This window comes from Oncorhynchus mykiss, chromosome 5 (assembly GCF_013265735.2).
Source record: "Oncorhynchus mykiss isolate Arlee chromosome 5, USDA_OmykA_1.1, whole genome shotgun sequence".
In the NCBI taxonomy this organism is placed as follows: domain Eukaryota; kingdom Metazoa; phylum Chordata; class Actinopteri; order Salmoniformes; family Salmonidae; genus Oncorhynchus; species Oncorhynchus mykiss.
In genome coordinates this window covers 97,173,667-97,245,755 of record NC_048569.1, presented here as the reverse complement: position 1 = coordinate 97,245,755, position 72,089 = coordinate 97,173,667, and the positions used below count along the sequence as shown (strand labels likewise).

General features: G+C 46.1%; 1 protein-coding gene across 2 annotated transcripts; it reads left to right on the top strand.

The window, feature by feature from the left end:
• The first annotated feature begins 53,220 nt into the window (after positions 1-53,220).
• LOC110524862 (BCL6 transcription repressor) lies at positions 53,221-71,789 on the top strand. Of its 2 annotated transcripts, XM_036978954.1 has the most exons (10): positions 53,221-53,302; positions 56,738-56,909; positions 62,831-63,052; positions 63,752-63,951; positions 64,033-64,735; positions 65,287-65,471; positions 68,258-68,425; positions 68,555-68,685; positions 68,877-69,014; positions 70,294-71,789. In XM_036978954.1, the coding sequence occupies exons 1-10, from the start codon at positions 53,272-53,274 to the stop codon at positions 70,435-70,437; spliced, it is 2,094 nt and encodes a 697-aa protein (XP_036834849.1). In that variant the 5' UTR covers positions 53,221-53,271; the 3' UTR covers positions 70,438-71,789. The 2 variants fall into 2 exon arrangements, with proteins under 2 accessions (XP_036834849.1, XP_036834848.1); XM_036978953.1 differs by having other exon boundaries at positions 63,752-64,735.
• The last annotated feature ends 300 nt before the right edge of the window (positions 71,790-72,089 follow it).

Below are 72,089 nucleotides of genomic sequence, written 5' to 3'. Positions count from 1 at the left end.
GTGTATCTGGCACTCAGGCACTTTCCCCTGGTATGTCAGTGGTGGCGCCAACAGATCTTTTATCACAGTGGGGGTCTCTCTCTCTCAGGCCCTCCTTTATACCAGTGGCCTCACACCCTCCTTTATACCAGTGGCCTCGGGCCCTCCTTTATACCAGTGGCCTCGGGCCCTCCTTTATACCAGTGGCCTCGAGCCCTCCTTTATACCAGTGGCCTCGGGCCCTCCTTTATGCCAGTGGCCTCGGACTCCCCTCCTTTATACCAGTGGCCTCGGACTCCCATCCTTATTACCAGTGGCCTCGGGCCCTCCTTTGTACCAGTGGCCTCGAACCCTCCTATATGCCAGTGGCCTCGGACTCCCATCCTTTGTACCAGTGGATCTCGGACTCCCCTCCTTTATACCAGTTGTCTCGAACTCCCCTCCTTTATACCAGGGGCCTCGAACTCCCCTCCATTATACCAGTGGCCTCGAACCCTCCTTTATACCAGTGGCCTCGGGCCCTCCTTTATACCAGTGGCCTCGACCCTCCTTTCTACCAGTGGCCTCGAACCCTCCTTTATACCAGTGGCCTCAGGCCCTCCTTTATACCAGTGGCCTCGAACCCTCCTTTATACCAGTGGCCTCGAACCCTCCTTTATACCAGTGGCCTCGGGCCCTCCTTTATACCAGTGGCCTCGACCCTCCTTTATACCAGTGGCCTCGAACCCTCCTTTATACCAGTGGCCTCGGACTCCCATCCTTTTTACCAGTGGCCTCGGGCCCTCCTTTATACCAGTGGCCTCGACCCTCCTTTATACCAGTGGCCTCAAACCCTCCTTTATGCCAGTGGCCTCGGACTCCCATCCTTTTTACCAGTGGCCTCGAGCCTCCTTTATACCAGTGGCCTCGGGCCCTCCTTTATACCAGTGGCCTCGGACTCCCCTCCTTTATACCAGGGGCCTCGAACTCCCCTCCATTATACCAGTGGCCTCGAACCCTCCTTTATACCAGTGGCCTCGGGCCCTCCTTTATACCAGTGGCCTCGGACTCCCATCCTTTGTACCAGTGGTCTCGGACTCCCCTCCTTTATACCAGTTGTCTCGAACTCCCCTCCTTTATACCAGGGGCCTCGAACTCCCCTCCATTATACCAGTGGCCTCGAACCCTCCTTTATACCAGTGGCCTCGGGCCCTCCTTTATACCAGTGGCCTCGACCCTCCTTTATACCAGTGGCCTCGAACCCTCCTTTATACCAGTGGCCTCGGGCCCTCCTTTATACCAGTGGCCTCGAACCCTCCTTTATACCAGTGGCCTCGGGCCCTCCTTTATACCAGTGGCCTCGGACTCCCCTCCTTTATACCAGTGGTCTCGAACCCTCCTACATACCAGTGGCCTCGGACTCCACTCCTTTGTACCAGTGGCCTCGAACCCTCCTTTATGCCAGTGGCCTCGGACTCCCCTCCTTTATACCAGTGGCCTCGAACCCTCCTTTTTACCAGTGGCCTCGAACCCTCCTTTATACCAGTGGCCTTGAACTCCCCTCCATTATACCAGTGGCCTCAAACCCTCCTTTATACCAGTGGCCTCGGGCCCTCCTTTATACCAGTGGCCTCGGACTCCCCTCCTTTATACCAGGGGCCTCGAACTCCCCTCCATTATACCAGTGGCCTCAAACCCTCCTTTATACCAGTGGCCTCGGGCCCTCCTTTATACCAGTGGCCTCGACCCTCTTTTTTACCAGTGGCCTCGAACCCTCCTTTATACCAGTGGCCTCGGACTCCCATCCTTTTTACCAGTGGCCTCGGGCCCTCCTTTATACCAGTGGCCTCGACCCTCCTTTATACCAGTGGCCTCGAACCCTCCTTTATGCCAGTGGCCTCGGACTCCCATCCTTTTTACCAGTGGCCTCGAGCCTCCTTTATACCAGTGGCCTCGAGCCCTCCTTTATACCAGTGGCCTCGGACTCCCATCCTTTTTACCAGTGGCCTCGGGCCCTCCTTTATACCTGTGGCCTCGGGCCCTCCTTTATACCAGTGGCCTCGGACTCCCCTCCTTTATACCAGTGGCCTCGCACCCTCCTACATACCAGTGGCCTCGAACTCCCCTCCTTTGTACCAGTGGCCTCGAACCCTCCTTTTTACCAGTGGCCTCGAACCCTCCTTTATACCAGTTTCCTCGAACTCCCCTCCATTATACCAGTGGCCTCATACCCTCCTTTATACCAGTTGCCTCGGGCCCTCCTTTATAGCAGTGGCCTCGGACTCCCCTCCTTTATACCAGGGGCCTCGAACTCCCCTCCATTATACCAGTGGCCTCAAACCCTCCTTTATACCAGTGGCCTCGGGCCCTCCTTTATACCAGTGGCCTCGACCCTCCTTTATACCAGTGGCCTCGAACCCTCCTTTATACCAGTGGCCTCGGGCCCTCCTTTATACCAGTGGCCTCGAACCCTTCTTTATACCAGTGGCCTCGGGCCCTCATTTATACCAGTGGCCTCGGGCCCTCATTTATACCAGTGGCCTCGGGCCCTCCTTTATACCAGTGGCCTCGGGCCCTCCTTTATACCAGTGGCCTCTGGCCCTCCTTTATACCAGTGGCCTCGTACCCTCCTTTATACCAGTGGCCTCACACCCTCCTTTATACCAGTGGCCTCAGGACCCTCCTTTATACCAGTGGCCTCGGGCCCTCCTTTATACCAGTGGCCTCACACCCTCCTTTATACCAGTGGCCTCACACCCTCCTTTATACCAGTGGCCTCGGGCCCTCCTTTATACCAGTGGCCTCAGGACCCTCCTTTGAACCAGTGGCCTCGGGCACACCTTTATACCAGTGGCCTCAAACCCTCCTTTATACCAGTGGCCTCGGACCCTCCTTCATACCAGTGGCCTCATACCCTCCTTTATACCAGTTGCCTCGGGCCCTCCTTTATACCAGTGGCCTCGGACTCCCCTCCTTTATACCAGGGGCCTCGAACTCCCCTCCATTATACCAGTGGCCTCAAACCCTCCTTTATACCAGTGGCCTCGGGCCCTCCTTTATACCAGTGGCCTCGACCCTCCTTTATACCAGTGGCCTCGAACCCTCCTTTATACCAGTGGCCTCGGGCCCTCCTTTATACCAGTGGCCTCGAACCCTTCTTTATACCAGTGGCCTCGGGCCCTCATTTATACCAGTGGCCTCGGGCCCTCATTTATACCAGTGGCCTCGGGCCCTCCTTTATACCAGTGGCCTCGGGCCCTCCTTTATACCAGTGGCCTCTGGCCCTCCTTTATACCAGTGGCCTCGTACCCTCCTTTATACCAGTGGCCTCACACCCTCCTTTATACCAGTGGCCTCAGGACCCTCCTTTATACCAGTGGCCTCGGGCCCTCCTTTATACCAGTGGCCTCACACCCTCCTTTATACCAGTGGCCTCACACCCTCCTTTATACCAGTGGCCTCGGGCCCTCCTTTATACCAGTGGCCTCAGGACCCTCCTTTGAACCAGTGGCCTCGGGCACACCTTTATACCAGTGGCCTCAAACCCTCCTTTATACCAGTGGCCTCGGACCCTCCTTCATACCAGTGGCCTCAAACTCCCCTCCTTTATACCAATGGCCTCGAACTCCCCTCCTTTATACCAGTGGCCTCGAACTCCCCTCCTTTATACCAGTGGCCTCGAATCCTCCTTTATACCAGTGGCCTCGAGCCCTCCTTTATACCAGTGGCATCGAACCCTCCTTTATGCCAGTGGCCTCGGACTCCCATCCTTTTTACCAGTGGCCTCGAGCCTCCTTTATACTAGTGGCCTCGAGCCCTCCTTTATACCAGTGGCCTCGGACTCCCATCCTTTTTACCAGTGGCCTCAGGCCCTCCTTTGTACCAGTGGACTCGAACCCTCCTATATGCCAGTGGCCTCGGACTCCCATTCTTTGTACCAGTGGCCTCGGACTCCCCTCCTTTATACCAGTTGTTTCGAACTCCCCTCCTTTATACCAGGGGCCTCGAACTCCCCTCCATTATACCAGTGGCCTCGAACCCTCCTTTATACCAGTGGCCTCGGGCCCTCCTTTATACCAGTGGCCTCGAACCCTCCTTTATACCAGTGGCCTCGGGCCCTCCTTTATACCAGTGGCCTCGAACCCTCCTTTATACCAGTGGCCTCGGGCCCTCCTTTATACCAGTGGCCTCGGGCCCTCCTTTATACCAGTGGCCTCGGACTCCCCTCCTTTATACCAGTGGCCTCGAACCCTCCTTTATGCCAGTGGCCTCGGACTCCCCTCCTTTGTACCAGTGGCCTCGAACCCTCCTTTATGCCAGTGGCCTCGGACTCCCCTCCTTTATACCAGTGGCCTCGAACCCTCCTTTTTACCAGTGGCCTCGAACCCTCCTTTATGCCAGTGGCCTCGGACTCCCATCCTTTTTACCAGTGGCCTCGAGCCTCCTTTATACCAGTGGCCTCGAGCCCTCCTTTATACCAGTGGCCTCGGACTCCCATCCTTTTTACCAGTGGCCTCGGGCCCTCCTTTATACCAGTGGCCTCGAACCCTTCTTTATACCAGTGGCCTCGAACTCCCCTCCTTTATACCAGTGGCCTCGAATCCTCCTTTATACCAGTGGCCTCGAGCCCTCCTTTATACCAGTGGCATCGAACCCTCCTTTATGCCAGTGGCCTCGGACTCCCATCCTTTTTACCAGTGGCCTCGAGCCTCCTTTATACTAGTGGCCTCGAGCCCTCCTTTATACCAGTGGCCTCGGACTCCCATCCTTTTTACCAGTGGCCTCGGGCCCTCCTTTGTACCAGTGGACTCGAACCCTCCTATATGCCAGTGGCCTCGGACTCCCATTCTTTGTACCAGTGGCCTCGGACTCCCCTCCTTTATACCAGTTGTTTCGAACTCCCCTCCTTTATACCAGGGGCCTCGAACTCCCCTCCATTATACCAGTGGCCTCGAACCCTCCTTTATACCAGTGGCCTCGGGCCCTCCTTTATACCAGTGGCCTCGAACCCTCCTTTATACCAGTGGCCTCGGGCCCTCCTTTATACCAGTGGCCTCGAACCCTCCTTTATACCAGTGGCCTCGGGCCCTCCTTTATACCAGTGGCCTCGGGCCCTCCTTTATACCAGTGGCCTCGGACTCCCCTCCTTTATACCAGTGGCCTCGAACCCTCCTTTATGCCAGTGGCCTCGGACTCCCCTCCTTTGTACCAGTGGCCTCGAACCCTCCTTTATGCCAGTGGCCTCGGACTCCCCTCCTTTATACCAGTGGCCTCGAACCCTCCTTTTTACCAGTGGCCTCGAACCCTCCTTTATGCCAGTGGCCTCGGACTCCCATCCTTTTTACCAGTGGCCTCGAGCCTCCTTTATACCAGTGGCCTCGAGCCCTCCTTTATACCAGTGGCCTCGGACTCCCATCCTTTTTACCAGTGGCCTCGGGCCCTCCTTTATACCAGTGGCCTCGAACCCTTCTTTATACCAGTGGCCTCGGGCCCTCATTTATACCAGTGGCCTCGGGCCCTCATTTATACCAGTGGCCTCGGGCCCTCCTTTATACCAGTGGCCTCGGGCCCTCCTTTATACCAGTGGCCTCTGGCCCTCCTTTATACCAGTGGCCTCGTACCCTCCTTTATACCAGTGGCCTCACACCCTCCTTTATACCAGTGGCCTCAGGACCCTCCTTTATACCAGTGGCCTCGGGCCCTCCTTTATACCAGTGGCCTCACACCCTCCTTTATACCAGTGGCCTCACACCCTCCATTATACCAGTGGCCTCGAACCCTCCTTTATACCAGTGGCCTCGGGCCCTCCTTTATACCAGTGGCCTCGAACCCTCCATTATACCAGTGGCCTCGGGCCCTCCTTTATACCAGTGGCCTCGAACCCTTCTTTATACCAGTGGCCTCGGGCCCTCCTTTATACCAGTGGCCTCGGACTCCCCTCCTTTATACCAGTGGCCTCGAACCCTCCTACATACCAGTGGTCTCGGACTCCCCTCCTTTGTACCAGTGTTCTCGAACCCTCCTTTATGCCAGTGGCCTCGGACTCCCCTCCTTTATACCAGTGGCCTCGACCCCTCCTTTTTACCAGTGGCCTCGAACCCTCCTTTATACCATTGGCCTCGAACTCCCCTCCATTATACCAGTGGCCTCAAACCCTCCTTTATACCAGTGGCCTCGGGCCCTCCTTTATACCAGTGGCCTCGGACTCCCCTCCTTTATACCAGGGGCCTCGAACTCCCCTCCATTATACCAGTGGCCTCAAACCCTCCTTTATACCAGTGGGCTCGGGCCCTCCTTTATACCAGTGGCCTCGACCCTCCTTTATACCAGTGGCCTCGAACCCTCCTTTATACCAGTGGCCTCGGGCCCTCCTTTATACCAGTGGCCTCGGGCCCTCATTTATACCAGTGGCCTCGGGCCCTCATTTATACCAGTGGCCTCGGGCCCTCCTTTATACCAGTGGCCTCGGACTCCCCTCCTTTATACCAGGGGCCTCGAACTCCCCTCCATTATACCAGTGGCCTCAAACCCTCCTTTATACCAGTGGCCTCGGGCCCTCCTTTATACCAGTGGCCTCGACCCTCCTTTATACCAGTGGCCTCGAACCCTCCTTTATACCAGTGGCCTCGGGCCCTTCTTTATACCAGTGGCCTCGGGCCCTCATTTATACCAGTGGCCTCGGGCCCTCCTTTATACCAGTGGCCTCGGGCCCTCCTTTATACCAGTGACCTCGGGCCCTCCTTTATACCAGTGGCCTCGGGCCCTCCTTTATACCAGTGGCCTCGTACCCTCCTTTATACCAGTGGCCTCACACCCTCCTTTATACCAGTGGCCTCAGGACCCTCCTTTATACCAGTGGCCTCGGGCCCTCCTTTATACCAGTGGCCTCACACCCTCCTTTATACCAGTGGCCTCAGGACCCTCCTTTATACCAGTGGCCTCGGGCCCTCCTTTATACCAGTGGCCTCAGGACCCTCCTTTGAACCAGTGGCCTCGGGCACACCTTTATACCAGTGGCCTCAAACCCTCCTTTATACCAGTGGCCTCGGACCCTCCTTTATACCAGTGGCCTCGGACCCTCCTTTATACCAGTGGCCTCGAACCTCCCTCCTTTATACCAGTGGCCTCGAACTCCCCTCCTTTATACCAGTGGCCTCGAACTCCCCTCCTTTATACCAGTGGCCTCGAATCCTCCTTTATACCAGTGGCCTCGAGCCCTCCTTTATACCAGTGGCCTCGAACCCTCCTTTATACCAGTGGGCTCGCACCCTCCTTTGAACCAGTGGCCTCGGGCACACCTTTATGCTAGTGGTACTGATCCAACCCACATTGGAGAGAGAGCGCGCACTGGGAGGGCATACCATTGCCTCTTGTGGAGATCATTCACCTTTTAGATGAGGATCCGTGGCAACTCCCATTGGGCAGGGACCTGCTGCCCCAGTCGCACAGGCAGGTTTGGCAAGCAAGGCCGGAGATTTAGTTCCTATTGGCCTGGCCCCTGGAAGGGCCAATCTGATGGCTAAAGGTTTACCTCCAAATGTTATTGCTAAGATTCAGTCTGCAAGGGCGCCCTCCACGGGAGGGCTATATGAGTATAAATGGCAAGGTCTGGTGCCAAGATAAAGGACTTGTTCCTTTTCAGTACTCTGTGAGGGACATCCTTATGCTCCTACAGGAACAGGGGCGGGCATACTCCACGTTAACAGTGCACATGGCCGTCATCTCAGCGTGTCACGTGGGAATTGACGGAGCCTCACTAACGTTACATTTGCTTCTTATTCTGTGTCCGTTTATGTAGGCTGTGATATCATCTCAAAGATAAAAGACAGAGAGATTTTATTTAAGAGCTTGTCAACAGGTTGTGTTTGTGGCTTAAAACATCATCTTATAAATCTGAAATAGAGTCTATAATTTATTAGATAATTCATGTTCATAGAAAACAAAACACATCAAATAAATGTTGTGCTAATGGATTGGATTTAGTATTCATATTCACAATATATCTTTTCATAGTTATTTTGGAAAAACCTCCTCCCGTAAAATAATTGGTCAATCTGACCCCTCCTCCTAAATCCCATGTAAATTGATATGTTATAAAAAATAAAAATAAAATAAAAAAGTCCTTCATCCTCCTTCATGGGTCAGTGGATTTGTTCAGGAGTGGGAAAACATCCAAATCAAATATATATATTTTTATAATAGGGGGTTTAATTTATTTAGGGGATGTAAGGGCTTGGTGGGATTGCTTTCATCCTGCTGGCCAAAACCCATACTCCCATGTTGCTATGGATTATGGTCCGTTCACTGCCCCGTCGAGATGACAGAGAAATAAAATACTCCACACAACATTTGTACCTATGCTACAACTGGCCTAATGGGTGGATGTTGCCGGTCTCTCAGGCATTTGGTGGCGGCGGGGCGGAGTGGGGGGCGGGGGAGTTCAGATGGAGCTTTCCTCTTTTCAGATATTAAAATATGTTTTGCTGTGACAGATTTAACTTATTAAAAAGCATGTAAGCCTTAAAAAGGTGAATGTCTTAAAGGGGTAGCTCAGAGAAATGACACGACCACACAACATCACAGTGATACGGAGTTGATTGAGCCACTGTAGTTTAGAAATATGCTGACAAGGGTAGTTCTGTGACGTCTATTGTTCTAAACTAACCTGTTTGTTTTTTTATTGGTTGCGGACTTTTAGGGTGAACTAGTTCCTGGTTACACCCCCCCCCCCACCCTCCCTCCGATCTCCCCCTCAAAATTAAGTAAATGTATAATTTAGGTGAACTATCCCTTAAAATGACAACACAAATTAATTAGTTTGCAGTTTTGTTTCCCTCACAGTCTGGTACAGACACCACATAGAGGCATGTTGAGCGCTGCTCTGCTCTACACCCCAAAATGGAATGTTTGGTGTGTTAAAACAGAATGTGTTGTTTCTGTTGATCTAAGGGGAGTTTTTTTATTTTTATGTTGTGTAATGTTATTGTGTGTTCTTTGTGTAGCACAAATATAATGCGAGATGGACAATATCAATCAGCAGCACCTGAAGTGTTTTTTTACAACCTTCCTTTGTTTACTTTCAAGTCTGTTTCTCTAGAGGAGTCTTCTCACAGCCGGTGGAAAAGTACTGGGCAAAATCCATTTGAATTCAATGATCTTCTTGGCCTTCCTGTGACATCGGCGGGTGCTGTAGGTGTCCTGGAGGGTAGGCAGTTTGTCCCCCGGTGATGCGTTGGGCAGACCGCACCACCCTCTGGAGAGCCCTGTGGTTGCGGGCGGTGCGGTTGCCGTACCAGGCGGTGATGCGTTGGGCAGACCACCCTCTGGAGAGCCCTGTGGTTGCGGGCGGTGCGGTTGCCGTACCAGGCGGTGATGCGTTGGGCAGACCACCCTCTGGAGAGCCCTGTGGTTGCGGGCGGTGCGGTTGCCGTACCAGGCGGTGATGCGTTGGGCAGACCACCCTCTGGAGAGCCCTGTGGTTGCGGGCGGTGCGGTTGCCGTACCAGGCGGTGATGCGTTGGGCAGACCACCCTCTGGAGAGCCCTGTGGTTGCGGGCGGTGCGGTTGCCGTACCAGGCGGTGATGCGTTGGGCAGACCACCCTCTGGAGAGCCCTGTGGTTGCGGGCGGTGCGGTTGCCGTACCAGGCGGTGATGCGTTGGGCAGACCACCCTCTGGAGAGCCCTGTGGTTGCAGGCGGTGCGGCTGTTTTTGACAGCACCCCTTTGGATTTGAGCAAAACCTTCCGTACATACATGTAGCAGTCGGAAAGTGTTCAGACCCCTTGCCTTTTTCCACTTTGTTACTATACAGCCTTGTTCTAAAATTGATTAAATTGTTTTTTTTCCCAACCTCATCAATGTACACACAATACCCCACAATGAGAAAGCAAAAACAGGTTTTTAGAAATGTTTGCAAATGTATTAGAAACATCTCTGGAGAGACCTCCTTTCCGAAGCCAGTCCAGCATTGTTTTGGCTGTGTGCTTAGGGTTGTTGCCCTGTTGGAAAGTGAACCTTTGCCTCAGTCTGAGGCCTGAGCGCTTTGGAGCAGGTTTTCATCAAGGAACTCTGTGCTTTGCGCCGTTCATCTTTCCTTCGATCCTGACTAGTCTCCCAGTCCCTGCCGCTGAAAAACATCCCCACAGCATGATGCTGCCACCACCATGCTTCCCCGTAGGAATGGTGCCAGGTTTCCTCCAGACGTGATGCTTAGCATTCAGGCCTAAGAGTTCAATCTTGGTTTCATCAGATTAGAAAATCTTGTTTTTCATGGTCTGAGAGTAAGTCTTTAGGTGCCTTTTGGCAAACTCCAAGCGGGCTGTCATGTGCCTTTTACTGAGGAGTGGTTTTCATCTGTTCACTCTACCATAAAGGCCTGATTGGTGGAGTACTGGAGAGAAGGTTGTCCTTCTGGAAGGTTCTCCCATCTCCACAGAGGAACTCTGGAGCTCTGTCAGAGTGACTGTCGGGTCCTTGGTCATCTCCCTGAACAAGGCCCTTCTCCCCCGATTGCTCCGTTTGGCTGGGCAGCCAGCTCTAGGAAGAGTCTTGGTGATTCCAAACTTCTTCCATTTAAGAATGATGGAGGCCACTGTGTTCTTGGGGACCTTCAATGCTGCAGAAATGTTTTGGTACCCTTCCCCAGGTAAATAAGGTACCTGTTATACTAAACAAAAAAAATGTTTTAAATACATTTGCTAAATTTTCTACAAATCTGTTTACTTTGTCATTATAGGATATTGTGTGTAGATTGATGAGGAACAAATTTTATTGAATCAATTTTACAATGAGTCTTTAGCGTAACAAAATGTGTAAGAAGTCAAGGGGTCTGAATACTTTCCAGATGCTTCAGTAGATAAAGGACACATCCATGTCTTCATAACTAGAAAACATAAAGGGTTATGATTGATATCATTTACAATCTAACAAACTATTTTTATAATTTCTGGATTTAATTTGAAACAAAATAAAAATTCTAACAATGATTTTCTAACTTTTAATGTCAATCATTTAAAAAAAAAATGGGTAAAACTGTTTTTCATATTTGCATAATGTTGTAGCTTAAACCCTATTTTTACATCACATCATTTTTTGTTGTTGTTGTTGTTGTTGTTGTTGTTGTGTTGTCGGGGCACAACACCCTTGAACACAAGGTCAGTGTCAAGTTTTTGCCTGATAAATGTACTAAAATGGGAATGTTAACTTTCAAATGGCGGTTGGAGGTCCCCTCATCAGAGAATGTTGACTTGAAATGGGAATATCTGTTGTTTAAAATGATACTGTCAATCCTCCATAGGAAACCTATTGAAATCATAGACGTATAGATAATAGAACATCGATTCCCATTTAAGTTGCCATTCAAATGGTGGCTGGACCGGGCGGTCATCTTGTGGTAGTACAATACAATACAATTTCAATGTGCGAACCAGCTACTTTGAAGTTTGTCTGAAGGGATAGGTCAATTCTATGAAATATATTTCTGTGATTGAAATGACACTTCCATTAAAGAGCATGTTGCGTCTCAACCAATAGAAGGCACAATACAAACACCTCAGATAATGTGAAATAGGGTCTGAGCTACAACATTATGCAAATATGAAACTAATCGGAATTCATCTGTCTTTAGATAATTTACCTTCCAAAATTACAATGTATTTTAGATTTGTTTTTCTTTCAGGAATAATCAAATAGTTTGCAACACTGTTTGTATGTAAATGATATCAAACTCAACCATTTATCTTTGTTTAGTGATGACTTCGTGGCGAAATGGGTCAACTTTGAGCATCGCTATCTCCTGAATGTTTTGGTGTTCAGGTCCAAAAAAGTGAATTTCTGACCACAATCTATGAAAAAGTTTTGTTTAAATGAAAAGGGATGCTTTCAAAAAACAGATTGAATTCAAAATAGATTTACCCTACTGGCAAAGGTGTAGATACAAAATGGCACCCTCTTCTCTATGTAGTACACTTATTTTGTCCTCCCGAGTGGTGCAGCGGTCTAAAGACTCTTACAGACCCGGGTTCGATCCCGGGCTGTATCACACCTGGCTGTGTTCGGGAGTCCAATAGGGCGGCGCATAATTGACCCAGCGTCGCCTGGTTTAGGGGAGGGTTTGGCCGGTCGTCAGATGAACAGTGTTTCCTCTGAGACATTGGTGAGGCTGGCTACCGGGTTAAGATGGCGGGTGTTAAGAAGCGATTTGGCGGGTCATGTTTCGGAGGACGCATGACTCCACCTTCGCCTCCCCCGAGCCCGTTGGGGGAAGTTGCAGCGATGAGACAATATCGAAATTGGGGAGAAAAGGGGGTAAAACCCCACACAAAACAGACAGTGGAATATCCCTTTGAGCATGGTGAAGATCTTAATTAGGCTTTGGAATATGTGTAAATACACCCAGTTGCTACAAAGATACAGGCGTCCTTCCTAACACAGTTGCCGGAGAGGAAGGAAACCGCTTAGGAATTAAACCATGAGGCCAATGGTGTTTTCATTATGTATTTTTTTAATGGTTGTGATATGAGGAAAATTGAGGATGGACCAACAACATTGTAGTTACTACACAAGACTAACTCAAATGAAGAGTGAAAAGAAGGAAGCTTGTATAGAACAAAAATATTCCAAAACATGCATCCTGTTTGCAACAAGGCACTTAAGTAATACTGCAAAAAAAAGAATTGGCAAATAAATTAACTTTTTGTCCTGAACACAAACTGTTATGCTTGGGTCAAATCCAATAAAACACATTACTGAGTACTACTCTTCATATGTTCAAGCTTAGTGGTGGCTGTATCATGTTATGGGTATGCTTGTCATCAGCAAGGACTAGGGAGTTTTTTAGGGGGATAAAAATAAACCTTTCAGCAAGACAACCTAAAACACAAAGCCAAAATGCTTACCAAGACAACATTAAAGGCTCCTGAGTGGCATAGTTACAGTTTTGATTTAAAAACAGCTTGAAAATCTATGGCAAAACTTATATTATCAACAACTAATTTTTGAATAATGAGAAATATTGTATAATCCAGGTGTACAAAGCTCTTAGAGACTTACCCAAGAAGACTCAGTGCTTTAATCTCTGCCAATGTCACGGCCGTCAGAAGAAGTGGACCAAGGTGAGCGTACATTTCCCTTTTTATTTAAAATGTCGCCAACAAAACAACACACAAAGTCACAACCGTGAAGCTTTACAGGGCTATAGTGCCCCTAACAAAGATAACTACCCACACTGAAAAGAGGGGGGGAAAAAGGGCTACCTAAGTATGATTCCCAATCAGAGACAACAATAGACAGCTGATTGAGAACCATACACTGGCCAAAAGATAGAAATAAAGAAACATAGAAAACAAAACATAGAATGCCACACCCCCAAATCACACCCTGACCAAACCAAAATAGAGACATAAAAAGCTCTCTCAGGCCAGGGCGTGACAGGCAAAGGTGTTTCTAACATGTATTGACTCAGGGGGATCAATACTTATCTAATCAATATATTACTTATCTAATCAAGGTGTATATATCAATACTTATCATTACTTATCTAATCAATATATCAATACTTATCTAATCATGGTGAATATATCAATACGTATCTAATCAAGGTGTATATATCAATACTTATCTAATCAATATATCAATACTTATCTAATCATGGTGTATGTATCAATACGTATCTAATCAATATATCAATACTTATCTAATCAAGGTGTATATATCAATACTTATCTAATCAATATATCAATACTTATCTAATCATGGTGTATGTATCAATACGTATCTAATCAATATATCAGTACTTATCTAATCAAGGTGTATATATCAATACTTATCTAATCAATATATCAATACTTATCTAATCAATACTTATCTCATCAAGATATTAGTGTTATATTTTTCATACATTTTAAATCAATGTTAGAATGTTTCTTCCACTTTGACATTACACAGTATTTTGTAGAGATTGTAGATTTTTTTTTAATGACAATTAAAAAAAAAAAAAAATTACAATTGAATCCATTTTAATCCCACTTTGTAACAAAATGTTTAAAAAGTCAAAGGGTGTGAATTTAGGGACAATGGTGACGTTTGAAACACAGTCTGGTGTTAATGATCACCCACAACAATTTGTAGAAATGTACCTTTGGTGGAAAGATTCCCTTTCCTAGAGAAATCAGTTTCATAATTTGACTGTCCTCTGATGCAAATTTAGATGAGAATGAGATTCAATTACTTTTCAGCAGCGTCCTGCACAGCTCGGTAAATTCAACAAATTGAAGAAACGTTTAATTTTCAACAGCGTTCTGCACAGCTCGGTAAATTCAACAAAATGAAAAAGAATTAGAATTCAGTCCAAAATGGATCTGAGAAACCACTGCATTCTCTTTACTGTCATCAGAGGAATCTAGTGGACAACTCACTCAGCCACAAAGTATAACAATAGAATGAGCACTAAATTTTAGATAAGACAAATGTGTTGCAGGATAACCATTGTTATTTTAGTTCACTTTGAGTGTGTTTGTGTGTTTTTGCCCCAGAGCAAAAAAGCATTTTAGATTGACACTGCATTTCTGAGATAGATTTAGTCAGCATTATGTCACAGTTTTCTATCGGGTTATATTAAAATGATGTCTTAGATTTTTTAAATGATAAATGAGTAATGATTGTGTTATGTTACTATAACAACAACAAAAAAACTGTTATGTGAATATGCCATAAATATTTTATGCACTGAATAGTTCAACTATGAAGAGACTCTAGATCCTGTTCCCGGGGACCCAAAGGGGTACACATTTTTAATCCTGTTTCCCAAAAGGATGCACATTTTATTCCTGGTCCCCAAAGGGGTACACATTTGAATCCTGGTCCCCAAAAGGATGCATATTTTAATCCTGGTCCCCAAAGGGGTACACATTTTAATCCAGGTCCCGGGACTCAAAGGGGTACACATTTTAATCCTGTTCCCGAAGGGGTACACATTATAATCCTGTTCCCGGGGACCCAAAGGGGTACACATTTTAATCCTGTTCCCGGGGACCCAAAGGGGTGCATATTTTAATCCTGTTCCTGGGGACCCAAAGGGGAACACCTTTTAATCCTGTTCCCGGGGACCCAAAGGGGTACACATTTTAATCCTGTTCCCGGGGACCCAAAGGGGTACACATTTTAATCCAGGTCCCGGGACTCAAAGGGGTACACATTTTAATCCTGTTCCCGGGGACCCAAAGGGGTACACATTTTAATCCTGTTCCCAGGAATCAAAGGGGTACACATTTTAATACTGTTCCCGGGGACCCAAAGGGGTACACATTTTAATCCTGTTCCCGGGGACCCAAAGGGGTACACATTTTAATCCTGTTCCCGGGGACCCAAAGGGGTACACATTTTAATCCAGGTCCCGGGACTCAAAGGGGTACACATTTTAATCCTGTTCCCGGGGACCCAAAGAGGTACACATTTTAATCCTGTTCCCGGAGACACAACGGGGTACACATTTTAATTCTGGTCCCCAAAGGGGTACACATTTTAATCCTGGTCCCGGAGACCCAAAGGGGTACACATTTGAATCCTGTTCCCCAAAAGGATGCACATTTTAATCCTGGTCCCGGAGACCCAAAGGGGTACACATTTTAATCCTGGTCCACAAAGGGTTACACATTTTAATCCTGGTCCCCAAAGAGGTACACATTTTAATCCTGGTCCCCAAAGGGGTACACATTTTAGTCCTGGTCCCCAAATGGGTACACATTTTAATCCCGGTCCCGGGACCCAAAGAGGTACACATTTTAATCCTGGTCCCCAAAGGGGTACACATTTTAATCCTGGTCCCCAAAGGGGTACACATTTTAATCCTGGTCCCCAAAGGGGTACACATTTTAATCCTGGTCCCCAAAGGGGTACACATTTTAATCCCGGTCCCGGGACCCAAAGAGGTTCACATTTTAATCCTGGTCCCCAAAGGGGTACACATTTTAATCCTGGTCCCCAAAGGGGTACACATTTTAATCCTGGTCCCCAAAGGGGTACACATTTTAATCCCGGTCCTGGGACCCAAAGAGGTTCACATTTTAATCCTGGTCCCCAAAGAGGTACACATTTTATTCCAGGTCCGGGCCTCAAAGGTGTACACATTTTAATTCTGGTTACGGGAACCCAAATGGGTACACATTTTAATCCTGGTCCCCAAAGGGATACACATTTTAATCCTGGTCCCGGGGACCCAAAGGGGTGCAAATTTTAATCCTGTTCCTGGGGACCCAAAGGGGTGCACATTTTAATCCTGTTCCCGGGGATCCAAAGGGGTACACATTTTAATCCAGGTCCCGGGACTCAAAGGGGTACACATTTTAATTCTGGTCCCGGGGACCCAAATGGGTACACATTTTAATCCTGGTCTAAGGGACCCAAAGGGGTACACATTTTAATCCTGTTCCTGGAGACACAAAGTGGAAAACATTTTAATCCTGTTCCTGGGGACCCAAAGGGGTACACATTTTATTCCAGGTCCCGGGACTCAAAGGGGTGCACATTTTAATCCTGTTCCCGGGGACCCAAAGGGGTACACATTTTAATCCTGTTACTGGGGACCGAAAGGGGTGCACATTTTGATCCTGTTCCTGGGGACCCAAAGGGGTGCACATTTTAATCCTGGTCCCGGGGACCCAAAGGGGTGCACATTTTAATCCTGTTCCCAGGGACCCAAAGGGGTGCACATTTTAATCCTGTTCCCGGGGACCCAAAGGGGTACACATTTGAATCCTGTTCCTTGGGACCCAAAGGGGTACACATTTTAATCCTGTTCCCGGGGATCCAAAGGGGTAAACATTTTAATCCAGGTCCCGGGACTCAAAGGGGTACACATTTTAATTCTGGTCCCGGGGACCCAAAGGGGTACACATTTTAATCCTGTTCCCGGGGACCCAAAGGGGTACACATTTTAATCCTGTTCCCGGGGACCCAAAGGGGTACACATTATAATCCTGTTCCCGGGGACCCAAAGGGGTACACATTTTAATCCTGTTCCCGGAGACACAAAGAGGTACACATTTTAATCCAGGTCCCGGGACTCAAAGGGGTACACATTTTAATCCTGTTCCCGGAGACACAAAGGGGTACACATTTTAATCCTGGTCCCGGGGACCCAAAGGGGTACACATTTTAATCCTGGTCCCCAAAGGGGTGCACATTTTAATCCTATTCCTGGAGACCCAAAGGGGTACACATTTTAATCCTGGTCCCGGGGACCCAAAGGTGTGCACCGTCATAACAAATAGAACAAGAGTGTCGATCGTGGTTCATGAGGGCCAACTTGGCTTTGTGAAGCTGAAGCAGAGCTGTCCGGAACCTGGTGTGATGACCTGGCATTGATCACGTTATTGATGGGTTCGTACCTGACTGTGCTCCTTGCCTTGTCAGCGGAAAGACAGGTTCACCTCCACCACTGGAGCCACTGGCCTGACCCTCCCATCCATGGAAACATATCCAACGTGACAAATTTTAATTTTCCTCAGTTTGTATGATGGCAATTTGCTTAATATACTCCAGAATGTTATGAAGAGTAATCAGATGAATTGCAAAGTCCCTCTTTGCCATGCAAATGTACTGAATCTCTGAAAAAATATATCCACTGCATTTCAACCCTACCACAAAAGGACCAGCTGACATCATGTCAGTGATCCTCTCGTTAACGCAGGTGTGAGTGTTGACGAGGACAAGGCTGGAGATCACTCTGTCATGCTGGTTGAGTTTGAATAACAGACTGGAAGCTTCAAAAGGAGGGTGGTGCTTGGAATCATTGTTCTATACCTCTGTCAACCATGGTTACCTGCAAGGAAACACATGCCGTCATCATTGTTTTGCACAAAAAGGGCTTCACAGGATATTGCTGCCAGTAAGATTGCACCTAAATCAAACATTTATCGAATCATCAAGAACTTCAAGGAGAGCAGTTCAATTGTTGTGAAGAAGGCTTCAGGGCGCCCAAGAAAGTCCAGCAAGCTCCAGGACCGTCTCCTAAAGTTGATTCAGCTGCGGGATCGGGGCACCACCAGTACAGAGCTTGCTCAGGAATGGCAGCAGGCAGGTGTGAGTGCATCTGCATGCACAGTGAGGCGAAGACTTTTGGAGGATGGCCTGGTGTCAAGAAGGGCAGCAAAGAAGCCACTTCTCTCCATGAAAAGCATCAGGGACAGACTGATATTCTGCAAAAGGTACTGGGATTGGACTGCTGAGGACTGGGGTAAAGTCATTTTTTCTGATGAATCCCCTTTCCGATTGTTTGTGGCATCCGGAAAAAAGCTTGTCTGGAGAAGACAAGGTGAGCGCTACCATCAGTCCTGTGTCATGCCAACAGTAAAGCATCCTGAGACCATTCATGTGTGGGGTTGCTTCTTAGCCAAGGGAGTGGGCTCACTCACAATTTTGCCTAAGAACACAGCCATGAATAAAGAATGGTACCAACACATCCTCCAAGAGCAACTTCTTCCAACCATCCAGGAACAGTTTGGTGACGAACAATACCTTTTCCAGCATGATGGAGCACCTTGCCACAAGGCAAAAGTGATAGCTAAGTGGCTCGAGGAACAAAACATAAACATTTTGGGTCCACGGCCAGGAAACTCCCTAGACCTTAATCCCATTGAGAACTTGTGGTCAGTCCTCAAGAGACGGGTGGACAAACAAAAACCCACAACTTCTGACAAACTCCAAGTATTGATTATGCAAGAATGGGCTGGCATCAGTCAAGATGTGGCCCAGAAGTTAATTGACAGCATGCCAGGGCAGATTGCAGATATCTTGAAGAAGAAGGGTCAGCACTGCAAATATTGACTCTTTGCATCAACTTCATGTAATTGTCAATAAAAGCCTTTGACACTTATGAAATGCTTGTAATTATACTTCAGTATTCCATAGTAACATCTGACAAAAATATCTAAAGACACTGAAGCAGCAAACTTTGTGGAAATTAATATTTGTGTCATCTTCAAAACTTGTGGCCACGACTGTACAATGTGCCACGTCACAAATGCTTCCTGGTGGTTGCGTATGACCTACATTCAAAATGACGGTCTCACCAGCGGGTTCCGTCACATCACGGACCATCATAAACGGGATATTCCTGGATATTTATTTTATTTAACCTTTATTTAACTAGGCAAGTCAGTTAAGAACAAATTCTTATTTACAATGATGGCCTAACCCGGACGACGCTGTGCTCTGCCCAATTACGGCCAGTTGTAATAAAGCCTGGAATCGAACCAGGGTCTGTAGTGACGCCTCTCACACTGAGATGCAGTGCCTTTAGACCGCTGAGCCACTGGGAAAATGCAACTCTGACCACGGACAACGGCCCTCAGTTGGTCTCTGCCAAGTTCGCAAGTTCAGCAATAGGACATCAGAACAGCCTACTACCACCCCCTGGTGTGGAGAGGTTCAATCAAACCCTGAAAAAACGGACTGAGAGCTCACCTAGTTCAGGGTTGCTCCTTCACTGAGTCCTTGTCGAAGACTCTGCTGCGCTACGGAGCTGCTCACCACTCCACCACCGGAGTCTCTCCTGCCAAGCTGATGCTATGATGTGAATTACATATGCCCTTAGACAGGCTCCATCCCTCTGTTGGCAACCCGACAGGCTCGACAGTCAAACCAGCAGCGTAAAAGTCAGGAGCACTACAATAAATGAAAGAGAGCACGACTTCTTTTAAATATTTAGAAGGAAACAACTTTGTCATTGTCATCATGTTGTCAAATGTACTTTGGACAAATGGCAATGATGTCATTAGCTAGAACAGTTTGTCCAGTATAGTTAAAGCCCAATCTTAGCTAGCTAGCTAGCAATATACTGCATCTAAAGACAATCTTAGCTAGCTAGCTAACAATATACTGCATGTAAAGACAATCTTAGCTCGCTAGCTAACAATATACTGCATCTAAAGACAATCTTAGCTCGCTAGCTAACAATATACTGCATCTAAAGACAATCTTAGCTAGCTAGCTAGCAATATCCTGCATCTAAAGACAATCTTAGCTAGCTAGCTAACAATATACTGCATCTAAAGACAATCTTAGCTAGCTAGCTAACAATATACTGCATCTAAAGACAATCTTAGCTAGCTAGCTAACAATATACTGCATCTAAAGACAATCTTAGCTAGCTAGCTAACTAACAATATACTGCATCTAAAGACAATCTTAGCTAGCTAGCTAACAACATACTGCATCTAAAGACAATCTTAGCTAGCTAACTAACAACATACTGCATCTAAAGACAATCTTAGCTAGCTAGCTAACTAACAATATACTGCATCTAAAGACAATCTTAGCTAGCTAGCTAACAACATACTGCATCTAAAGACAATCTTAGCTAGCTAGCTAACAATATACTGCATCTAAAGACAATCTTATCTAGCTAGCTAACAATATACTGCATCTAAAGACAATCTTATCTAGCTAGCTAACAATATACTGCATCTAAAGACAATCTTATCTAGCTAGCTAACAATATACTGCATCTAAAGACAATCTGGCGACATCAAAAATGATGACAAAAGGTTTTTCCTACTAATTATTTGCCTCCTTTTGTACGTCATTGTATTTCCAAGCCACTGTAATGCTCTTTGAATTAAATCTTAATCAGCGCTCTTTGAAAATGCATTGAGTAGAATATTCAGTAGGGCATCAGTCCTGAAAATAAACTTGCATCCCATGAATACGACTGTCTGGAAAAAAGGGGAGGTGAGAGAGGAGGAGGAGAAAGGGAAGGTGAGAGAGGAGGAGAAAGGGGGGGGGGTGAGAGAGGAGGAGGAGAAAGGGGAGGTGAGAGAGGAGGAGGAGAAAGGGGTGGTGAGAGGAGGAGAACAGGGAAATGAGAGGAGGAGAAAGGGGAGGTGAGAGAGGGGAGAAAGGGGTGGTGAGAGGAGGAGAACGGGGAAATGAGAGGAGGAGAAAGGGGAGGTGAGAGGGGAGAAATGGGTGGTGAGAGGAGGAGAACGGGGAAATGAGAGGAGGAGAAAGGGGAGGTGAGAGGGGAGAAATGGGTGGTGAGAGGAGGAGAACAGGAAAATGAGAGGAGGAGAAAGGGGAGGTGAGATAGGGGAGAAAGGGGTGGTGAGAGGAGGAGAAAGAGGAGGTGAGAGAAGAGGAGAAAGGGGAGATGAGCGAGGAGGAGGAGGAGGAGAAAGGGGAGGTGAGAGAGGAGGAGGAGAAAAGGGAGGTGAGAGAGGAGGAGGAGAAAGGGGTGGTGAGAGAGGAGGACAAGAAAGGGGAGGTGAGAGAGGAGGAGGAGAAAGGGGTGGTGAGAGGAGGAGAACGGGGAAATGAGAGGAGGAGAAAAGGGAGGTGAGAGGGGAGAAAGGGGTGGTGAGAGGAGGAGAATGGGGAAATGAGAGGAGGAGAAAGGGGAGGTGAGATAGGGGAGAAAGGGGTGGTGAGAGGAGGAGAAAGAGGAGGTGAGAGAGGAGGAGAAAGGGGAGATGAGAGAGGAGGAGGAGGAGAAAGGGGAGGTGAGAGAGGAGGAGGAGAAAGGGGAGGTGAGAGAGGAGGAGGAGAAAGGGGAGGTGAGAGAGGAGGAGGAGAAAGGGGTGGTGAGAGAGGAGGAGGAGAAAGGGGTGAGAGAGGAGGAGGAGAAAGGGGTGGTGAGAGGAGGAGAATGGGGAAATGAGAGAGGAGGAGGAGAAAGGGGAGGTGAAAGAAGAGGAGGAGAAAGGAGAGGTGAGAGAAGAGGAGAAAGGGGAGGTGAGAGAGGAGGAGGATGAGAAAGGGCAGGTGAGAGAGCAGGAAGAGGAGAAAGGGAAGGTGAGAGAGGAGGAGGAGAAAGGGGAGGTGAGAGAGGAGGAAGAGGAGAAAGGGAAGGTGAGAGAGGAGGAAGAGGAGGAGATAGGGGAGGTGAGAGAGGAGAGAGGGGAGGTGAGAGAGGCGGAAGAGGCGAAAGGGAAGGTGAGAGAGGAGGAAGAGAAAGGGGAGGTGAGAGAGGAGGGGGAGGAGGAGGAGGAGGAGGAGATAGAGGAGGTGAGAGAGGAGGAAGAGGAGGATATAAGGGAGGTGAGAGAGGAGAGAGGTGAGGTGAGAGAGGAGGAGGAGATAGGGGAGGTGAGAGAGGAGGAGGAGATGAGAAAGGGGAGGTGAGAGGAGGAGAAAGGGGAGGTGAGAGAAGATGAGGAGAAAGGGGAGATGAGATAGGGGAGAAAGGGGAGATGAGAGGAGGAGAAAGAAGAGGTGAGAGAGGAGAGAAAGGGGAGGTGAGAGAGGAGAGAAAGGGGAGGTGAGAGAGGAGAGAAAGGGGCGGTGAGAGAGGAGGAGGAGGAGGAGGAGGAGATAGGGGAGGTGAGAGAGGAGGAGGAGGAGAAAAGGGAGGTGAGCGGGGGAGAAATGGGAGTTGAGAGAGGAGAATGGTTGATTGGCTACCCAAACTCCTTGCTCCAGCCAGCTGCTAGCTGTTAGTTGTTAGTTGCTGTTAGTTGCTTTTTCACAATGAGTCTGGATCTGAGTACCTCCCTGATGATTTCTAGAACACAAACACATTCTAACCATTCTGATTGGGTCCAGAAACCGATGGGTTGGGCAAGAGCCAGAACACACATGGGTAAAGCTGCATTTTGAAAATGTGTCATTGGCTTTGATACTGTAATTGGTTAGAGATGATCCAATCGCTGATGACTGTTTTGTACAACACCCCTCATTTTGACATCAACACTAATGACTTCAATTATGGCAGTCTCAGACTGAAGTATGTAGGGAACACAGAGCACCAGAACAATTCAGTTTGAGTCCTCAGGCAAGGAGAAAGGGGAAGTGAGGGGGAAAGAGGAGCTGAGGAGAAAGGGGAGGTGAGGAGAAAGGGGAAGTGAGGAGAAAGGGGAGGTGAGGAGAAAAGAGGAGGTGAGGAGAAAGGGGAGGTGAGGAGAAAATAGGAGGTGTGGAGAAAGGGGAGGTGAGGAGAAAATAGGAGGTGTGGAGAAAGGGGAAGTGAGGAGAAAAGGGAGGAGAAAGGGGAGGTGAGGAGGAAGGGGAGGTGAGGAGAAAGGGGAGGTGAGGAGAAAGGAGAGATGAGGAGAAAGGGGAGGTGAGGAGAAAGGAGAGATGAGGAGAAAGGGGAGGTGAGGAGGAAGGGGAGGTGAGGAGAAAAGGGAGGAGAAAGGGGAGGTGAGGAGAAAGGGGAGGTGAGGAGAAAGGGGAGATGAGGTGAAAGGGGAGGTGAGGAGAAAGGGGAGGTGAGGAGAAAGGGGAGGTGAGGAGAAAGGAGAGGTGAGGAGAAAAGAGGAGGTGAGGAGAAAGGGGAGGTGAGGAGAAAAGGGAGGAGAAAGGGGAGGTGAGGAGAAAGGGGAGGTGAGGAGAAAGGAGAGGTGAGGAGACAGGAGAGATGAGGAGAAAGGGGAGTTGAGGAGAAAGGAGAGGTGAGGAGAAAGGAGAGATGAGGAGAAAGGGGAGGTGAGGAGAAAAGAGGAGGTGAGGAGAAAGGGGAGGTGAGGAGAAAAGGGAGGAAAAAGGGGAGGTGAGGAGAAAGGGGAGGTGAGGAGAAAGGGGAGGTGAGGAGAAAGGAGAGGTGAGGAGAAAGGAGAGGTGAGGAGAAAGGAGAGATGAGGAGAAAGGGGAGGTGAGGAGCAAGGGAAGTTGAGGAGAAATGAGAGGTGAGGAGAAAGGAGAGATGAGGAGAAAGGGGAGGTGAGGAGAAAGGGGAGTTGAGGAGAAAGGGGATGAGAAAGGGGAGGTGAGAAGAAAGGAGAGATGAGGAGAAAGGGGAGGTGAGGAGAAAGGAGAGATGAGGAGAAAGGGGAGGTGAGGAGAAAGGAGAGATGAGGAGAAAGGGGAGGTGAGGAGAAAGGAGAGATGAGGAGAAAGGGGAGGTGAGGAGAAAGGAGAGATGAGGAGAAAGGGGATGAGAAAGGGGAGGTGAGGAGAAAGGGGAGGTGAGGAGAAAGGAGAGATGAGGAGAAAGGGGATGAGAAAGGGGAGGTGAACGATGAAGGGCGCAGCATTTTGTTTACACTCTTCCAAGCCTTTTGCACAACATTCCTGTTTTTTCTGCCTCACATGGAATATATCTCATAATTAGGGCAAACCCAAACCACAATCGTATTTCAAAACAAACTGGAACGACGTGTCTGTGTGAGAAAATATTATTTGATGTGCATATTCCTGAATCTTACAACATACTTCAGAGTCCACAAGTTGTGCAAAATGTTTGTGAACTTCACCCCTTTTTTTCGAGCCAGCTACTTTTCTTCTGCCTCAAAAAGCCCTCTACGCCAACCTCTAACCTACAGAACATGTAAGAGCAGATCAGAGAGAAAATTCTAAACATTTCTTTCACTTTTAATAACCCCCTGAGGTACATGTCTGTGCCCCCGCGGAAATCGAATTAGCATAATAAAAAAATCCCCATAAAAAAATGTGTCAGTTTAAACTAGAGATATCTGGGGGGTGTTGTATCTGTTTAAACTAGAGATATCTGGGGTGGGTTTGTGTCTGTTTAAACTAGAGATATCTGGGGAGGTTGTATCAGTTTAAACTAGAGATATCTGGGGGGGTTGTATCGGTTTAAACTAGAGATATCTGGGGGGTGTTGTATCAGTTTAAACTAGAGATATCTGGGGTGGGTTTGTGTCTGTTTAAACTAGAGATATCTGGGGTGGGTTTGTGTCTGTTTAAACTAGAGATATCTGGGGTGGGTTGTATCAGTTTAAACTAGAGATATCTGGGGTGGGTTTGTGTCTGTTTAAACTAGAGATATCTGGGGTGGGTTTGTGTCTGTTTAAACTAGAGATATCTGGGGGGTGTTGTATCAGTTTAAACTAGAGATATCTGGGGTGGGTTTGTGTCTGTTTAAACTAGAGATATCTGGGGGGTGTTGTATCAGTTTAAACTAGAGATATCTGGGGGGGTTGTATCAGTTTAAACTAGAGATATCTGGGGGGGTTGTATCGGTTTAAACTAGAGATATCTGGGGGGGTTGTATCGGTTTAAACTAGAGATATCTGGGGGGGGTTGTATCAGTTTAAACTAGAGATATCTGGGGGGTGTTGTGTCAGTTTAAACTAGAGATATATGGGGTGGGTTTGTGTCTGTTTAAACTAGAGATATCTGGGGTGGGTTGTATCAGTTTAAACTAGAGATATCTGGGGTGGGTTTGTGTCTGTTTAAACTAGAGATATCTGGGGTGGGTTTTGTATCAGTTTAAACTAGAGATATCTGGGGGTGTTGGACCAGTTTAAACTAGAGATATCTGGGGGTGTTGGACCAGTTTAAACTAGAGATATCTGGGGGGGTTTGTGTCTGTTTAAACTAGAGATATCTGGGGTGGTTGTATCAGTTTAAACTAGAGATATCTGGGGGGGTTGTATCAGTTTAAACTAGAGATATCTGGGGGGTTGTATCAGTTTAAACTAGAGATATCTGGGGGGGGGGGGGGTCAGTTTAAACTAGAGATATCTGGGGGGGTTGTATCAGTTTAAACTAGAGATATCTGGGGGGGGTGTATCAGTTTAAACTAGAGATATCTGGGGGGGTTGTATCAGTTTAAACTAGAGATATCTGGGGGGGTTGTATCAGTTTAAACTAGAGATATCTGAGGGGGTTGTATCAGTTTAAACTAGAGATATCTGGGGGGGTTGTATCAGTTTAAACTAGAGATATCTGGGGTGGGTTTTGCATTGGTTGCATGTAATTAAGGTGAGCATCATTGAACAAACTATATTCATTTGGTGATGGGTCGAAACACATGAAACATTCATGGACATTTAGCTACCTCGCTTGCTGTTGCTAGCTAAGTTATCCTATTCATCTAGCTTGCTGTTGCTAGCTAATTTGTCCTATTCAGCTAGCTTGCTGTTGCTAGCTAATTTGTCCTATTCATCTAGCTTGCTGTTGCTAGCTAATTTGTCCTATTCATCTAGCTTGCTGTTGCTAGCTAATTTGTCCTATTCAGCTAGCTTGCTGTTGCTAGCTAATTTGTCCTATTCAGCTAGCTTGCTGTTGCTAGCTAATTTGTCCTATTCATCTAGCTTGCTGTTGCTAGCTAATTTGTCCTATTCATCTAGCTTGCTTTTGCTAGCTAATTTGTCCTGGGATATAAAGGACACATTTTTTTTCTGGATCATTATAGAATTTGGACCCATTTTTGAGTCACATAAAATCGTGTGTTCTCTCCTCCGATAATTAGTCCACAGACAAAAGGGGAAACCTAGTTAGCATTTAGTAATCTCCTTCACGCTTCTTCTTCTGTGGACTTTATATGGCGGTTGGCAACCAACTTTTAGGTGCATTACCGCTACCAACTAGACAGTTCGGATGAAATGATTGAAAAACATGTACGGATTTGTGTGTGTACATGTATTTAGTAATGCTGGCGTGCGCTATCGTGCATAAATGTATTTTGCCCCCCCCCCAAACCAAACGCGATCATGACACGCAGGTTAAAATATCAAAACAAACTCTGAACCAATTACATTAATTTGGGGAGAGGTCAAAAAGCATTAAACATGTATGGCAATTTAGCTAGTTAGCTTGCACTTGCTAGCTAATTTGTCCTATTTAGCTAGCTTGCTGTTGCTAGCTAATTTGTCCTGGGATATAAACATTGTGTTAGGAAGTCTGTGTGTAGCTGGTGTATAGGAGTCAGGCGCAGGACAGCAGATGTGAGTAAATAAACATATTTTACTCAACATAATATAAATGCAATACAAAAACAGAGCCCACAATAACGGAACTACCTACATAGAAACAGTCACTCACAAACAAACATGGGGGAACAGAGAAGTAGGTAGGTCCCTACCTCTACACATCTAATTCTACCTCTACCTCTACACATCTACTTCTACCTCTCTACCCCTACTTCTCCACCCCTACTTCTCCACCTCTACTTCTCCACCTCTACTTCTCCACCTCTACTTCTCCACCCCTACTTCTCCACCTCTACTTCTCCACCTCTACTTCTCCACCCCTACTTCTCTACCTCTACTTCTCCACCCCTACTTCTCTACCTCTACTTCTCCACCCCTACTTCTCCACCTCTACTTCTCCACCCCTACTTCTCTACCTCTACTTCTCCACCCCTACTTCTCCACCTCTACTTCTCCTCCTCTACTTCTCCACCCCTACTTCTCTACCTCTACTTCTCCACCTCTACTTCTCCACCTCTACTTCTCCACCCCTACTTCTCCACCTCCACCCCTACTTCTCCACCTCTACTTCTCCACCTCTACTTCTCCACCTCTATGTCTCCACCTCTACTTCTCCACCCCTACTTCTCCACATCTACTTCTCCACCTCTACTTCTCCACCTCTACTTCTCCACCTCTACTTCTCCACCTCTATGTGTCCACCTCTACTTCTCCACCCCTACTTCTCTACCTCTACTTCTCCACCTCTACTTCTCTACCTCTACTTCTCCACCTCTACTTCTCCACCTCTACTTCTCCACCTCCACCCCTACTTCTCCACCTCCACCCCTACTTCTCTACCTCTACTTCTCCACCTCTACTTCTCCACCTCTAGTTCTCTACCTCTACTTCTCCACCCCTACTTCTCTACCTCTACTTCTCCACCTCTACTTCTCCACATCTACTTCTCCACCTCTACTTCTCTACCTCTACTTCTCCACCTCTACTTCTCCACCCCTAGTTCTCTACCTCTACTTCTCCACCTCTACTTCTCCACATCTACTTCTCCACCCCTACTTCTCCACCTCTACTTCTCCACCTCTACTTCTCCACCTCTACTTCTCCACCCCTACTTCTCCACCTCTACTTCTCCACCTCTACTTCTCCACCCCTAGTTCTCTACCTCTACTTCTCCACCCCTACTTCTCTACCTCTACTTCTCCACCCCTACTTCTCCACCTCTACTTCTCCACCCCTACTTCTCTACCTCTACTTCTCCACCCCTACTTCTCCACCTCTACTTCTCCTCCTCTACTTCTCCACCCCTACTTCTCTACCTCTACTTCTCCACCTCTACTTCTCCACCTCTACTTCTCCACCCCTACTTCTCCACCTCCACCCCTACTTCTCCACCTCTACTTCTCCACCTCTACTTCTCCACCTCTACTTCTCCAGCTCTATGTCTCCACCTCTACTTCTTCACCCATACTTCTCCACCTCTACTTCTCCACCTCTACTTCTCCACCTCTACTTCTCCACCTCTACTTCTCCACCTCTATGTGTCCACCTCTACTTCTCCACCCCTACTTCTCTACCTCTACTTCTCCACCTCTACTTCTCTACCTCTACTTCTCCACCTCTACTTCTCCACCTCTACTTCTCCACCTCCACCCCTACTTCTCCACCTCCACCCCTACTTCTCTACCTCTACTTCTCCACCTCTACTTCTCCACCCCTAGTTCTCTACCTCTACTTCTCCACCCCTACTTCTCTACCTCTACTTCTCCACCTCTACTTCTCCACATCTACTTCTCCACCTCTACTTCTCCACCCCTACTTCTCCACCTCCACCCCTACTTCTCCACCTCTACTTCTCCACCTCTACTTCTCCACCTCTACTTCTCTACCTCTACTTCTCCACCTCTACTTCTCCACCTCTACTTCTCCACCTCCACCCCTACTTCTCCACCTCTACTTCTCCACCTCTACTTCTCCACCCCTACTTCTCCACCTCTACTTCTCCACCCCTACTTCTCTACCTCTACTTCTCCACCTCTACTTCTCCACCCCTACTTCTCCACCTCTACTTCTCCACCTCTACTTCTCCACCTCTACTTCTCCACCTCTACTTCTCCACCTCTACTTCTCCACCCCTACTTCTCCCTCTACTTCTCCACCTCTACTTCTCCACCTCTACTTCTCCACCCCTACTTATCTCCCTCTTCTTCTCCACATCTACTTCTCCACCTCTACTTCTCCACCCCTACTTCTCCACCTCCACCCCTACTTCTCCACCTCTACATCTCCACCTCTACTTCTCCACCTCTACTTCTCCACCCCTACTTCTCCACCCCTACTTCTCTCCCTCTACTTCTCCCTCTACTTCTCCACCTCTACTTCTCCACCCCTACTTCTCTCCCTCTACTTCTCCCTCTACTTCTCCACCTCTACTTCTCCACTTCTACTTCTCCACCCCTACTTCTCTACCTCTACTTCTCCACCTCTACTTCTCCACCTCTACTTCTCCACCTCTACTTCTCTACCTCTACTTCTCCACCCCTACTTCTCTACCTCTACTTCTCCACCTCTACTTCTCCACCTCTACTTCTCCACCTCCACCCCTACTTCTCCACCTCCACCCCTACTTCTCTACCTCTACTTCTCCACCTCTACTTCTCCACCCCTAGTTCTCTACCTCTACTTCTCCACCCCTACTTCTCTACCTCTACTTCTCCACCTCTACTTCTCCACATTACTTCTCCACCTCTACTTCTCCACCCCTACTTCTCCCTCTAATTCTCCACCTCTACTTCTCCACCTCTACTTCTCCACCTCTACTTCTCCACCCCTACTTCTCCCTCTACTTCTCCACCTCTACTTCTCCACCTCTACTTCTCCACCCCTACTTCTCCACCTCCACCCCTACTTCTCCACCTCTACTTCTCCACCTCTACTTCTCCACCTCTACTTCTCCACCTCTACTTCTCTACCTCTACTTCTCCACCTCTACTTCTCCACCTCTACTTCTCCACCTCCACCCCTACTTCTCCACCTCTACTTCTCCACCTCTACTTCTCCACCCCTACTTCTCCACCTCTACTTCTCCACCCCTACTTCTCTACCTCTACTTCTCCACCTCTACTTCTCCACCCCTACTTCTCCCTCTTCTTCTCCACCTCTACTTCTCCACCTCTACTTCTCCACCTCTACTTCTCCACCTCTACTTCTCCACCCCTACTTCTCCCTCTACTTCTCCACCTCTACTTCTCCACCTCTACTTCTCCACCCCTACTTCTCTCCCTCTTCTTCTCCACATCTACTTCTCCACCTCTACTTCTCCACCCCTACTTCTCCACCTCCACCCCTACTTCTCCACCTCTACATCTCCACCTCTACTTCTCCACCTCTACTTCTCCACCTCTACTTCTCCACCCCTACTTCTCCACCCCTACTTCTCTCCCTCTACTTCTCCCTCTACTTCTCCACCTCTACTTCTCCACCTCTACTTCTCCACCCCTACTTCTCTCCCTCTACTTCTCCCTCTACTTCTCCACCTCTACTTCTCCACTTCTACTTCTCCACCCCTACTTCTCAACCTCTACTTCTCCACCTCTACTTCTCCACCTCTACTTCTCCACCTCTATGTCTCCACCTCTACTTCTCCACCCCTACTTCTCTACCTCTACTTCTCCACCCCTACTTCTCTACCTCTACTTCTCCACCTCTACTTCTCCACCTCTACTTCTCCACCTCCACCCCTACTTCTCCACCTCCACCCCTACTTCTCTACCTCTACTTCTCCACCTCTACTTCTCCACCCCTAGTTCTCTACCTCTACTTCTCCACCCCTACTTCTCTACCTCTACTTCTCCACCTCTACTTCTCCACATTACTTCTCCACCTCTACTTCTCCACCCCTACTTCTCTACCTCTACTTCTCCACCTCTACTTCTCCACCTCTACTTCTCCACCTCTACTTCTCCACCTCTACTTCTCTACCTCTATTTCTCCACCTCTACTTCTCCACCTCTACTTCTCCACCTCTACTTCTCCACCTCCACCCCTACTTCTCCACCTCTACTTCTCCACCTCTACTTCTCCACCTCTACTTCTCCACCCCTACTTCTCCACCTCTACTTCTCCACCCCTACTTCTCCACCTCTACTTCTCCACCCCTACTTCTCCCTCTACTTCTCCACCTCTACTTCTCCACCTCTACTTCTCCACCCCTACTTCTCTCCCTCTACTTCTCCACCTCTACTTCTCCACCTCTACTTCTCCACCTCTACTTCTCCACCTCTACATCTCCACCTCTACTTCTCTACCTCTACTTCTCCACCTCTACTTCTCCACCCCTACTTCTCCACCCCTACTTCTCTCCCTCTACTTCTCCCTCTACTTCTCCACCTCTACTTCTCCACCTCTACTTCTCCACCCCTACTTCTCTCCCTCTACTTCTCCCTCTACTTCTCCACCTCTACTTCTCCACCTCTACTTCTCCACCCCTACTTCTCTCCCTCTACTTCTCCCTCTACTTCTCCACCCCTACTTCTCCACCTCTACTTCTCCACCTCTACTTCTCCACCTCTACTTCTCCACCTCTACTTCTCCACCCCTACTTCTCTCCCTCTACTACTCCCTCTACTTCTCCACCTCTACTTCTCCACCTCTACTTCTCCACCCCTACTTCTCTCCCTCTACTTCTCCCTCTACTTCTCCACCTCTACTTCTCCACCTCTACTTCTCCACCTCTACTTCTCTACCTCTACTTCTCCACCTCTACTTCTCCACCTCTACTTCTCTCCCTCTACTTCTCCACCTCTCCTTCTCCACCCCTACTTCTCTCCCTCTACTTCTCCACCTCTACTTCTCCACCTCTACTTCTCCACCTCTACTTCTCTACCTCTACTTCTCCACCTCTACTTCTCCACCTCTACTTCTCCACCTCTACTTCTCCACCTCTACTTCTCCACCTCTACTTCTCTCCCTGTGTGCGTCGTATAAATAGTGAATCAATACTTAATAGTAACAAGGTTATCCTGACCATAAGTATATCCCTAGAGCAGTAAAAACATAAAAATACAGTACCAATCAAACGTTTGGACACACCTACTCATTCAAGGGTTTTTATTTATTTTTACTATTTTCTACATTGTAGAATAATACTGAAGACATCAAAACTGTGATATTACACAAATAGAATCATGCAGTGACACCACCCGATGTCACAGGAAGGCCATAAAGATCATCAAGGACAACAACCACCCGAGCCACTTCCTGTTCACCCCGCTATCCTCCAGAAGGCGAGGTCAGTACAGGTGCATCAAAGCAGGGACCGAGAGACATAAAAACAGCTTCTATCTCAAGGCCATCAGACTGTTAAACAGCCGTCACTAACACAGAGAGCCTGCTGCCAACGTACAGACTTGAAGGCATTGGCCACTTTAATATATGGATCACTAGTGACTTTAATAATGCCACTTTAACAATGTTCATATATATTACATTACTCATCTCATACGTATATACTGTATTCTATACTATCTATTGCATCTTAGCCTATACCCTCTGTCATCACTCATCCATATATTTATATATTCTTCTTCCATTCCTTTACTGAAGTATTTGTTGTGGAATTGCTAGATATTTCCTGTTAGATTTTACTGCAGTGTCAGAACTAGCATTTGGCTACACTTACAATAAAATCTTCTAGCCATGTGACCAATAGGTTCAAGTGGCTCCCGAGTGGTGCAGCGGTCTAAGGCACCGCATCGTAGTGCTAGAGGCTTCACTACAGACCCTGGTTCGATCCCGGGCTGTATCACAGCGGTCTAAGGCACCGCATCGTAGTGCTGGAGGCGTCACTACAGACCCTGGTTCGATCCCGGGCTGTATCACAGCGGTCTAAGGCACCGCATCGTAGTGCTGGAGGCGTCACTACAGACTCTGGTTCCATTCCAGGCTGTATCACAGCTGTCTAACTCAGTGCATCTCAGTGCCGGAGGCATCACTACAGACTCTGGTTCGATCCCGGGCTGTATCACAGCGGTCTAAGGCACCGCATCGTAGTGCTGGAGGCATCACTGCAGACCCTGGTTCGATCCCAGGCTGTATCACAACCCGGCCGTGATCAAGAGTCCCATAGGGCAGTGCACAGCGCCATCCGGGTTCGGGGAGGGTTCGGCCGGGGTAGGTAGGCCGTCATTGTCAAATAAGCATTTGTTCTTAATTAAATAAAGATTAAATAAAAAACATTAAAAAAGTTGAGCAGCAGCTGCCTTGGCTGACCACATCCTTGTTCATAATATTTAACTCTGAGGGAGGGGATGACAGAAGCTCTTCAGGTCTCAACTCTGTGACTGTAGGCCGTCGCTGTGCACCACGTCTCAACTCTGTGACTGTAGGCCGTCGCTGTGCACCACGTCTCAACTCTGTGACTGTAGGCCGTCGCTGTGCACCACGTCTCAACTCTGTGACTGTAGGCCGTCGCTGTGCACCATGTCTCAACTCTGTGACTGTAGGCCGTCGCTGTGCACCACGTCTCAACTCTGTGACTGTAGGCCGTCGCTGTGCACCATGTCTCAACTCTGTGACTGTAGGCCGTCGCTGTGCACCACGTCTCAACTCTGTGACTGTAGGCCGTCGCTGTGCACCACGTCTCAACTCTGTGACTGTAGGCCGTCGCTGTGCACCGCGTCTCACCTCTGTGACTGTAGGCCGTCGCTGTGCACCGCGTCCCAACTCTGTGACTGTAGGCCGTCGCTGTGCACCACGTCTCAACTCTGTGACTGTAGGCCGTCGCTGTGCACCACGTCTCAACTCTGTGACTGTAGGCCGTCGCTGTGCACCACGTCTGAACTCTGTGACTGTAGGCCGTCGCTGTGCACCACGTCTCAACTCTGTGACCGTTAGCCGTCGCTGTGCACCACGTCTCAACTCTGTGACTGTAGGCCGTCGCTGTGCACCACGTCTCAACTCTGTGACTGTAGGCCGTCGCTGTGCACCGCGTCTCACCTCTGTGACTGTAGGCCGTCGCTGTGCACCGCGTCCCAACTCTGTGACTGTAGGCCGTCGCTGTGCACCACGTCTCAACTCTGTGATTGTAGGCCGTCGCTGTGCACCACGTCTCAACTCTGTGACTGTAGGCCGTCGCTGTGCACCATGTCTCAACTCTGTGACTGTAGGCCGTCGCTGTGCACCACGTCTCAACTCTGTGACTGTAGGCCGTCGCTGTGCACCACGTCTCAACTCTGTGACTGTAGGCCGTCGCTGTGCACCACGTCTCAACTCTGTGACTGTAGGCCGTCGCTGTGCACCACATCTCAACTCTGTGACTGTAGGCCGTCGCTGTGCACCACGTCTCAACTCTGTGACCGTTAGCCGTCGCTGTGCACCACGTCTCAACTCTGTGACTGTAGGCCGTCGCTGTGCACCACGTCTCAACTCTGTGACTGTAGGCCGTCGCTGTGCACCACGTCTCAACTCTGTGACTGTAGGCCGTCGCTGTACCCCGTCCCAACTCTTCTGCCCTACCAGAAGAACAGCTCACACACCTCTCTCACTTTATCAGCTTACTTTGTTTTTTGTTTGTTTTTGTGAATGAACTCTGCATCCACCTGAAGATGTGCGACGTTAAGCAAGTTTGGTCGATGGCTAAACCCACCACAAGGATTTCCTGTTCTCTCCCACGAAGCACACGGCAACAAACTCTTTCAGCTGCCTGCCTGCGCTGAGAACAGAGAAGTGACGTCTTCTCCTCTTTAGGCACGCCCCCTGACCTATATGTGCTCGTAAATCTCCTTCTTGGGACTCACGACAGTTGTGCACCTGTATGTTGTTGTTTTTTAACCCATGCGAACTACCTGTCTGTTCATGTGTTCAACGAAAGATTCCTTCTTAGAGAAAAGAGAAAGCAGGGAAAGTTGTAAACATAAACTTTGGCCTTTTGCTGTGCATCCTGGACCCTGATGTTGCGCAAGGGTTCAAGTGAAGGGTCAGAGGTCGGAGGTCAATCTCAGCAATCAGTCAATCCTTGAGACTTGCAGCTTCATCTGGCAACAGACAGTGATTGTGTGTAACAATCTATACAGGGGTATCCTTCCAGGGACATCCATCCAGAGACATCCATCCAGGGACATCCATCCAGAGACATCCATCCAGGGGTATCCATCCAGGGACATCCATCCAGAGGTATCCATCCAGAGGTATCCATCCAGAGACATCCATCCAGGGGTATCCATCCAGGGGTATCCATCCAGGGACATCCATCCAGGGACATCCATCCAGAGACATCCATCCAGGGACATCCATCCAGGGACATCCATCCAGGGACATCCATCCAGAGACATCCATCCAGGGACATCCATCCAGGGACATCCATCCAGAGGTATCCATCCAGGGACATCCATCCAGGGGTATCCATCCAGGGACATCCATCCAGGGACATCCATCCAGAGACATCCATCCAGGGACATCCATCCAGGGGTATCCATCCAGAGACATCCATCCAGGGACATCCATCCAGGGACATCCATCCAGGGACATCCATCCAGGGACATCCATCCAGAGACATCCATCCAGGGACATCCATCCAGGGACATCCATCCAGGGACATCACCAAATAGAGAAATAAAACGTCTCTCTAAGGTCAGGGCGTGACAGATATAAGACTCATTAATCTGTGGATATAGATACTTTTGTACCAGTTTCCTCCAGCATCTTCACAAGGTCCTTTGCTGTTGTTCTGGGATTTATTTGCACTTTTCACACCAAAGTACGTTCATCTCTAGGAGACAGAACGCGTCTCCTTCCTGAGCGGTATGACGGCTGCGTGGTTCCATGGTGCTTATACTTGCGTACTGTTGTTTGTACAGATGAACGTGGTACCTTCAGGTGTTTGGAAATTGGATGAACCAGACTTGTGGAGGTCTCCAATTTTTTTCTGAGGTCTTTGTTTTTTTTTCACACACACACACACACACACACACACACACACACACACACACACACACACACACACACACACACACACACACACACACACACACACACACAATACAAGAAAAACACCATGTTCACAATGAATGAAACTGGAAAAACTGGAAAAACTGTTTAGAAGATTTTACACTTCTTTGACTGCCATAAAACATATTTTGGGCCTGCTGAAGCAAGTCACAATTTCTCCTGAGAGAAATTACCCTTTCTTGTATCACAACACCACCTAGATGGTCACGATAGAACATCAAGTAATCTGCCACATCAACAACAGAATGAAAACCACACACACACATACATATACACTATGCCACAAAGTCACATGATGAGGGCTGCACATGCAGGTGCACTACGCCACAAAGTCACATGATGAGGGCTGCACATGCAGGTGCACTACGCCACAAAGTCACATGATGAGGGCTGCACATGCAGGTGCACTACGCCACAAAGTCAAATGATGAGGGCTGCACATGCAGGTGCACTATGCCACAAAGTCACATGACGAGGGCTGCACATGCAGGTGCACTACGCCACAAAGTCACATGATAAGGGCTGCACATGCAGGTGCACTACGCCACAAAGTCACATGAGAAGGGCGGCTTAATACCCCTACAGTTGATGTCCATGCACCTGTGGAAACCGAATTAGCATAACCAAAGGATCCCCGTTAAAATCTGTCAGTTTAAAGTAGAGACATCTGCTTGTTTACATGGGATGCGTCTCAATGGCAGCCTTCCACATCTGAGGTGAAAGGTCGCCGAGCTACAGCGGTGTTTGTCAGACCAGGAGACATCCCCATCATGAAACAAAATCAGTCTTCTCATGAAAACGTCTGTAGCATCCAAACGGTTTACGACCCCCAGAAACATCACGGGACTTGTCTGAATTCGGTACCGACGATCTGCCAACTTCTGAAGTCGGTACCTCCTATCTGCTAACTTCTGAAGTCGGTACCTCCAATCTGCTAACTTCTGAAGTCGGTACCTCCAATCTGCCAACTTCTGAAGTCGGTACCTCCAATCTGCTAACTTCTGAAGTCGGTACCTCCAATCTGCTAACTTCTGAAGTCGGTACCTCCAATCTGCTAACTTCTGAAGTCGGTACCTCCAATCTGCCAACTTCTGAAGTCGGTACCTCCAATCTGACAACTTCTGAAGTCGGTACCTCCTATCTGACAACTTCTGAAGTCAGTACCTCCAATCTGCCAACTTCTGAAGTCTCATCTGAATGTAGTCTGGTACCATTTAAAAGATGTATGGAAGTGTACTGTGTATGGAAGTAGTTATATGAATTTTAAAGATGTAAATAATTCCTTGATCTTTATTATATCTCTCAGGTACAGGACAGACACTTTAAAATAAATGTATTTTTGATACGTTTTTTGTGACTATCTGCTTTTCCATGTATGAATCTGTTATTCAATGTGTTTCTATGGGCTAATAGCAGTAAGGACTATCTGTTATTCAGTGTGTTTCTATGGGCTAATAGCAGTAAGGACTATCTGTTATTCAATGTGTTTCTATTGGCTAATAGCAGTAAGGACTATCTGTTATTCAATGTGTTTCTATGGGCTAATAGCAGTAAGGACTATCTGTTATTCAATGTGTTTCTATGGGCTAATAGCAGTAAGGACTATCTGTTATTCAATGTGTTTCTATGGGCTAATAGCAGTAAGGACTATCTGTTATTCAATGTGTTTCTATTGGCTAATAGCAGTAAGGACTATATGTTATTCAATGTGTTTCTATTGGCTAATAGCAGTAAGGACTGTTATTCAATGTGTTTCTATGGGCTAATAGCAGTAAGGACTATCTGTTATTCACTGTGTTTCTATGGGCTAATAGCAGTAAGGACTATCTGTTATTCAATGTGTTTCTATTGGCTAATAGCAGTAAGGACTATCTGTTATTCAATGTGTTCCTATGGGCTAATAGCAGTAAGGACTATCTGTTATTCAATGTGTTTCTATGGGCTAATAGCAGTAAGGACTATCTGTTATTCAATGTGTTTCTATGGGCTAATAGCAGTAAGGACTATCTGTTATTCAATGTGTTTCTATGGGCTAATAGCAGTAAGGACTATCTGTTATTCAATGTGTTTCTATGGGCTAATAGCAGTAAGGACTATCTGTTATTCAATGTGTTTCTATGGGCTAATAGTCCTTACTGCTATCTGTTATTCAATGTGTTTCTATGGGCTAATAGCAGTAAGGACTATCTGTTATTCAATGTGTTTCTATTGGCTAATAGCAGTAAGGACTATCTGTTATTCACTGTGTTTCTATGGGCTAATAGCAGTAAGGACTATCTGTTATTCAATGTGTTTCTATTGGCTAATAGCAGTAAGGACTGTTATTCAATGTGTTTCTATGGGCTAATAGCAGTAAGGACTATCTGTTATTCAATGTGTTTCTATGGGCTAATAGCAGTAAGGACTATCTGTTATTCAATGTGTTTCTATGGGCTAATAGCAGTAAGGACTATCTGTTATTCAATGTGTTTCTATGGGCTAATAGCAGTAAGGACTATCTGTTATTCACTGTGTTTCTATTGGCTAATAGCAGTAAGGACTATCTGTTATTCACTGTGTTTCTATTGGCTAATAGCAGTAAGGACTATCTGTTATTCACTGTGTTTCTATGGGCTAATAGCAGTAAGGACTATCTGTTATTCAATGTGTTTCTATGGGCTAATAGCAGTAAGGATTCTCGGTACAATATGACCATCTGAAACCACTTACATAAAAAAGGGTTCTTCGGCTGTCCCCATTGGATAGAACCCTTTTTGGTTCCAGGTAGAACTCTTTTGGGTTCTACATGGAACCCAAGAGAGTTCTACTCGGGAACCGAAAGAGTTCTACCTGGAACCAAAAAAGGGTTCTCCTACGGGGACAGCTGAAGAACCCTTTGTTTTCTAACAGTGTAGCTAGGAATCAGGACACCCAGATCTAACGTACGGGCTAATAGCAGTAGGGCCAAATGCAATGTTTCATCAAATCATTTTATGAAAGCCACCCCAGCTTAGACTTATTAAAACACTTCATATTTATGAACTGCTGTCCATGTGACCATCCTTCAGGGATCCAACGAGAAACATCCTGAAATACTTATTAACAACAGAAGACTTATTTTTTTATTTTTTTTTTTTTTTAAAGTGAGGGAGGAACTGAGAAAGACATCGCCTGTGTCCGAAATGGCACCCTGTTTCCTAAATAGTGCACTACTTCTGATAAGAGGCCTATTAAGGGAATAGAGTGCCATTTTGAATGCACCCGCTGTGTAGTTGCTACCAGCGGATCTATGCTGCTGTTACAGCCCAGTTGCATCATGTCAGCCTCACAGAACAGAAGAAGCAGACTCTCCACACATCTTTGCTGACAATGAAACACTGAAGTTGGCAGAAATGTGCTGTGAAACCAGAGCAAAGTGTGCACTTTATGTTGTGAGGCAATCTCCTGGCCCCCCGGCTGTCGACACTGGGCGCCGCTCTCCAATCACCTCTTCTGCTATCACCATCATTATACACCATCACAACATCGTAAGCTAGCACAGATAGTTTCACGCTGTATCGGGATGTCTAGGAGAAGAGAGAGAGGGGGGGGGGGGGGAGAAAGACAGGGAGAGAGAGAGGGGGGGGGAGAGACAAGGGGGAGAGAGAGAGGGGGAGAAAGACAGAGAGAGAGACAGAGAGAGACAGAGAGAGAGACAGTAAATCTCAGTAAGACCAAAATAATGTGTGTTCCAAAAAAGGTCCAGTCACCAGGACCACAAATACAAATTCAATCTAGACACTGTTGCCCTAGAGCACACAAAAAACTATACATACCTTGGCCTAAACACCAGCTCCACAGGTAACTTCCAAAAAGCTGTGAACGATCTGAGAGACAAGGCAAGAAGGGCCTTCTATGCCATCAAAAGGAACATAAATTTCCACATACCAATTTAGGATTTGGCTAAAAATACTTGAATCAGTCATAGAGCCCATTGCCCTTTATGGTTGTGAGTTCTGGGGTCCGCTCACCAACCAAGACTTCAAAAAACAAACACCAAATTGAGACTCTGCATGCAGAATTCTGAAAAAATATCTTCCGTGCACAACGTAGAACACCAAATAATGCATGCAGAGCAGAATTAGGCCGATACCCTCTAATTATCAAAATCCAGAAAAGAGCCGTTAAATTCTACAACCACCTAAAAGGAAGTGATTCACAAACCTTCCATAACAAAGCCATCACCTACAGAGAGATGAACCTGGAGAAGAGTCCCCTAAGCAAGCTGGTCCTGGGGCTCTGTTCACAAACACAAACACACCCTACAGAGCCCCAGGACAACAGCACAATTAGACCCAACCAAATCATGAGAAAACAAAAAGATAATTACTTGACACATTGGAAAGAATTAACAAAAAAACAGAGCAAACTAGAATGCTATTTGGCCCTAAACAGAGAGTACACAGTGGCAGAATACCTGACCACTGTGGCTGACCCAAACTTAAGGAAAGCTTTGACTATGTACAGACCCACAAAATGAGGTGGAAACTGAGCTGCACTTCCTAACCTCCTGCCCAATGTATGACCATATTAGAGAGACATATTTCCCTCAGATTACACAGATCCACAAAGAATTCGAAAACAAATCCAATTTTGATAAACTCCCATATCTACTGGGTGAAATTCCACAGTGTGCCATCACAGCAGCAAGATTTGTGACCTGTTGCCACGAGAAAAGGGCAACCAGTGAAGAACACACACCATTGTAAATACAATCCATATTTATGCTTATTTATTTTCCCTTGTGTACTTTAACCATTTGTACATTGTTAAAACACGGTATATATATGTATAATATGACATTTGTAATGTCTTTATTGTTTTGAAACTTCTGTATGTGTAATGTTTACTGCTAATTTGTATTGTTTATTTCACTTGTGTATATTATCAACCTCACTTGCTTTGGCAATGTTAACACGTTTCCCATGCCAATAAAGCCCCTTGAATTTAATTGAATTGACAATTGAGAGAGAGAGAGAGAGAGACAACCAGAGAGAGAGATAGAGAGAGAGAGAGAACCAGAGAGAGAGATAGAGAGAGACTCCCAGAGAGAGAGAGATACAGAGAGAGAGGGAGAGAAAGAGAGGGAGGGGGAGAGAGAACACAGAGAGGGAGGGGGAGAGAGGGAGGGGGAGAGAGAACACAGAGAGGGAGGGGGAGAGAGGGAGGGGGAGGGAGAGAGAACACAGAGAGGGAGGGGGAGAGAGGGAGGGGGAGGGAGAACACAGAGAGGGAGGGGGAGAGAGGGAGGGGGAGGGAGAAAACAGAGAGGCAGGGGGAGAGAGAACACAGAGAGGGAGGGGGAGAGAGGGAGGGGGAGAGAGAACACAGAGAGGGAGGGGGAGAGAGGGAGGGGGAGGGAGACAACAGAGAGGGAGGGGGAGAGAGAACACAGAGAGGGAGGGGGAGAGAGAACACAGAGAGGGAGGGGGAGAGAGGGAGGGGGAGAGAGAACACAGAGAGGGAGGGGGAGAGAGGGAGGGGGAGGGAGAAAACAGAGAGGGAGGGGGAGAGAGAACACAGAGAGGGAGGGGGAGAGAGAACACAGAGAGGGAGGGGGAGAGAGGGAGGGGGAGAGAGAACACAGAGAGGGAGGGGGATAGAGAACACAGAGAGGGAGGGGGAGAGAGGGAGGGGGAGAGAGAACACAGAGAGGGAGGGGGAGAGAGGGAGGGGGAGGGAGAACACAGAGAGGGAGGGGGAGAGAGGGAGGGGGAGGGAGAAAACAGAGAGGGAGGGGGAGAGAGAACACAGAGAGGGAGGGGGAGAGAGGGAGGGGGAGAGAGAACACAGAGAGGGAGGGGGAGAGAGAACACAGAGAGGGAGGGGGAGAGAGGGAGGGGGAGGGAGAACACAGAGAGGGAGGGGGAGAGAGGGAGGGGGAGGGAGAAAACAGAGAGGGAGGGGGAGAGAGAACACAGAGAGGGAGGGGGAGAGAGGGAGGGGGAGAGAGAACACAGAGAGGGAGGGGGAGAGAGGGAGGGGGAGGGAGAAAACAAAGAGGGAGGGGGAGAGAGGGAGGGGCAGAGAGAACACAGAGAGGGAGGGGGTGAGAGAGAGAGGGAGGGGGAGAGAGAACACAGAGAGGGAGGGGGAGAGAGGGAGGGGCAGAGAGAACACAGAGAGGGAGGGGGAGAGAGGGAGGGGGAGGGAGAACACAGAGAGGGAGGGGATGAGAGAGAGAGTGAGGGGGAGAGAGAACACAGAGAGGGAGGGGGAGAGAGGGAGGGGGAGGGAGAACACAGAGAGGGAGGGGGTGAGAGAGAGAGGGAGGGGGAGAGAGAACACCAAGAGGGAGGGGGAGGGGGAGAGAGGGAGGGGGAGGGAGAACACGGAGAGGGAGGGGATGAGAGAGAGAGTGAGGGGGAGGGGGAGAGAGAACACAGCGAGGGAGGGGGTGAGAGAGAACACAGAGAGGGAGGGGGAGAGAGGGAGGGGAGGGAGAACACAGAGAGGGAGGGGGGGAAGAGAACACAGAGAGGGAGGGGGAGAGAGGGAGGGGCAGAGAGAACACAGAGAGGGAGGGGGTGAGAGAGAGAGGGAGGGGGAGAGAGAACACAGAGAGGGAGGGGGAGAGAGAACACAGCGAGGGAGGGGGAGAGAGAACACAGCGAGGGAGGGAGGGAGGGAGAGAGAGAGGGAGGGGGAGAGAGAACACAGCGAGGGAGGGAGGGAGGGAGAGAGAGAGGGAGGGGGAGAGAGAACACAGCGAGGGAGGGAGGGAGGGAGAGAGAGAGGGAGGGGGAGAGAGAACACAGAGAGGGAGGGGGAGAGAGAACACAGCGAGGGAGGGAGAGAGAGAGGGAGGGGGAGAGAGAGGGAGAGGGTAGCTAGCTGTAGGTATTGATCAGACTCCCTTCTCATCTTCCTCTATCTCCATCTGATCTAAGTGGGTCATTTATTTAGTGTAGAATTGGTTGAGTAAAAAGTTTGCCAAGGTTCTGCAGTAATTATCTCCATGCCTGTTTCACTGTGCCCAGCAGGGGGTAAATTATCTGGTCTCTTCTTCTCTCCCAACTCCTGGATGCTTTGTGGACGTGCATAATGCATCAGTCCTGTGTTGGAGGGAGCGCCTTAAACATCCCCCCAGTGGATTGGAATAAAGTTGACGCTGCTCTTTGTTTGGAGCAGAGACATAGAAGAGTCTTCATTTGGCAGTGCTGAATCGGAGATTGTTGTAAAGAGAGAGTTAGGCCTTAATTATTTTGGAATGGTTGGTGTTCCGCCTGTTGGATTGGGAACACCTGGGGTGATTTTAGTGGGACACCGCGGCGCCACGCCCGGATACAGACAGGAGAATGGATGTAGGAGAAACGCTCCACAGGGAAAAGTCTTTTAACGATATGACGGGAAACATAGCTTCACACAAAGGTTGAGAAAACACAAAAATAAATTATAATATTTAAATTAAATTAAAGTGAAAATAGTGCATCATTACTAATATAATCAACAACAACTTGATTCACTTGCAGCCCCAAAATCTAATTTAATACTAACTTCTTGCCCTTTGTGCTGTTGTCTGTGCCCAATCATGTTTGTACCATGTTTTGTGCTACTACCATGCTGTGTTGCTACCACGTTGTTGTCATGTTGTGTTGCTACCATGTTGTGTTGTCATGTGTTGTTGTCTTTAGGTCTCTCTTGTTGTGATGAATGTTTTGTCCTATATTTATATTTTATTTATTTAAAAAATGTTTAATACCAGCCCTCGTCCCCGCATGAGGTATTCTGCCTTTTGGTAGGCCGTCATTGTAAATAATGATTTAACTGACTTGCCTGGTTAAATCAAATCAAATCAAAATGTAAAAACAGTTATAATTTTTGGCCCAGATGGAAGGTTGTCTACAATCTGTATAATCTAGTGTGAATCCCAAATGGAACCCTATTGACCCCATGGGTTCTGGTCTAAAGTAGTGCACTAAATAGGGAATATGGTGCCATTTGGGACGAATATATATATATATATATATATACAGCGCATGACCTCAGAGAGTCTATCTTATTCCCGCACCAAGGGCCCGAATCATAATCTGAGATAGTAACATAATCTCTCGGTTAACCCAGAACTAAAATCTGGTTTAATTTGGTCAGATGCTCTGAGTTTATGGAGATTAGCATTTCTCTACACCCGTAATAACATCTGATATAATCTGTGTATTTATTATTTTGTGACCAATAACATTTTATTTTAAGTAACACATTTTCTTTATATATTTTTTTTTTTGCAAGATTTTAGATTTTTAGAAAGCAACATTTAAGTAACGTACAATCAACATCCAAATAAAATCATCTGGTTTAAGAAATATGGATGTCATTGACTTCCTGGAGTCAGTTAGCGCTGCGAAACGTAAAAGAGTTACCATGTTTTGTAATGACTATTTATTTGACAGGTCACCCTCGTCATCGTTGCTTTTATTTCATAACCTTTATTTAACCGGGCAAGTCGGTTAAAAGCTAACTCTAATTTTATGACAACCTGACAATTACTAACACGTACAGTGTACAGTGCATTCGGAAAGTATTCAGACCCCTTGACTTTTTCCACATTTTGTTACGTTACAGCTTTACTATAAAATGGATTAAATAGTTTTTCACCCTCATAAATCTACACACAATACCCCATAATGACATCACAATACCCCATAATGACATCACAATACCCCATAATGACATCACAATACCCCATAATGACATCACAATACCCCATAATGACGAAGCAAAACCCGTTTTTTAGAAATGTATTTAAAAAAAAACTTTAATATCACATTTACATAAGTATTCAGACCCTTTACTCAGTACTTTGTTGGAGCACCTTTGGCAGCGATTACAGTCTTAAGTCTTCTTGGGTATGACACTACAAGCTTGGCACACCTGTATTTGGGGAGTTTCTCCCATTCTTCTCTGCAGATCCTCTCAAGCTCTGTCAGGTTGGATGGGAAGCGTCGCTGTACAGCTATTTTCAGGTCTCTCCAGAGATGTTCGATCAGGTTGAAGTCCGGGCTCTGGCTGGGCCACTCAAGGACATTCAGAGACTTGTCCCGAAGCCACTCCTGCGTGGTCTTGGCCCTTGTACTAGGGTTGTTGTCCTGTTGGAAGGTGAACCTTCGCCCCAGTCTGAGGTCCTGTGGTTGGAGCAGGTTTTCATCAAGGCTCTCTCTGTACTTTGCTCCGTTCATCTTTCCCTCGATCCTGACTAGTCTCCCAGTCACTGCCGTTGAAAAACATCCCCACAGATGTGGCGCTTGGAATTCATGCCAAAGAGTTCAATCTTGTTTTCACCAGACCAGAGAGTCTTGTTTACATGGTATGAGTCCTTTAGGTGCTTTTTGGAAAAGTCAAAGCAGACTGTCATGTGCCTTTTACTGAGGAGTGGCTTCTGTCTGTCCACTCTACCATAAAGGCCTGGTTGGTGGAGTACTGGAGAGAAGGTTGTCCTTCTGGAAGGTTCTCCCATCTCCACAGAGGAACTCTGGAGCTCCGTCAGAGTGACCATCAGGTTCTTGGTCACCTCCCTGACCAAGGCCCTTCTCCCCTGGTTGCTCAGTTTGACCGGGCGGCCAGCTCTAGGAAGAGTCTTGGTGGTTCCAAACTTCTTCCATTTAAGAATGATGGAGGCCAATGTGTTCTTGGGGACCTTCAATGCTGCAGTTATTTTATGGTATCCTTCCCCAGACCTGTGCCTCGACACAATCCTATCACATAGCTTTAAGGTCAATTCCTTCGACCTCATGGCTTCGTTTTTGCTCTGACATACACCTTTTATATAGACAGGTGTGCGCCTTTCCAAATCATGTCCAATCAATTGAATTTACCACAGGTGGACTCCAATTAAGTTGTAGACACATCTCAAGGATGATCAATGGAAACAGGATGCACCTGAGCTCAATTTTGAGTCTCATCGAAAATGGTCTGAATTCTTATGTAAATAAGGTATTTCTGTTTTTATTTTTAATACATTTGCAAAATTTCTAAAAACATGTTTTCGCTTTGTCGTTATGGGGTATTGTGTGTAGATTGATGAGAATAAATATATATTTAATCCATTTTAAAATAAGGCTGTAACTTAACAAAATGTGGAAAAAGCCAAGGGGTCTGAATACTTTCCGTATCTGTACTATAGGCAGACTAAGTTGATTGCGTCTATACAGTACTTAGCCACTGATATAAAGATCCTGAACAGTTATAACTAAAAGTCATAACCATCTCTGGCTCCAGTATCAACTCTGCTCTATCTCAACCCAACGAGCCCACACGGGAAGAGTCTGAGCAGAACACACTATCAACTCTGCTCTATCTCAACCCAACGAGCCCACACGGGAAGAGTCTGAGCAGAACACAGTATCAACTCTGCTCTATCTCAACCCAACGAGCCCACACGGAAAGAGTCTGAGACTATTTATAGAACAACTCTTTTCCTGTCTTCACTCTTTCCTATTACCTCATAGGGCCCACTTGTTACAAAAGATAAAGTTTCAAAACATGTTTGTCTTTTTATCTTTTGCGGGGGAAGGGGGGGGGGGGGCTTGGCGCTGGAAGGGGGGGGCTTGGCGCTGGAAGGGGGGCTTGACAGGGGAATTCAAATCAAACTTTATTTGCCACATGCGCCGAATACAACAAGTGTAGACTTTACCGTGAAATGCTGACTACAAGCCCTTAACCAACAGTGCAGTTCAAGAAGAAGAAAATATTTACCAAGTAGACTAAAATAAGAAGTAACACAATAAGAATAATGTTAACGAGGCTTTATACAGGGGACACCGGTACTGAGTCAGTGTGGAGGCTTTATACAGGGGACACCGGTACTGAGTCAGTGTGGAGGCTTTATACAGGGGACACCGGTACTGAGTCAGTGTGGAGGCTTTATACAGGGGACACCGGTACTGAGTCAGTGTGGAGGCTTTATACAGGGGACACCGGTACTGAGTCAGTGTGGAGGCTTTATACAGGGGACACCGGTACTGAGTCAGTGTGGAGGCTTTATACAGGGGACACCGGTACTGAGTCAGTGTGGAGGGTTTATACAGGGGACACCGGTACTGAGTCAGTGTGGAGGCTTTATACAGGGGACACCGGTACTGAGTCAGTGTGGAGGCTTTATACAGAGGGCACCGGTACTGAGTCAGTGTGGAGGCTTTATACAGGGGACACCGGTACTGAGTCAGTGTGGAGGCTTTATACAGGGGACACCGGTACTGAGTCAGTGTGGAGGCTTTATACAGGGGACACCGGTACTGAGTCAGTGTGGAGGCTTTATACAGGGGACACCGGTACTGAGTCAGTGTGGAGGCTTTATACAGGGGGCACCGGTACTGAGTCAGTGTGGAGGCTTTATACAGGGGACACCGGTACTGAGTCAGTGTGGAGGCTTTATACAGGGGGCACCGGTACTGAGTCAGTGTGGAGGCTTTATACAGGGGACACCGGTACTGAGTCAGTGTGGAGGCTTTATACAGGGGACACCGGTACTGAGTCAGTGTGGAGGCTTTATACAGGGGACACCGGTACTGAGTCAGTGTGGAGGCTTTATACAGGGGACACCGGTACTGAGTCAGTGTGGAGGCTTTATACAGGGGACACCGGTACTGAGTCAGTGTGGAGGCTTTATACAGGGGACACCGGTACTGAGTCAGTGTGGAGGGTTTATACAGGGGACACCGGTACTGAGTCAGTGTGGAGGCTTTATACAGGGGACACCGGTACTGAGTCAGTGTGGAGGCTTTATACAGAGGGCACCGGTACTGAGTCAGTGTGGAGGCTTTATACAGGGGACACCGGTACTGAGTCAGTGTGGAGGCTTTATACAGGGGACACCGGTACTGAGTCAGTGTGGAGGCTTTATACAGGGGACACCGGTACTGAGTCAGTGTGGAGGCTTTATACAGGGGACACCGGTACTGAGTCAGTGTGGAGGCTTTATACAGGGGGCACCGGTACTGAGTCAGTGTGGAGGCTTTATACAGGGGACACCGGTACTGAGTCAGTGTGGAGGCTTTATACAGGGGGCACCGGTACTGAGTCAGTGTGGAGGCTTTATACAGGGGGCACCGGTACTGAGTCAGTGTGGAGGCTTTATACAGGGGGCACCGGTACTGAGTCAGTGTGGAGGCTTTATACAGGGGGCACCGGTACTGAGTCAGTGTGGAGGCTTTATACAGGGGGCACCGGTACTGAGTCAGTGTGGAGGCTATATACAGGGGGTACCGGTACCGAGTCAGTGTGGAGGCTATATACAGGGGGCACCGGTACTGAGTCAGTGTGCAGGGGTACAGGTTAGTCGAGGTAATCTGTACATGCAGGTGGGGGCGATGTGACTATGCATAGGTAACAAACAAACAGCGAGTAGCAGCAGTGTACAAGAGGGGGGGGGGGTGGCGGTGGAAGGGGGGGTGGCGGTGGAAGGGGGCTTGGCAGTGGAAGGGGGGGGTGGCGGTGGAAGGGGGGGGTGGCAGTGGAAGGGGGGCTTGGCAGTGGAAGGGGGCTTGGCAGTGGAAGGGGGGATTGGCAGGAGAAGGGGGCTTGGTGGTGAAAGGGGGCTTGGCATGATAGCAATATAAACATCAACTGTATCAAAATTTAGGGCATGGTCTGTTTCCAGGGGGAGGGCTTTACCTCTAGGGCATGGTCTGTTTCCAGAAGGGAGTGCTTTACCTCTAGGGCACGGTCTGTTTCCAGGGGGAGGGCTTTACCTCCAGGGCATGGTCTGTTTCCAGGGGAGAGAGATTTACCTCTAGGGTATGGTCTGTTTCCAGAGGGGAGGGCTTTACCTCTAGGGCATGGTCTGTTTCCAGAAGGGAGGGCTTTACCTCTAGGGCATGGTCTGTTTCCAGGGGAGAGGGCTTTACCTCTAGGGCATGGTCTGTTTCCAGAAGGGAGGGCTTTACCTCTAGGGCATGGTCTGTTTCCAGAAGGGAGGGCTTTACCTCTAGGGCATGGTCTGTTTCCAGAAGGGAGGGCTTTACATCTAGGGCATGGTCTGTTTCCAGAAGGGAGGGCTTTACATCTAGGGCATGGTCTGTTTCCAGAAGGGAGGCCTTTACCTCCAGGGCATGGTCTGTTTCCAGGGGGGAGGGCTTTACCTCTAGGGCATGGTCCTTCTCAAGGTTTCATTCTACCCAGGTCCTTGCCGTTGTCATTAAAAAATATTTTGAGGGTTGGGCTGGAGAAATGTAACCACTCTCAAATTCATAGGCAGAGCTATGGATGCAAGGACTGACCATCCATGATATAACAATTATAGTTTTAGCCATGTTTAGAGGCTATATAGTGTTGTTGTTGTTGTTGTTTTTACATATACTTTGTTTACATACATTGGAGTTAAACAAGGTTACATTTTGGTTTCTGACGGGGTACGACAGTTGAACTAAGCTCATTTTTATTTTTTTAAATTGTACCTTCATTTAACCAGGCAAGTCAGTTAAAGGACAAATTCTTATTTACAACGACGGCCTACCAAATGGCAAAAGGCCTCCTGCGGGGACGGGGGCCTGGGATTAAAAATAAATAAATCAAAATATAAATATAGGACAAAACACACATCACGACATGAGAGACAACACAACACTACATAAAGAGATTATAAGTAATATCCTTCAAGAATCATTGGGTACATTTCATTAATTCATAAGTAAAAAAATGTTTTTTTAAATGGATGAAACAACTGCACATTGCCCCTTTAAATGTTGACTCTATTAGGAACGAGCTTAATAACGGTGTCTTAGATGATTTATTTTTAAACAACATTCATCCTACCCTGGTAATCTATGCAAAACATACCATTTACTTTCAGACTAATCTAATTCCAGATGTTTTACTAAACGTTGTCCCCATGTCTCCCCAGCCCAGCAGATGTTCCTCCTATGCCAGGGAGTGAGTCGGGTGAGAGAAGAGGCAGGACAGTCCACGATGCGGAGCCACCATAACCACAGCTACCCAGGTGGGCTAGATCCCAGTCATACCATATGCCTGGTCACAGATCTGTTTGTTCACTCATCGTTACGCCAAGGAGTAACACAAACAGATCTGGGACCAGAGTAATCATACCACCCTACTCATTTAAACGCATATCTCAAGTCCACAAACTATTTCTATAAATATGTTTTTATTTTATTTTTATTTTTTTGCGGTCTGTATTGATCCTTGATATTGTAACCAGAGAAGACACTAAGTAGGCTGCAACATGGGGTTATGTGCTCAGTGATCACAGCCTCAACATCCCAAATGGCACCCTAAGTCCCTATATAGTGCACTAGGTTTTTACCAGAGCCCCTATGGGAATAGATAAGGAATAGGGAACCATTTAGTCTCCTCTTCAGTAACCATCTTAAAGAGCAGAGGTCAGTATTTGGAGCCTGGTTGGAAGGACATGAATCAGCTGAAGCCAGTCCCACTTAAGGAAGCGGGTAGACAGAGTAGTGACACACAGCAGTAGTGTAGGATAACAGGCAGTACTGAGGGCTGCTGCTCAATGCCCGGCTCCACTCCACACAACACTAAAGACAAAAACAAGTCGTGTTCACTTACAGAAAAGGAAGGACAGACTAAGTATGTCATGTCAACAATAAAAAATAAAATAAATGAGGAGGCCACCCTAGCTGTCGCTCAGTTTAGACTCTTTAATAAAGAGCCAGGCTGGATCTAAGAAAAAGGACCAGACGGAACGACGTTTATAAAGTCAGAAAGTATTTTAATGTTGTTGTTGTTGTTGTTGTTGTTTTCCAATTCAAAGAGAGTAGAGCAACGTAAAAGGAATAGTACGGTGAAAGGGATTCAATTGCCTACGTCAATAATACAATTAAATTGTCCCCCATACATTGGCATTCATCTTATTCATTTTTCATACTTAAAAAAAAAAAAAAAAAATGACTTTCTTAAAATAAACGTTTTAATCCATAATCGATTGCACAAAAAAAAAAAAGTGGACGGGTTAAGTTTTAAAAAGCTGAGAAAAAAAGAGGTTTTTTGCTCAGTCAGACAGACAGGTCACTCACTAGATGTGGCCGTTAATGGCTGAAAAAGATCCTCATGGAAACCGCTAGAACATTAACAAGGAAATGCCAGGAAAGCCCTTTATGCAAAGTTAAGGTTATTATAAAGCATGAGGTTACTAAAGCACTTCGTGACAACTACTGACGTAAAAAAGGACTTTTAAAAAGAAATGTGATTACGTGGTTATTATGCCTATTTGTAAACAGATAATAAACAAATGATACAAAATCGCCTAAAATAGACTTTAAAGATAAATGTTTTTATATATAAAAAAAGGATTGTTAGCTTTAATACCCATAAAGCAAATTAGCCGAAAGGCCTTTGCTTTAGGCATAACTTCAATAACTAATCAATCAAATAGGAAGTCAAATATAAAGGTAATGCATAATGTTTACTATAACGCGCTGATCACGCAGTAGCCTAATGTCACAAAGTGGGATCTGTATCTGAAAGTTGCCATGCAACAAAAGCAAATCTTAATTCGATAGGCAGAATTGTGCCAGGCGCATTGATTTGCAATATTCACTTGCCACAATGTTGCGCACTTCATATAATTTGCGGCGTACTGTCCGTTGGACATGTTCAGCCTACAATTCATCACACAAAGTGACCGCATGACTAGTCGACGCATTGATGATTCTCCATCCATTCGGAAGCGTCCGGCCTATAATTTCAGTAAATTATTTCAACTGATTTGGATCCACATCTAAATAGAATTTTGGGAAAAAAAATAGGCTTATTTATATTTCACGATTTGAAAGGACTATATTTTGCCTTGTGAGAGAGTGCATTACATAGGTCTACACTGTTTATTTAGGAGCGCTAGAGTTCATTTAAAGGGTTTGACATTCAGGGTTGGCCTTGACTCAACGACCTGAGTGGTTTCCATACACTTCAAACACTATGCTAATTGAATCACATTAACAATCCGCTCCAATCGCTCTGATTTGGAATAACAATGATGACCATTAAAATGTTGGATTATTCTAATATTCTAATAATCAGTCTAAACCTATTTGCCCTATTATTATTATTTCACCTATTTTGGGGTGGCAGGTGGTTGGAGCGTTGGGCCAGTCACCGAAAGGTTGCTAGATCATAAACATATGATAAATATGATAAACATATGTCGTGTGTTCTTAACTGACTTACCTACTAGTTAAATAAAGATGTTTTAAAAATATATAAACGCAGTCAATAACGTTTAGTGGAGGGTTATGCTGCAGTTTCCATCTGTGTATAAGGCCCAGTCATGCCTCATATATATCCTAATTTAGCCTTTTTGTCTTGATTGATTTGAAGGCTAAATGGCACTTCGCAGGTAGACTTAAGTTTGTGTGGCATTTAAGAATTAATTATAAATAAGTAATTTTATTCCAACACTATGCCTATGGTTTTTCATTCGCACGTTGACCATGTCAACCCTATTTAAATTAGGTAAATTTACTGCTTTTGGCTATATTGCCCATCATTGGCTGCTGCCTTACGTAAGAGAGAGAGAGAGAGAGAGAAAGAGAGAGATGGGAGAGAGAGAGAGAGAGAGAGAGAGAGAGAGAGAGAGCGCAAATAGTTCATGCTTTGCAAAGCAGCGGACGGTGGCGATTATAGCATTAACCAGTTGTTAACCTATACATTGTGTGATCAATCTGACCGCAATCAGGCAGGTTGGAATTTATTGTCCTGTATCTTGCCCTGGGGGCAGCTCTGCAGAGTGGTCACTAGAAGGCAAAGCCACAAAGTCATAACAGCGGATTTGAAACCTAACCTTAACCATAACCCCACTGCTAACCCAAATACCTAACCCTACACTTTTTTTTTCATACGTTTTTACGGTATAGACACTTTTGACTTTGCAGCTGGCCAATCTAGCGGAAATTGTTGGTGTTCTGCCTCCTGGGCAAGATTCACGAAAATAAACACCAATCTGCGGTAATAACCTAAGTCTAAAGCATATTTTTCAGATAAACCTGGCATAAACAGTCAAAAGCTACAAAAAGGCTACAGCAACGGGAAATCCCAGTGGTGAAGATTGTGTTTTAAAACACAATGTCTTTGGTTCACAAATATAATCTCATCCTAAACAAACCCTTGTGATGATATGCCAGCAGACAGTCCACAGCAATGAAGGTAGAACTGCGGTTTAAAAATAAAAAAAACATTCCCCCGCAGGAGAAGCAAAATAAAAGATTATAATATCACAACAAATAGGCCTACGCAACGCATGTCCGTGTGAATAAGCACTCCAGTTAGGTTCTGTGTAAATGATTTATGTGGGTTTCACACAGGCAACGAAAGGACGGACACTGCTTATGTCATAGAATAGCAAATTAGTTCAGAGAATTTAGGGGCTGGGTTTAGAGGCGTGGTGACGTAGACATCTCGTTTTCCCCATGTGACCGTCTAGGTCTGGTACAATCCAAAAGTAGGGGGAATAAAAAACTCAACACTCGATTTCTCTTCAAATACATCAGAAATATAACAATATTTGTAAATAATTTCATTTAAAATTTGTATTACACTTGTTCCACAATTTATGTTGTACAATATGCACGAAAATAAAAATGTCAGAAAGATGATTTCTCAACTAGCATTAAAACCTGACTCTCCCCTGCCCGCTGAAAGTGGTATCGCCACAAGCTCAAATTCCGAGAATTGAGCTCCTCTGATTCTTAGAACTGGGGGTTCTTAGAAGTGGTGATGCAAGAAGTTTCTAGGAAAGCAATACCAGGTGATTTTTTTTTTTTATTCCTTTTTGCCTATGTAATTTGGCGCGAAGTTGTGCTCTATTGCAGGTGTTGGTGTGTGTCTGAGTGTGTTTTATAATGTGATTTTTGACGGGTTTGAGCGCATTCTTTTAGCGGGTGACATCTGCTCTTGACACAGCTTCTGCCTGTATAATATTTCGCTGTCTTCCCTTCACTCTCTACGGCTCTGTTCGCCTTGTGTCGGTTTGACAGTAGAGGCTTTAAAAAAAAATGGACTGTGCTGATCGCAAAACAGAAATGAGATTAGGTGGTTATTCTGTTAGACTGACTAGTGTGCTGGAATACCAGCAATAAACAAGTTGTTTAGTTTGACTAAGTGCTGCCGTCTTATATATTCTTAGCAAACCTAAGTATAGCTCTAACCTGGGTGGATTTTGCAACTGTGTTCACCTAATTGTGATTGTATTAATAACAGCGGTGTACATATACATTATTCTGTTTATTTATAACGTGATTCCCACAGACATAATTAAATAGCCTAACTTGCACAGTGTGGCAGATAGGCAGGGGTATGTGTGTCAAGGGTGTTAAGATACATTGTTTTAGATATCCAGGCAGTCTAGAAGGAGGGGAAAAAAGTCAAATTGAACAATCGTTACTGAACGAGCACGTTGGGATCTGGTTGCACGAGATATTGATCGTCTTGTCTCGCGGTTACCCCCCCCCCACCACCCCCCCTCACCTCCTCCACGGAAATGTTATTGTTTGTAGTTTGTAACGTTCCGCTTCTGCACAGACCAGCATATGCGCACGTTGGTACCTGCATGCGATCTGTCTGGAGACAGGGGACTTAAACCGATACAATGTCGCATTGAATTGAGTGATTAACAGCTACAATGTTGCAGTGATTGAGTGCTTATAGCGGATGCAATAAACATGTATTTGATTGCTAAGCTTCAATGCAAGGAGTCTTGCGTAAAATATTATTGTTGAAGTGTTGGCCTAGCTAGGCTAAGGGTCTGAAAGTAGGCTATGAATAAAGAGCGAGAAAAGGTTACTATATATGAATGTGATTGAAAAAGTGAATAACTGAAAATAATTGACAAAATTGGTCTGATATGACGTGTGTCGCTAAAGCAGTAGTCGTAGGTGGGTTATAGCCTATATATGACCACCGTGGTTACTTCAACCTGTGTATAGATTCTTTATTTAAAGTTCATATCGAGAGGAGTCAAGTGACAGCCTGAGACACGGGGTTGAGACGGAATGCTACATCTGTGTCCAATGTGTTTGCGTGTTATTGAACCGGTTGGCTCCACGTGTTGTTCCACGTGAAGAAACTGTCAGTTTTAACAATTTATTACATGGGGTTGGACGGAAAGAACTGAGGCTAGTAGTAAATTACCCGTTTGAAATTCGCAGACTGTAGCTGAAACATAAACTATGCCAAAAGTATTTTCAAAATATGCTGAAGTCTTGTGGATTGCGCTGTGTTATTGCCATAACGTGTTCTCCTGCGTCTGACTACCCGCTATTTATATCGCTGAAGATCACACACACTTCTGGGCTAATATATTCATGATCAGACGTATCAACTTCGACAGTAAATTCATGACATCTTCTGGTAGAATTTGACGTATCATATTTTTAAATTCATGGGGACATTTTTGCCGTTTAATCTACCGTTAAATGCATAAAAAAAATGTAAACTCGGATTATTATTATTACTACTATTATTATCGTTACTACTATACTATAATCATTCCAATGTTCTCTGGCAGTCAACAGTACATTTACATCTGCCAACTCTTGTCTGGAATATGCTCAAACTGTTTTGTCCATTGTGAATAAGTAAATAAACTAGTGATAGACTACGGGTTGTATATTAACGACATAACGGGGAAATGAAGGCTACGTATTTTGGCGTGTGTTGGTTGGTTCAGAGGGCGAAAAAATGATCAAGTTCGAATCCAATACGGAATGTTCAGCACGTCAGAAATGCCCAGATGGCATTATATTATTTAAAGACACGCCAGCCTGGTTTCCTAGTCTAGACGTAACATAGTAAACGTAAATCCAGGATGACATAAATTAGTATCATATGCTGTGCATGGTTCCAATAAAACAGAAGGTTACATAAGGGGAAAAGGGTGGTTGGGTGGGCATGTAACACAAACATCCAGAAACCCAAAGGTTGTGCATGTTTGAATGTCATCACAGACAATTTGAGCCAATTAGCCACTTTGCAACTACTTAGCATGATAGCTAACCCTTCCTTAACCAACAGCCTAGCTAATGTTAGCCACCTAGCAAACGTTAGCCACAACAAATTGCAATTCGTAACATATCATACAAAAATGATGGACATCGACTAATACATACCTCACAAAACGTAACATATCGTACTAATTGGAGTGTGGCCCAGATTTACCTTTACTTTGTTATGTCTAACCCTGAGTCCAGGTTGGACACGTCCCCTACAATAAGTCATAGCCTGTGTGTCAAAGTCAGGTGTGTTGTGATGCACGGTGTAGGCTACTGTACTCAAGGGAAGAAGACTCCTACACCTGGTGCTTGCATTTCTCAACTATATATCCTAAATTGTTCCCACGTCATGTTTCCATGCCGAATGACAGTGTGCTGCTATGAGACATTACATCATGTAGGCTAGGCTGCTGCCACAGAACCATACAGAACCAGTGTGTTACTGCAGAATGCTTGAGTTTAATTTGATTGAATAAGGGTTCAGGTTAAAAAAATATTCTAAATTCATGTTTGAGTGCCAGCAATAACAAAATCAAGTGTTTTCCCACTTTCGGGAACAAGTGTGGCCGCCCAGAAAATGTGTCTTGAAAGCTCCATAGTTTATTTACTCTGTTCAATGGTGCCGCCTAGTGGTTGAAAAGTTCCACTGCAATCAGACAATATTGGTGAGGGTGGTGAGTGTTTCTATTATTAGAATAACCAATACATTAAACCAGTGCAAAATGACAATCACCCCAGCCTTCATAAAAGTTGCCATGCTTTATCTTGTATAAGAATTTGTTCTTAATTAACTGACTTGCCTAGTTAAATAAAGGTTACATTTAAAAAAATGTGTATATATATTTATATCACAACATTCATTTTATTCAACCCTGTTCCTGGAGAGCCTGCTGTAGGTTTTCTTCACTCCAACCCTAACACACCTGATTGTAATGGTTTAGCTGGTCGATAAGCTGAATCGGGTTTAGTTATAACTAGGGTTGGTGCAAAAATCTACAGAAGGGGTAGTTTCGCGGAACATGGTTGGAGAGCCCTGCAATTTGGTCCATATTCCAACCGGGTTTCACCACCAAGATACTACTTGGTGGTTATTCATTAAATCAAATATCGGAGCTGTATATAACCCTGTTGTATGTCTGTCCATGGCTCTGAATACAATTTGTTTAACTTTTTATTTTTTTCCCCCCCGCCAGAGCTTGACAAGATGGCTTGTGCAGCAGACAGCTGTATCCAATTCACGCGTCACGCCAGCGACGTGCTGCTGAACCTCAACCGGTTGCGGAGCCGGGACATCCTCACAGATGTCACCATCCTGGTCAACAGACAGCAGTTCCGCGCTCATAAGACTGTCCTCATGGCCTGCAGGTGTGTTGTGTTCACGTGACTCTTAGACGGCATCCCAAATGGCACTCTGTTCCCCCCCGCGTAGTGCACTCTGTTCCCCCCGCGTAGTGCACTCTGATTAAAGTACTTGAGTAAAAATACTTTAAAGTACTACTTAATTATACTAAAAAGATAGAAACGCAACATGCAACAATTTCTAAGATTTTACTGCGTTACAGTTCATATGAGGAAATCAGTCAATGGAAATAAATTCGTTAGGTCCCAATCAGTAAATTCCTCGTGACTGGGAATACAGATAACCATCTGTTGGTCACAGATGCCTTTAAAAAAAAAAAGTACAGTAGGGTCATGGATCAGAAAACCAGTCAGTATCTGATGTGACGACCATTTGCCTCATGCAGTACGACACATCTCCTTCACATAGAGTTGATCAGGCTGTTGATTGTGGCCTGTGGAATGTTGTCCCCACTCCTCTTCAATGGCTGTGCAAAGTTGATGGATATTGGCGGGAACTGGAACACGCTGTCTTACGTGTCGCTCCAGAGCATCCCAAACATGCTCAATGGGTGACATGTCTGGTCAGTATGCAGGCCATGGAAGAACTGGGACATTTTCAGCTTCAAGGAATTAAGTACATGTTGCGTCATGGGGCCGTGCATTATCATTCTGAAACATGAGGTGATGGTGGTGGATGAATGGCACGACAATGGGGCCTCAGGATCTCTGGTCATCCCTACTGCCTCTGATCTGGAGGACTCAGTAAACAGAGAACAATCCCTGGTCATCCCTACTGCCTCTGGTCTGGAGGACTCAGTAAACAGAGAACATCCCTGGTCATCCCTACTGCCTCTGATCTGGAGGACTCACTAAACAGAGAACATCCCTGGTCATCCCTACTGCCTCTGATCTGGAGGACTCACTAAACAGAGAACATCCCTGGTCATCCCTACTGCCTCTGATCTGGAGGACTCACTAAACAGAGAACATCCCTGGTCATCCCTACTGCCTCTGATCTGGAGGACTCAGTAAACAGAGAACAATCCCTGGTCATCCCTACTGCCTCTGGTCTGGAGGACTCAGTAAACAGAGAACATCCCAGGTCGTCCCTACTGCCTCTGATCTGGTGGACTCACTAAACAGAGAACATCCCTGGTCATCCCTACTGCCTCTGATCTGGAGGACTCAGTAAACAGAGAACAATCCCTGGTCATCCCTACTGCCTCTGATCTGGAGGACTCACTAAACATAGAACAATCCCTGGTCATCCCTACTGCCTATGATCTGGAGGACTCACTAAACAGAACAATCCCTGGTCATCCCTACTGCCTCTGATCTGGGGGACTCAGTAAACAGAGAACAAACCCTTGTCATCTCTACTGCCTCTGATCTGGCGGACTCACTAAATTCAAATCTTGGTTTGTAAATGATTGAGGGTGCCCCTGGCTATCCGTAAATAAACAAAACAAGAAAATGGTGCCGTCTGGTTTGCTTAATATAAGGAATTTGAGATACTTAAGTATCATTTAGCAATTACATGTTACTTTTGAGACATACACTACTGTTCAAAAGTTTGGTCACTTCAAAGATGTCCTTGTATTTTAAAGATAAGCACATTATTTGACCATTAAAACATCAAATTGATCAGAAATACAGTGTAGACATTGTTAATGTTGTAAATTACTATTTTAGCTGGAAACTACCAAAATGTTAAATTTTTTTCAATGGAATATCTACATAGGCATACAGAGGCCCATTATCAGCATCCATCACTCCTGTGTTCCAATGGCACGTTGTGTTAGCTAATCCAAGTTTATCATTTTAAAAAGGCTAATTGATCATTAGAAAACCCTTTTGCAATTATGTTAGCACATCTGAAAACTGTTGTTCTGATTAAAGAAGCAATCAAACTGGCCTTCTTTAGACTAGTTGAGTATCTGGAGCATCAGCATTTGTGGGTTCGATTCTTGTTCTGAAAAATGAAGGCTATTCCATGTGAGAAATTGCCAAGAAATAGAAGATCTCGTACAACACTGTGTACTACTCTCTTCACAGAACAGCGCACACTGGCTCTAACCAGAATAGAAAGAGTGGGAGGCCCCGGTGCACAACTGAGAAGAGTAAAACTCAGCAAAAAAAAGAAATGTCCCTTTTTCAGTTCCCTGTCTTTCAAAGATAATTTGTAAAAATGCAAATAACTTCACAGATCTTCACTGTAAAGGGTTTAAACACTGTTTCCCATGCTTGTTCAATGAACCATAAACAATTAATGAACATACACCTGTGGAACGGTCGTTAAGACAATAACAGCATGCAGATGGTAGGCAATTAAGGTCACAGTTATGAAAACTTAGGACACTAAATAGGCTTTTCTACTGACTCTGGAAAAACACCAAAAGAAAGATGCTCAGGGTCCCTGCTCATCTGCGTGAACGTGCCTTAGGCATGCTGCAAGGAGGCATGAGGACTGCAGACGTGGCCAGGGCAATAAATTGCAATGTCCATACTGTGAGACGCCAAAGACAGCACTACAGGATGAAAGGACGCACAGCTGATCATCCTCGCAATGGCAGACCACATGTAACAACACTTGCACAGGATTGGTACATCCAAACATCACACCTACGGGACAGGTGCAGGATGGCAACAACAGCCCAAGTTTCACCAGGAACACACAATCCCTCCATCAGTGCCCAGACTGTCCACAATAGGCTGAGAGAGCCTGGACTGAGGGCTTGTAGGCCTGTTGTAAGGCAGGTCCTCACCAGACATCACCGGCAACAACGTCGCCTATGGGCACAAGGTCAATGTCGCTGGACCAGACAGGACTGGCAAAAAGTGCTCTTCCTGACATGACCCTCCAAGCATGACAATGCCACCAGCCATACTGCTTGTTCTGTCCGTGATTTCCTGCAAGACAGGAATGTCAGTGTTCTGCCATGGCCAGCAAAGAGCCCGGATCTCAATCCTATTGAGCACGTCTGGGACCTGTTGGATCGGAGGGTGAGGGCTAGGGCCATTCCCCCCAGAAATATTCGGGAACTTGCAGGTGCCTTGGTGGAAGAGTGGAGTAACATCTCACAGCAATAACTGGCAAATCTGGTGCAGTCCATGAGGAGGAGATGCACTGCAGTACTTAATGCAGCTGGTGGCCACACCAGATACTGACTGTTACTTTTGATTTTGACCCACCCTTTGTCAAGGGACACATTATTCAATTTCTGTTAGTCACATGTCTGTGGAACATGTTCAGTTTGTAACAGTTGTTGAATCTTGTTGTGTAAATATTTGTATGAACACATGTTAAGTTTGCTGAAAATAAACACAGTTGACAGTGAGAGGACGTTTTTTTTTTTTTGCTGAGTTTACAGAAACAGACAAAGAAAAGTAAAGATTAAGATGGGCAAAAGAACACAGACACTGGACAGAGGAACTCTGCCTAGAAGGCCAGCATCCCGGAGTCGCCTCTTCACTATTTAATGAAGCTGCCAGTTGAGGACTTGTGAGGCGTCTTTCTCAACCTAGACACTCTAATGTACTTGTTCTCTTGCTCAGTTGTGCACCGGGGCCTCCCACTCTATCTATTCTGGTTAAAGCCTGTTTGCGCTGTTCTGTGAAGGGAGTAGTACACAACGTTGTACGAGATCTTCAGTTTCTTGGCAGTTTCTCGTATGGAATAGTCTTCATTTCTCAGAACAAGAACAAGAATACTGACAAGTTTCAGAAGAAAGTTATTTGTTTCTATCTATTTTGAGCCTGTAATCAAACCCACAAATGCTGATGCTCCAGATACTCAACTAGTCTAAAGGCCAGTTTTATTGCTTCTTTAATCAACACAACAGTTTTCAGCTGTTCTAACATAATTGCAAAAGGGTTTTCTAAGGATCAATTAGCCTTTTCAAATGATAAACTTGGATTAGCTAACACAACGTGCCATTGGAACACAGATGGTTGCTGATAATGGGCCTCTGTACGCCTATGTAGATATTCCATTAAAAATCTGCCGTTTCCAGCTACAATAGTCATTTACAACATTAACAATGTCTACACTGCATTTCTAATCAATTTGATGTTGTTTTAATGGACAAAAAAACTACATTTTTAAGTGACCCCAAACTTTTAGTTTAGGTATACATGTATTTTAAAAACAATACATTAAGACTTTTGCTGAAGTGGTGTTTTACTGGGTATTTCTGCAGTGGCATAGGGAAACCAACCCTGTTACATAGGGAAACCAACCCTGTTACATAGGGAAACCAACCCTGTTACATAGGGAAACCAACCCTGTTACATAGGGAAACCAACCCTGTTACATAGGGAAACCAACCCTGTTACATAGGGAAACCAACCCTGTTACATAGGGAAACCAACCCTGTTACATAGTTGAAACCAACCCTGTTACATAGGGAAACCAACCCTGTTACATAGGGAAACTAACCCTGTTACATAGGGAAACTAACCCTGTTACATAGGGAAACCAACCCTGTTACATAGGGAAACCAACCCTGTTACATAGGGAAACCAACCCTGTTACATAGGGAAACCAACCCTGTTACATAGGGAAACCAACCCTGTTACATAGTTGAAACCAACCCTGTTACATAGGGAAACCAACCCTGTTACATAGGGAAACTAACCCTGTTACATAGGGAAACTAACCCTGTTACATAGGGAAACTAACCCTGTTACATAGGGAAACCAACCCTGTTACATAGGGAAACCAACCCTGTTACATAGGGAAACCAACCCTGTTACATAGGGAAACCAACCCTGTTACATAGGGAAACCAACCCTGTTACATAGGGAAACCAACCCTGTTACATAGGGAAACCAACCCTGTTACATAGGGAAACCAACCCTGTTACATAGTTGAAACCAACCCTGTTACATAGTTGAAACCAACCCTGTTACATAGGGAAACCGACCCTGTTACATAGGGAAACCGACCCTGTTACATAGGGAAACCGACCCTGTTACATAGGGAAACCGACCCTGTTACATAGGGAAACCGACCCTGTTACATAGGGAAACCGACCCTGTTACATAGGGAAACCGACCCTGTTACATAGGGAAACCGGCCCTGTTACATAGGGAAACCAACCCTGTTACATAGTTGAAACCAACCCTGTTACATAGTTGAAACCAACCCTGTTACATAGGGAATAGTGTGGCATTTTGGATGCAGACTCTGTCCCGCACACTTTGCATGTTGCTGTTGATACTTAAAGTCCCCCCTCGTGCTCTGTGTGTGTGTGTCCCTCGTGCTCTGTGTGTGTGTCCCTCGTGCTCTGTGTATGTGTGTCCCTCGCGCTCTGTGTGTGTGTGTCCCTCGCGCTCTGTGTGTGTGTCCCTCGCGCTCTGTGTGTGTGTGTCCCTCGCGCTCTGTGTGTGTGTGTCCCTCGCGCTCTGTGTGTGTGTGTCCCTCGCGCTCTGTGTGTGTGTGTCCCTCGCGCTCTGTGTGTGTGTGTCCCTCACGCTCTGTGTGTGTGTGTCCCTCGCGCTCTGTGTGTGTGTGTCCCTCGCGCTCTGTGTGTGTGTGTCCCTCGCGCTCTGTGTGTGTGTGTCCCTCGCGCTCTGTGTGTGTGTGTCCCTCGCGCTCTGTGTGTGTCCCTCGCGCTCCGTGTGTGTCCCTCGCGCTCTGTGTGTGTGTGTCCCTCGCGCTCTGTGTGTGTGTGTGTCCCTCGCGCTCTGTGTGTGTGTGTCCCTCGCGCTCTGTGTGTGTGTGTCCCTCGCGCTCTGTGTGTGTGTGTCCCTCGCGCTCTGTGTGTGTGTGTCCCTCGCGCTCCGTGTGTGTGTGTCCCTCGCGCTCTGTGTGTGTGTGTCCCTCGCGCTCTGTGTGTGTGTGTGTCCCTCGCGCTCTGTGTGTGTGTCCCTCGCGCTCTGTGTGTGTGTGTGTGTGTGTGTGTCCCTCGCTGTACTGAACACGATGCTTCCTCTCTCTCTAGTGGGTTGTTCTACACTATATTTACGGACTCTCTGAAGTGTAACCTGAATGCCATCAGTCTGGACCCCAAGGTGGACCCCGAGGGGTTTACCATCCTGCTGGAGTTCATGTACACCTCTAGACTGACGCTGAAGGAGAGTCTGATCATGGCGATCATGAACACAGCCATCTACCTACAGATGGATCACGTTGTGGACACCTGCCACAGATTCATCAAATCCAGGTATTTGGATGATGGGGGGGGGGGTGTATATGATATAAGAAGGGAGACTCAACTTACAATCAAATTGTATTTGTCACATGCCTTTGTAAAAGAACAGGTGTAGACGAACAGTGAAAAGCAGATAATAAAACCAGGAATAACTGGAGGTATAAAGATACACAAGGAGTAACGTTAACGTGGTTATATATATATATATATATATATATATATATATATATATATATATATATATATATATATATATATATATATATATATATATATATATATATATATATATATATATATATATATATATATATATATATATATATACGGTTTTACCAGTAAGATCAGCTGCTGGGTGTGTCGTGGAATGAAAACAACATCGATGTTCTGTGGTCGGAGGCGATAAGATGGCCGCCGGCCCTGCACCCTTACGTTGGTCTGGGTGTCGTGGAATGAAAACAACATCGATGTTCTGTGGTCGGAGGCGATAAGATGGCCGCCGGCCCTGCACCCTTACGTTGGTCTGTCTTTCTCACTCGATTTAAGAAGACATTTCTATTTGCAAATGAGGACCTGTCAAGAGACGTGCACAGCAGAGAAACACATTGGTGTGATTTGTTGTGGACCGGGAAGGAATGTAGCATATGTTTCTGGTATCCTTCTGCCTTGTTCAGGTTCTGTCGTCTCACTCGTCTTCCTCTTTCTCCTCAGCGACCCTGGCCAGGCCAACAAGCTGCCCAGAGATGAGTTCTTGGTCAGCCCCTTGCTTTTACCTCAGGGCGTCCATGCATACCGGCCCCACGATGTGGTCGACAACCTGCCCGGCCGGGTCGGCCCCTTCAGAGACGGGAGGCCCTACGCCTCCAGCATGTTCAACGGGGTCAATTCCCCCAGCAACTACCACCTCTACGGTCAGTTCCCCGTCCAGGGGTTCCCTTTCCCTCTCTGCAAGCTGACAGACGCCAAAAATAACTTCGCTGACTTCTCTAAAGGCGGGATCCACCACAAGCACTGTTCCCCCCCGGACACGGGCAGCGCCATGAGGGTTGATTACAGCCGAGCGGTGAGCGGGGGCTCGGCCAGCATCCACCATACAGCCAGCTACGTCTCCTCCAGGGAGGAGGAGATGAGGAAGGAGAGCCATGACGGAGGGGTCAGCCAGGCTGGTGGGGTGGGAGGCTCTAGGAAGAGAGCGTTTGCCACGGCGGGCCACAAGCAGCAGATAATGGTTCTGGGTAAGGAGCACGGTCCTCAGACGACAGAGGAAGACACGAGCCAGCAGCACTACCCTCTGGGGATCTCCTCAGCCGGACGGAAGGGCCTGATGAGCAGTCCTCAGAGCCCGCTCAAATCGGACTGCCAGCCTAACTCCCCAACCGAGTCCAGCAGCAGTAAGAACGCAGGTCTCTCCCAGGCCGGCCGGTGTGGTGCCCTGCCCCTACAGGGCAGCCAGGATCCCAAGGCACGCAACTGGAAGAAATACAAGTTCATAGTTCTGAACCAGAGCGCCACCAAGGAGGAGGATACTGGGCCGCAGGAGGTGGTGGTCCCCTCCCCCCAGCGCCTGGGTCTGCCCCCCTACCCCCAGCCTTCTGACTCGGAGCACCTGGACACGCAGGCCAACGCCAACATCAGCGAGCACGGAGAGGATCTGCTTGTTCCACAGGCCTCCCGACTCAACAACATCATCAACAGGTAACGTCTACAGTCACACTGGATGAATCAAACACTAAACTACGACTCTAGCATAAACGCTGGACGAATCAAACACTAAACTACAACTCTAGCATAAACGCTGGACGAATCAAACACTAAACTACAACTCTAGCATAAACGCTGGACGAATCAAACACTAAACTACAACTCTAGCATAAACGCTGGACGAATCAAACACTAAACTACAACTCTAGCATAAACACTTGATTGTTTACGGCTTAATCTATTCGAGATGCTTTTGTTTTCCCTTTCATGAATTGAAAAGTGTTAGTGATTCATTTAAAGAAATATATAATAAAATTGCCATCAAAAGTATTGCTCAATGAAACTCTCCGCAGTGCACCTCTGTGTCCGCCATCCAGCCCATTTCAAACATTTCTAAAGCTTTTTCTACCATCGCGGCAGGGCCCTAGACGACTGCCTTCCGACTGTCGCCTGTAGCCTCTTTCTCTCTCTGCCCCCTTGTCTTGCGGCTGTATTGTTGTCGTGCGGAGGAATGATGTCTGACACACAACCGTTTGTATCTCCAGAGCTCTGGAGGGATCACAGAGGAGCGCTGACAACCACTCCTCTGTCTACATCAGCCACTTAAAGTGCACCTCCTGTGGTACCCCGCCCCCGCAGCACTCTGAAGTGTGTCCCAACACCCCGGCTTCCTGTTTAGCGGAGGACATGATGTCAGAGTTACACTCGGAGTACTCAGACTCCAGCTGTGGTGAGTATGTAATGGATGTGAAACGGCTCGCTTAGTTAGCGGTGGTACACGCTGCTTTTTAAAACGCCGAATTGAGTCGCAAATGGCGCCCTATTCCCTATCTAGTGCACTACTTTTCAGCAGAGCCCTATATCGGGGAAACTAGTGCACTACTTTTCAGCAGAGCCCTATATAGGGAAACTAGTGCACTACTTTTCAGCAGAGCCCTATATAGGGAAACTAGTGCACTACTTTTCATCAGAGCCCTATATCAGGAAACTAGTGCACTACTTTTCATCAGAGCCCTATATCGGGGAAACTAGTGCACTACTTTTCAGCAGAGCCCTATATCGGGGAAACTAGTGCACTACTTTTCAGCAGAGCCCTATATCGGGGAAATTAGTGCACCACCGATGCGTTGTCTTGGTGTGACCCTGGTTCTCACAGCAGGAAAATAATCCCGCGGCAACAGGACATATGAATTATTTACGTGGATTATAATTAAATGGACATTTCTGTAGGGGTTAACAAATGTTTTCATTAGGTCAAGTCTGACAAAAAAAAAAAAAAGTAGAAATGACAAACATTAGAAGCCTCTTTAAACCTTTAAATTACACTACAATTTGTATTTTCTTTCTGCACACGGAAAAATACTACGAGTCGTAACAGTGATCAAATTAAGACAACAGATCTGAATGTAAGGAATAGGATGGCCATTTGTGGAGGCAGACATGAACACCTCCCGGACAGAGGGAAAAATACTACGAGTCGTAACAGTGATCAAATTAAGACAACAGATCTGAATGTAAGGAATAGGATGGCCATTTGTGGAGGCAGACATGAACACCTCCCGGACAGAGGGAAAAATACTACGAGTCGTAACAGTGATCAAATTAAGACAACAGATCTGAATGTAAGGAATAGGATGGCCATTTGTGGAGGCAGACATGAACACCTCCCGGACAGAGGGAAAAATACTACGAGTCGTAACAGTGATCAAATTAAGACAACAGATCTGAATGTAAGGAATAGGATGGCCATTTGTGGAGGCAGACATGAACACCTCCCGGACAGAGGGAAAAATACTACGAGTCGTAACAGTGATCAAATTAAGACAACAGATCTGAATGTAAGGAATAGGATGGCCATTTGTGGAGGCAGACATGAACACCTCCCGGACAGAGGGAAAAATACTACGAGTCGTAACAGTGATCAAATTAAGACAACAGATCTGAATGTAAGGAATAGGATGGCCATTTGTGGAGGCAGACATGAACACCTCCCGGACAGAGGGAAAAATACTACGAGTCGTAACAGTGATCAAATTAAGACAACAGATCTGAATGTAAGGAATAGGATGGCCATTTGTGGAGGCAGACATGAACACCTCCCGGACAGAGGGAAAAATACTACGAGTCGTAACAGTGATCAAATTAAGACAACAGATCTGAATGTAAGGAATAGGATGGCCATTTGTGGAGGCAGACATGAACACCTCCCGGACAGAGGGAAAAATACTACGAGTCGTAACAGTGATCAAATTAAGACAACAGATCTGAATGTAAGGAATAGGATGGCCATTTGTGGAGGCAGACATGAACACCTCCCGGACAGAGGGAAAAATACTACGAGTCGTAACAGTGATCAAATTAAGACAACAGATCTGAATGTAAGGAATAGGATGGCCATTTGTGGAGGCAGACATGAACACCTCCCGGACAGAGGGAAAAATACTACGAGTCGTAACAGTGATCAAATTAAGACAACAGATCTGAATGTAAGGAATAGGATGGCCATTTGTGGAGGCAGACATGAACACCTCCCGGACAGAGGGAAAAATACTACGAGTCGTAACAGTGATCAAATTAAGACAACAGATCTGAATGTAAGGAATAGGATGGCCATTTGTGGAGGCAGACATGAACACCTCCCGGACAGAGGGAAAAATACTACGAGTCGTAACAGTGATCAAATTAAGACAACAGATCTGAATGTAAGGAATAGGATGGCCATTTGTGGAGGCAGACATGAACACCTCCCGGACAGAGGGAAAAATACTACGAGTCGTAACAGTGATCAAATTAAGACAACAGATCTGAATGTAAGGAATAGGATGGCCATTTGTGGAGGCAGACATGAACACCTCCCGGACAGAGGGAAAAATACTACGAGTCGTAACAGTGATCAAATTAAGACAACAGATCTGAATGTAAGGAATAGGATGGCCATTTGTGGAGGCAGACATGAACACCTCCCGGACAGAGGGAAAAATACTACGAGTCGTAACAGTGATCAAATTAAGACAACAGATCTGAATGTAAGGAATAGGATGGCCATTTGTGGAGGCAGACATGAACACCTCCCGGACAGAGGGAAAAATACTACGAGTCGTAACAGTGATCAAATTAAGACAACAGATCTGAATGTAAGGAATAGGATGGCCATTTGTGGAGGCAGACATGAACACCTCCCGGACAGAGGGAAAAATACTACGAGTCGTAACAGTGATCAAATTAAGACAACAGATCTGAATGTAAGGAATAGGATGGCCATTTGTGGAGGCAGACATGAACACCTCCCGGACAGAGGGAAAAATACTACGAGTCGTAACAGTGATCAAATTAAGACAACAGATCTGAATGTAAGGAATAGGATGGCCATTTGTGGAGGCAGACATGAACACCTCCCGGACAGAGGGAAGCTTAGCTGCTTGTTGCTTTTATACACAACACTTTCTTGATCACGATTTGAAGCGCCACTGAATCTTGACGTATTCATTAGTTTGACCTAACGCTTCTCCTTTACAGAAACTGGCACGTTCTTTTGTAACGAATGCGACTTCAAGTTCGCTGACGACGGAGCCCTGAAACTCCACGTGCTGCAGACCCACAGTGACAAGCCGTACAAGTGCGACCGCTGTCAAGCTGTTTTCCGCTACAAAGGAAACCTCGCCAGCCACAAGACAGTCCACACCGGTACATCAGAAGCAATAATAATAATAATAATACACACGTTAACTGCTCTGCCCACTAAATTCGGTAACTGGCTAACCAGTTTGTTCTGTGGGTTGTTTGTTTGTTTGTTTGTTGTATGTTGCGTTGCAGGAGAGAAGCCGTATCGCTGCAACATCTGTGGCGCTCAGTTCAACAGGCCAGCTAACCTCAAGACCCACACCCGTATCCACTCAGGAGAAAAGCCATACAGATGTGAGACATGTGGAGCTCGATTCGTGCAGGTGAGCCGAGTCCCCCTCTCTCTTTTCAACGGAGGGCTAGTCTTGGGGGGGTAATACCATCGCTATGCTCTATGCTGCACATCACCCATTTCTGTCCCCCCCCCCACACATTTCTTCCATCATTGTCTTCGTAAAATACAACTCACCACCACACAGACCCAGTTGTCTCATAATGTTGTTGTCATGGTCAGGTTGCACATCTCCGTGCCCATGTGCTGATCCACACCGGGGAGAAGCCATACCCGTGCGAGATCTGTGGAACGCGTTTCCGTCATCTGCAGACGCTGAAGAGTCACCTGCGCATCCACACCGGAGAAAAGCCCTATCATGTAAGTAGAATGACACCATTATATATATATATACACTCTACGTAAGTAGAATGACACCATTATATATGCACCCTATCATGTAAGTAGAATGACACCATTATATATATACACCCTATGTTAGTAGAATGACACCATTATATATATATATACACCCTATGTTAGTAGAATGACACCATTATATATATACACCCTATGTAAGTAGAATGACACCATTATATATATACACCCTATGTTAGTAGAATGACACCATTATATATATATATATACACTCTACGTAAGTAGAATGTCACCATTATATATACACCCTATGTAAGTAGAATGACACCATTATATATATATATATATATATATATATACACTCTACGTAAGTAGAATGTCACCATTATATATACACCCTATGTAAGTAGAATGACACCATTATATATATATATACACTCTACGTAAGTAGAATGTCACCATTATATATACACCCTATGTAAGTAGAATGACACCATTATATATATACACCCTATGTAAGTAGAATGACACCATTATATATATACACCCTATGTTAGTAGAATGACACCATTATATATACACCCTATGTAAGTAGAATGACACCATTATATATATACACCCTATGTTAGTAGAATGACACCATTATATATACACCCTATGTAAGTAGAATGACACCATTATATATATATATACACCCTATGTTAGTAGAATGACACCATTATATATACACCCTATGTAAGTAGAATGACACCATTATATATACACCCTATGTAAGTAGAATGACACCATTATATATACACCCTATGTAAGTAGAATGACACCATTATATATACACCCTATGTAAGTAGAATGACACCATTATATATACACCCTATGTAAGTAGAATGACACCATTATATATACACCCTACGTAAGTAGAATGACACCATTATATATATACACCCTACGTAAGTAGAATGACACCATTATATATACACCCTACGTAAGTAGAATGACACCATTATATATACACCCTACGTAAGTAGAATGACACCATTATATATACACCCTACGTAAGTAGAATGACACCATTATATATATACACCCTACATAAGTAGAATGACACCATTATATACACCCTACGTAAGTAGAATGACACCATTATATACCACTCTATGTAAGTACACCAACTATACAATCCAACATGATCTATCAGTCAGTGTCATTGATATACACACTGAAATGCAGGTGTTAACCCATGTAGATTGGAGACAGAAAACTCACCTTGCTTTTCTTTTTCCAGTGTGAGAAATGCAACTTGCACTTTCGCCACAAGAGTCAGCTTCGATTGCACCTCAGACAGAAACACGGAGCGATTACCAACACCAAGATCCAGTACCGCACGTCCACCACAGAGCTGCCAACAGACCCGTCCAAGGCGTGCTGAACTGGAGGGGGGCGGGGCGGGGCGGACGACGACGACGACGCCAATCTTGACCATGGCATTGAAAACACCCCAACGTATACAAATCATCCCCAAAAAATTGTAGTGCCACACTGTGTTGATTTAGAGGGCGATTCATTAATACGGCCAGCGTCCAAGGCGTGCTGAACTGGCGGGGCGGGGCGGGGCGGACAGCGTACGCCGTTCAAAACGGGTTTTCTCTAAACATGTGAACGTAGAACCTCTCAGTCCATTTGTTTCTTTATATTAGTATGTCTCTTTTAATTTAGTTCAAATGTTTTTAAGCTTTAGAGGAATATAAAACAGCTTTATTTTGTTGGAGGAAAAAGCACGAATGTAAACGTAAATCCCGTTGAAGGATACGGTATTTTATAGCAAATAACTTTTCTGAAAGTATTGACATTTCGATTTGAAGGGGCGGGGAGGGGGTTAACAGTATATTTTAAAGATAAATTGTATTTATCCTGGCTGTATAAGATATTGAATTGTCTATAGATTTTATATATTGGTGTACATGTAGACCTGCCCCCTTTCATGTGAAAGGAAAAAAACAAAAACATTTTTTTTGTGGGGGGGGGGGGGGGGGGGGGGACTCTTAATAATGACTACTGCTCTCGTAGGAAGACAAACTGATGCATGATGAGGCATACCTACGCTACTACCGTTGCCAATAGTTACCAATCCATGAAGCGGGCAACTGCAGTCATAAATATTGTGACCTACTGTGTAATTAACTAACTATATCCAACTGGGTTGCTCTCTGCTGGCAGAACCAATCTAGTATTTAAAATGTTTTAAAAAAAATATATATGCATTTCGAGGTACTGCTTTGGGTATGAACCAAGAAGATATTTTTGCTTCAAAACGTGTTTGTATGGATGTGTTATAGTTTATTGTTTTAAGTGAACGTTCCCAGTTGTCATTGTACTAGAAGCTACAGTAAAACAGATGTTGTTTGTACATACACTGTGTACTGAAGGTGCCTTCTCTATGGTGACTGAATTCATTTCCATTCAGCCCAGTTCTGTTTATATAAAAAGGTACAACTCAAGGACAGCACTAGTAGTCCTAGTTTTTATTTCGGGTTTGCGTGTGTCATTTAAAAAAATAAAAAATAAGAAAAAAAAAAAAAAGCTTTTCACCAACTTTACAACATGCAAATTATTCATTAATCATTAATCATTAATCAATAATCAATAATCATTAATCATTACTCGAGCTGTAAATCTTCAGGACTTTTTTTTTGTGTTAAAAAAAAAATAAAAATGCATTCAACTTATTGATCAATTTCTAGATGTATGAATGTAAAATAAAGGCTTTGTATTTGTATGTCATGTCATGTCATGTGTGAATTCTATTTATTTAACAGAAGACTGGCATCTATCTCTACTCCAGTGACTAAGGACTTGTTTACGTGATGTTTGACTGTGTACAGTTGAGTTATCTTGTCACAAGAGGACCCCGATTGGGGGGGGGGGGGTCCCAGACTTTATCGTGTGTTATACAACGAACGGGTGGATCTAATCCTGATTGGTTAAAACCGCATTCCAGCCAATGACTTTGTTTTTCTCCATGATCCTACTTTTAAAAAGACTATTCTTCAAGAGTTGTCTAATGTGGGAGAGAATTCTTCT

Coding starts and splice junctions, on each gene's coding strand:
- LOC110524862 (XM_036978953.1), top strand. CDS start 53,272: ATGCAAGAAGTTTCTAGGAAAGCAATACCAG. Junction 68,686..68,876: donor GTGGAGCTCGATTCGTGCAG/GTGAGCCGAGTC, acceptor TGTCATGGTCAG/GTTGCACATCTCCGTGCCCA. Junction 69,015..70,293: donor CCGGAGAAAAGCCCTATCAT/GTAAGTAGAATG, acceptor TTCTTTTTCCAG/TGTGAGAAATGCAACTTGCA.